Source organism: Sorex fumeus, unplaced genomic scaffold (assembly GCF_029834395.1).
Source record: "Sorex fumeus unplaced genomic scaffold, SorFum_2.1 ptg000017l, whole genome shotgun sequence".
NCBI lineage: Eukaryota > Metazoa > Chordata > Mammalia > Eulipotyphla > Soricidae > Sorex > Sorex fumeus.
Genome location: NW_026606074.1, coordinates 653273 through 708496, shown reverse-complemented (window position 1 = coordinate 708496; position 55224 = coordinate 653273). Strand labels below are relative to the sequence as shown.

Below are 55224 nucleotides of genomic sequence, written 5' to 3'. Positions count from 1 at the left end.
TAAGCCCTGGCGGACAGGGACGCAGCTCCCAAGGCCAGGCTGACACCCCTCACCCTGCCTCAGGTGCTTCCTCCTGAAAGGCCTTGCGTCTTCGTTTGCCTCTCCATGAGGGCTTCTCCTCCGGCCGCTTCTGCTAATGTCAGAGCATTACCGAGCTCCCGGAGGCCAGAGCAGGGCCCTTGCCACCCCTGCACCCCTGTGTCCAGCAGGCCCGGCAGGCAGCCCGGAAGCCCAGGGAGCCTCTGCAGCAGCCTGGCTCCCTTCTCGGCTTCCGGGCCTCAGCACCCTGGCCTGGCTGGGAGCCCGGGCAGGGAGAGGCACGCAAGCCCTTCTGCCCCTCAGAGGCCTTGCCCAGGCGGAGTGGAGCCAGGTGCCCCCTGTGCTTCGGCCTATGGCTGCTTCCAGAGGGTTCGGCACCTGCAGGGTCAGCACTGGGTGAAGAGGGTGGAACTCTGGGCGCCTCCCCTGCCACCTGCAGAGAGCTGCCTCCACCATTAGCCTCTGACTGCACTTCTCGGATGAGCAGCAGGCGAACAGGCGGTTGGGGGCCCGAGGAGACTCTGTCCTGGTTCCTGCGTGCTGTGGGGTGGACACAGGAGGGCAGTTCCGAATGGTGCCCCGTAGGGTGCTGAATGGGCTGAGAGTGTGGCCAGGCAGAAACACACCTGGGGCACAGCTTTGCAGCCTGTGTGGGACGCCGCGGCCCCTGGGCCCGAGCGTGGAGCAGCTTCTCTATCCCGGGAGTGTGTTGGTGGGTGGACAGCCCAGGTCACTAGCTTGCAGGGCTTCCTGACACCCTTTCCTGAGCACATGGGACCTGGGGTAGCCGATGGACCAAGTGCACAAGCGTCAGAACCTTTCCAGAGGGCCATGGGATCGTGGCCAGCAGGAGGAGTCCTGGAACAGGCCTGGAGGCGGTGGGCAAGGTATGGGGTTGGCCTGTGAGCCCCAGGTCGGACTGTCCCCTAGTGACACCCGGGTTAGGCTGACCCCTTGCAAGCCTCAGGTCTGACTGACCCCTTGTGATCCTAGGCCAGGTCGTCCACTCGAGCCCCAAGCCAGGCTGTCCCCTGGGACGGGGGCCCTTTTCCTCCCTTAGGGAGGCCATGGGGCAGGGAGGCTGATGTGGAGGAAGTCGGCGAGACCCTTGGGTACCACCGCACGAGTGCAGGGCACTGCCAGTGTCCATCAGCAGTGCCCAGCAGTGCCCACCATCCCCAGCCTCTGCCCAGCTCCCGGGCCTCTCCTGCCCCTGCGTGGCCCCTACCAGCCCACCTGCCGCGCTCACTCCAGCTCTCTCTGTCCAGGCTGACCGGCAGTGAGCCCCTGACCGTCCTCCCACTGAGCCCAGAGCCCGCGGCGGCCGCGCAGGCCCACTACAAGGCGTGCGACCGGCTGAAGCTGGAGCGGAAGCAGCGGCGCATGTGCCGGCGGGACCCCGGCGTGGCGGAGACGCTGGTGGAGGCTGTGAGCATGAGCGCACTCGAGTGCCAGTACCAGTTCCGCTTCGAGCGCTGGAACTGCAGCCTGGAGGGCCGCTACCGGGCCAACCTGCTCAAGCGAGGTGGGCCTCCGCGGGCCGGGCAGGGCGCTGGGCGGTGGGGCTGCTGGCGGGCCCAGGGTCCCTCCCGGCCGTACACCCCCCACCCGTCTGCCCTGCCTGGCAGTGCCGGCTGGCGGTCTCCAGGTCTCCCTCCGCTGCCTCCTTTGCTACGGGGCCCCGAGGCCCAGGGTGGGCAGGGCAGGGCACTGGTGGGGCCGGCACGCTTGGGGTCTCTGTGGCGGCGCTGTGCTTGTCACGGGCACTTGCTGACCACGTGTATGTGTCCCTGGGGCCGGCCACCCCTCCCCCACAGCGGAACACAGAGCAGACCTTCCCGTGACCCCCTCCTGCTGGGGCGCCCCTGCCACTGACCCTGCCCCCTAGGCTTCAAGGAGACGGCCTTTCTCTACGCCATCTCCTCGGCCGGCCTGACGCACGCGCTGGCCAAGGCCTGCAGCGCCGGCCGCATGGAGCGCTGCACGTGTGACGAGGCGCCCGACCTGGAGAACCGGGAGGCCTGGCAGTGGGGCGGCTGCGGGGACAACCTCAAGTACAGCAGCAAGTTCGTCAAGGAGTTCCTGGGCCGGCGCTCGAGCAAGGACCTGCGTGCCCGGGTGGATTTCCACAACAACCTCGTGGGTGTGAAGGCAAGCGGGGCAGCGGGGGCCGGTGCGGGAGGGGGCAGAGCTGGCCGCCCCCGCCGGGCCTGGGCGCGGGGCTGGTGGAGCGGCCGCCCTGTCTGGGAGGCCACGTGAGTGAGCGGAGATGAGGGAACGGGGAGGGCCGGGGCTCTCCTGGGGTGGGCAGGGCCAGCCCCGTCCCTCCTGTGGGCCGGCCGCCCCACCTCGCGGCCCCCACACTGGGTGCTCCCAGCGGCCTGCGGGTGGGCTGGGGTCTGGAGCAGGGCGTGTCTGCCCTGCCGAGGGCAGGCAGGGGCGGGTGTGTGTGTGTGTGTGTGTGTGTGTGTGTGTGTGTGTGTGTGTGTGTGTGTGTGTACTAGTCAGCTCAAGTCACTTCTGCTCTGAGTCTTGAACTTAAAGAGGCAGTTTCCCCTTCTTTGGCCAGAGCTGTTGTTCCTCCTTCCGCCCTCTGGGGTGGGTGACCAAGGTGGGGGCTCCTCCCCCTCGCACCCCCCTTTTGTAAACTGTTAATGAAGAGCCAGAATAGGAAAGGACCCCGTGAGCTCCCTGGGCCTAGGTAAGCAGCGTTTTAATTAAATTTGTCTGACTCTCAGCAGCAGAACCCCGGTACGTGGGGCTGTGCTGTTGCCTGGCCTCCGGGCAGCGATGTATCTTAATCCCCGCTCTGGCTGTCTTGGGGCCGTCCCGCAGCTGGGCCTGGCTTGCTGCCCACTCAGGAGGGGCCTTCCCTGCCCTGGCATTTTTTTTTTCTTTCACATAGGTCTAGGGACCTCGGGGTGGGGGACAGGAGTGTCAGGTGGGGGATGGTGAGCCAGCCAAACCCTGGCTGGAGGGCCCTTTCCGGGCCTGGGACGCACAGCATTCGTGCCCAGCAAGCATGGGTGCCGCTGGCCACTCTGAACTCCCTCCCTCTCGGGGCCTCTTGGTCTGGATTCTGGCGGTCAGCGCTGCCCGTGGGCCGCGAGGCACCCTCCCCTTTGCAGTGAGACGCGGGGCTGGGCGGGTGCCGTCCCCCGCACGACCCTCACGCCGCCTGCCTTCTCCCTGCCAGGTCATCAAGGCAGGGGTGGAGACCACGTGCAAGTGCCACGGCGTGTCGGGCTCCTGCACCGTGCGGACCTGCTGGCGGCAGCTGGCACCCTTCCATGAGGTGGGCAAGCGGCTGAAGCACAAGTACGAGACGGCACTCAAGGTGGGCAGCACCACCAACGAGGCCACCGGGGAGGCGGGGGCCCTCCCCCCGCCCCGGGGCCGGCCGGCGGGCCCGGGCGGCGGCGACCCCCTGCCCCGCACGCCGGAGCTCGTGCACCTGGACGACTCACCCAGCTTCTGCCTGGCCGGCCGCTTCTCCCCGGGCACGGCCGGCCGTCGGTGCCACCGCGAGAAGAACTGCGAGAGCATCTGCTGCGGACGTGGGTACAACACGCAGAGCCGGGTGGTGACGCGGCCCTGCCAGTGCCAGGTGCGCTGGTGCTGCTACGTGGAGTGCAGGCAGTGCACGCAGCGCGAGGAGGTGTACACCTGCAAGGGCTGAGGCCGGGCTGCGGCCTGCTGTGCCCGTAGAGCCCAGGGCAGAGGCGGTCTGCTTGGCCCCTGCCCCCTCCTGACACGCCGTGCTCGCCACGCTGTCCCGGTCCGCGGGGCCAGTTTGGGGACGCAGGTCCCACCGTCCTGCCTCTGGGCTTCCTCTGAGGAGTGGCAGGGGCCCTGTCTCAAGGGCCAGCACCCCCCACCCCCACCCCCGCCCTGTGCCCGCCCACGATCTGCACCAGCTCTGCTGTGGAGTCAAACCACTAGGAGAGCCGCGGCCTGGCCGCTGGACGTCGAGCACTTCTCTTGGGAGTGAGATCAGTGACTTAAGTTATTTTATTTAACTAATATATTGTTATGACTTCCCCACCCCCACCATGTCCACGCTGCACTCTTGGCCAGTCTGGAAGGGCCTTCCCACTCCCCACGCCCCTTCCTGACCTCTTTGCCTTATCTGCTTTTGTGTTGGTAACCACTAAACCTGGGGGCATGGCTGTTGCTGAAGAAGCAACGACGCTAGGTCTGGCCGTGCTCTTAGGCCCCTGGAGCGGGGTCCCTGAGGCCCAGGCCTGACGCAGCAAGGCCGCTGTGTGCCCTGTGGGCACAGGGCCACGCCAGAGCTGCACAAGGGCCCCATTAGGAGTGGGCGGCAGGAACTGACCTGTGTCACGCACGTCCCCTGCTCCCCCTGCCGTGGACACGAGCAGAGGGGCAGTGGTCACCCTGGGGCGCGGGGGGCGCGTCATGTTGTGAGGAAGCCACGGCTGGCTTTGCACAGCAGCAGGGGGACAGATATGCCGGGAGCCGGCGCTGGAGGCCGTTCTCTGCTGGCCCCAACCTGGTCTGCTGTGTGTCTGTGTCCGTGGTGTGCGTGCACGCGTGGCTGGGGTCTGTGCACAGGCACGTGCACGTGGGTGCTGTGTCGGTGTGGGCAGTGGCCAGCTGGAGTAGCCTCACTCTGGCCCTTCCTGGGGTGGGCACTCAGCTGGGCAGCGGCATGGATGCGGGAACTACTGAGCAAACGGGGTTCTTGGGGCTGGTGCTCCAGGAACCACGGAGATTGTACGTTTAGCGGAAAGCCTTTTTCCGTGGGCACGGTGCTTGGCCCCCCGCTGTCTGTAAATAGCAAAGTCTGTTCTCCTGTGGCTCCCAGCGGCCCCTGCTGGGCGGGCTCCTGGGCGGGTGAGGTGGTCTCTCTCCAGCCTGCTGGAGAGGGCTGGGTAGCCGGGGCCGCCGCCACCACCCCGGCCGCTCGCGTGACAAGACCGTAGCTCGGTCACTATTGGGCCTGAGGCGGTGGGGCAGGAAGGCTATTTTTTAAACCATGTTAAGCTCTATGTCATAAATATTAAGAAGCATATTTTTTTAAACAAGGCGGACTGCACGTGTCTGCTGGTAGGTCTGTCCCCTTATAAATCTACGTCAGAGCATCTGGCTAAGCCAGGAAGCGACCCCGCCGTTGGGGCCACCTCCGTGGTCTCCCCACCCTCCCCATGGGGCCGAGGACCTCTCAGAAGAAGGTCTTCTGCGGGCACAGAGCCCTGCTCTGCATCTGCGGGGGCCGCGGTGGGCCGCAGGGCCATGCTGAGGGCCAGGCGGGGCCGGGCGCCTGCTCCCTGCCCAAGGCACACAGACGTGGCTCTGCCGTGGTCGGGCGGGGGCTGGGCAGGAGAGGAGGGCATTGTCCCGAGACTCACCCTGTGTTGGGGTCCCTGGGAGCCCATTGGTTTCTCTACCTCATCTGTACAGCGAGTAGGTAACTCGAGCGACTTGGAGAATGTATTTATTTAATGGCTTTGTGTAACAGAACCAGAAACAAATGGAAACACAGAATAAATGTATTTTAAATTATAGCCCATTTCAGTCTGCTGCCTTCAGGAAGGAGGGCCAGAGGGAGGAGGGCCGGGCTGGACGGTCTTGAGGGAAGCGGGTCAGGGCGGAGGGTCAGGTTGAGATGGCCACGAGAGAAGGGTGAGAGGGGGGAGGCTTGGTACCGAGAGGGTGGGGTTAGCCAGGTGTGATGGGGAATGCATGGAGGCTCCTGCTGAAAGTAGGAGCTGACCTCCTCTGCGGGCTGGTGGCCGAGAGCCCGATCCTTTCCTGCGCAGACCTGGTGTCACCTGCCCACTGCTCCAGGGGGGCATGTTTCCGCATTGTCTAGGGGCCGCGCACATGGCTGACTGCGTCCCAGAAGCGGCTGGCACCAGGGGCAGCTCCCGCCCTCTGGCCAGCAGGACGGTTTTCTGCCATCTTCAGGGTGTGTGGGGAGCGCTGGACTCAGGGCCTGCACTCTGCCTCTGTCATGGGCCGTATCTTCTTCCTCACTCCTTCTCTCCTGTCCCTTAGGAGGACACCTGTCATGGACTTAGGCCCCTGGACAGTCCAGGACTCTTGCATCTTGACATCGCCGATGAGGTACATCTGCAAAGTCCCCAGTTCCAGAGAAGGTCACACTCTGAGCTTTTGGGGCGGGGGTGACTTTTGGGGCCATATCTATCGACTTGGTCCCAGTACCCGGGGTGATGGGCTGACCAGAGTGTTGCTGTCCTTCAGGGTGTGTGGGGCAGTGTTCTCCTGCTCAGAGGGTCTCTGTCTTGGGCGAGTCTGCCCGTGTCTCCAGGCCTGAGCCCGTGGGGTCAGAGGCAGAGTTTCTGGTCACGGTGGGCACAGCACACCCAGGCCAGTGCTTTCCTGAGCTCCTGCTGTGCCCTCCTCCGCCTGGGGCAGGCCGGCCAGATGGAGGGGACCATCTCTCTGCCTGTGGCCTCTGCCTTCCCTGGTACTCACCACTAATGCCCCACAATGGGCTGCATCAGGCAGTTTCCCTGGGGATACACCTGGCTGTCCCCTCCTGCCCTGATCCCTCGGTTGGGCTTGCTGCCTGAGGATTCTGCCCATCTCTGCCCCTTCTCAGCCCGAGGACACTGGGTTCCGCCCGTCTGTGCCCCCTCTTAGCCTGAGGACACTGACACTGTCTCTCAGAACCCCTGGTACCAGCTACTCTTCCAGGCTGAGAGAGACCCCCGGCTCCTTGGCAGAACTGAGGAGCTTGGTGAACCCTACCACCTGGAGGGAGCGCAGCCCTCCACTCATTGCTCACCGTGCCCGGGCTTTGCTGAAGAGGACAGCTGGGCCCAGATGGAGCCGACTGTAGCTGCCTGGTCTAGGTGCTGGTGCTCTGACTGGGGCTCGTCTGCTGGGCCACGCGGCTGAGACTGCAGCTGACGCCAGCCCAGATGCAGGCTGTGGAGCGGAGAGAGCCAGGCTGGTGGCACAGCCCACTGGCCCTGCCAGGGTCCGGGCGTCGGTGTCCCTGCTGGGTCTGGTCCCACGTGCAGTGAGCACTGTGCACCCGGTCAGTGCTCTGCATGTGCTTGTGTGCAAGTAAGTGTGTGAGCACGTGTGCACAAGTGTCCCCAGCCCTGGGCTGTGTGTGTCCGTGATTGTGGATCTGTGTGTGCGTGTCTGTGAGCACGGAGACCCATGTGCACACATGTGCGTACAGATCTGCTTGTGGGTGAGAGTGGACTGGGTGCACATCTGTGAGCGCAGGCTGGACCTGGTGTGTGCACGTGCGTATGTATGTCTGAGCATGGCCTAGGTCTGTGAGCAATGTGTTCAAGGGCTGGATCTGTGTGTGCACACGTGCATCTGTGTCCGTGATAGTGGGCTGGGCTGGCACGTTGCACATGTGTGTCTGAGCATGTGCGTGTGGGCTGGGTGCATGTATGCCTAGATGTGTGTGAACACTCTATATGGGTTGGGTGCCTGTGTGTCTGTAGGCGTGTCTGCTTGCACCTACAGTGCCGTGAAGGAGGGCAGCTGACCTGTCTCTTTTCTCCTCTGACCTCTAGTCTTTCCCAATGACTGGTTCTCTCCCACCCCTCTCCCTGGCCTCCAGCTCACCAGCTGCCACTGGCTGTGAGCCTGGGGCAGACGCAGGCTGCCCTGTCCTTCCACAGCCATCAGGTGGGCTGGAGATGCCCCCCCTGCCTGCCTGGGCTGGGGGAGAGGCTAGGGTGCCCACCCGTGGGCCCCACCCTGCCTCACTAGCACGGCCACCTGGGTGGGGAGCAAAGGGCTTGGCAGGGTGGCGACGTGGAGGCGGTTTCCGCAGACCAACCTCAGGTGCTGTGTGCAGGTGGGGAGGCGGCCAGGCTGCACAGATGGCTGGAGACCAGGCCAGGGGAACGCCGGGGCAGGAGATGGCTATGGGATTAGGTAAGGAGGCGCAGTTAGGTAATGTCTCAGACTGGCCTGCTTCCCGCCTGCCTTCTGGGCTGACTTCAGAGACTGCGGGTGAAGGTGGGAAGGAGAGGAGGGGGAGGAGAAGGGTCCCGACCGCCTGGCAGGCCGTGACTGCCGCATCCTCTGGCTGTGGGATGTGGGACCCTGGCGGTCATGGCCGGAGGGTGTTGCTGGCCTCTGAGCAGTTCCCCCGGTGCTCGAGGGGCATTCTTGGGTCATGGAGGAGAGGGAGGCTTCCGGAAGGCGAGGCCTGAACAGTGGGGGCTGTGGGCAGGAGAGGGGCAGCAGGCCCTGCCCTGTGGGAATGAGTCTCCATCACCAGCCCCCTCCTGGCCTGGCTGGTGCCTGTGGCAGGAGCTGCCCCATCCCACCTGGGTCATAGTACGCCTGTTGGTCAGAGCATGGGATGGTGGGCATGGCCGGTGACGGGCTGATGTGCTGGGGCTGGTCTCAGGTGCCCCCCTGACCTGCTCTCCTGCTCCTCACGTTGGCTCATTGCCCCTGTCACCCACCTCCCTGCCTGGATTGCGTTGACTCTCTGGCCAGCATCTACCACCTGTTCCCTTTGGAACGCAGCGTCACCCTCCTCACTGTCCATGGCTCCTCAGCACCATCCCCAGGCCTCTCTCTCTCTGTCCAGCACACAGGTCACAGAGCTGACCCTGGAAGGACAGGATGCAGGATGCCAGTCCCATTGACCCCCTGCTGGCCACCCTGTGGTCCTGGCTAGACAGTGGGCTCCCGCGGCCCCAGAGGAGGGAGAGTATCTCGGCCTTGCTTGGCATGGACTGCACTGGCCTTCTGGGCCTCCGTTGCCCCTGGGCCCCTTGGAGGTGGGGCCGTGTCTTGCCTGACAGCCCTGGATTCTGGGCTGGGCCAGGCGAGGAGGGGTGCGGTAGGGGTGGGACCGGGCCTGGGTGGCTCCTTCACAGCGAAAGCTCCTATGAACAAGGGGGAGGAGGGTCCAGCAGGCTGCCATGGACACAAGACCAAACAAATAGTCCCCCCAGCAGGCCTGCAGGGCCCCTGTGGCAATGACCTCATCTGCCCACCAGCTCTGTGCTGTGGGGGGCCCTGGGCTGGCAGGCGAGCGTCCCCACCTCGTGTTTGTGTTGGGCCCACGTCCATGGAAACGATGGGGCTGGGGTGGGGGGTGCAGAGCACAGAGGCTCCTGCTGTGGTTACTAGCTGGGCAGCCAGAGGCCCACCTCCCACGCGGGGGGCAGTGGGGAGGAGTGGGGAGGAAGGAAGAGTAGGGGGAGGCGGGGAGGGGGAGGGCGTGGAGAGGGGTGCGACCAAGGAGGGGACGGCGGAAGGACACGTGCGGAGGACGCAGGGAGGTCCGGGTCGTAGCAGATGCAGCATGGGGCCACTGGTCTGTGGGAAGACGGGCCAGGCTGGGCAGGCTGTGGGCTGCGTCTCAGTGGGGACAGAACAGGCCTGTGGCTCGGAGAGCAGGCTGGTCCGAGTGACCGTGTTGCCTGGGCTGAGTGCCTGGCGTGGCCCAGGGGTTCGTCTGAGGCACACGAGGCCCCCGTGATTTCCGGTTCTGGAAAGCACATTTTTTGTCTTCTGCCCCGCTGCATGGTCTGCAGGAGTGCTGAGTGCTGCTGTCCTGGCTGCAGCCTGGCTCTGCCCCCTGAACCCAGCCGCTGGTCTCGAGGGAGTCCTGGCGCTGTCTCCCAGTTTGGAGGGTGGGGGGGGCACTTGTTGACTCCTTCAAGGGTGCTGGGCGGGTGCAAGTGTCGCCCCTGCGCTGTGCTGTGCTTGGAGCCCCGTCTCGCTGGGCTGCGGCGCCAAGCTTTCCTTCCATGCATCTGACACGTCTCTGTCCTGTAAAGAAACATGACATCTTACAGGCATCTCACAGACACACGGATGCCACTGACTGGTCTGTGGAGCGGCTTGTGAGGGGTGTGTGGGGCCGCTGGGGCGTGTCCTCCTCTCCCTCTGCGGAGCTGCACTCGGTGCCGAGATTGCTCTTCACGTGCTCACACTCTGTGGCCCCAGGACTGGCTGGGAGGATCCTCTTGCAGGCTTGTATCATCTGTCAGCCTGTGGTGACCCCTCACATCCTGGGCTTCGCTGCCTCTGGACAGAAGTGAAGGTATTGGCAGAATCAGTGGTTGAGGGAGCTGTCCAGGGAGCGACACCAGAAGAAATGTGGAGAACTCCAGGTGCAAATGAGAGTGTATGGACCACTGGGGCTACACCCAACAGTGCTCTGTTGGCTCCTTGGTACCAGGCATGGAACCTGGCCCTGGCGTGCTCCAGCTCACTGAGAACTCTCCCTGGCCCACGAAAGAGAGTTTCAAATAAACCAAGTGGCCCCATCAAAGATACTTACGCAGACATTTCCTGAAAGAACAAAACATGGACGAGAAGCAATAAACAGAAGGGATATTGGAAATGAAAATACGGGTAGTAAAATAGAAACTGTTTCAGTGAAAGAGTAGCTGACAGGGGCCTGGGAGAGGCCCAAAGAGCTGGAGTGCATTTTTGCATAGGGCGGGGGGCAGGTTTGATACCTGGCACCACATGGTTCCCCAAGTGTCACAAGGTGTCACACCCCCCAAAAAGGTGAATCGTAAAGTCCAAGAAATCTAGAAAAATAAAAAAGGGACAACTTCTCCCTGGGTGTCTTCCAGCCATCATGGTCTCTGGAGAGTTTCATTTGGCTGAGGAGATGTGGTGAACGGTTCCTGCAGAGGGTCACTCCCCTCACAAAAGACAATGCCAGCTTTGCTCAGACCTCTGCCACTCCCCTTTTCCTTCTTGGGACACAGGTCGTGATGTAGGAGATGCCGCCGCTGTCCTGGGATCATGAGGATGGAAACACCGGAGGAACGAAGGACAAAAAGGGGAAAGGCTTGGGTGCCGGGACCTCGTGTCAGTGGAGCAAACAGTGCCTCAGAGCAGTCACCACACCTTGAAGGAAAAGGGCAAATGTCCAAATAGGGTACCACGTAGCCAAGCTCTTCCTTGGTGCAGGCTCGGCCGGAGTGGCCTGATGGGGAGAGCCCGGGGAGCACTGGCGGTCCGGGCAGGGCCTTCCTGCAGCAGGGGATGACCGGGCCGCAGCCAGCATGCCCGAGGCTCAGCGGGGCTGGCTCCAGGGCACAGTCCCGCCCAGCAGAGGACACTCAGAGGAGCCTCCTTCTCACCTGGTGGTAGGACCCTTCCTCAGAGGCAGTTCTGACACCCTGTCTTTGGAGTGGTGCCAGGGAGGCTGAGAGACAGTGAGTCCAGCCCCTGCTGCGGGGGCCCAGGTGGTCAGCTCTGGAACCCGGACCCACACAGTGGAGCCAAGGCAGAGACCCTGGAGGAAGTCTGTGTGGCTGTTGGGTGACTCCCTGGAGGCCAACCGCAGGTGACGTTTCTGGTGTGGAGCATTTCTACAGCCCCCCACCCTCTGCCCTCCACAGCACAGCCCCGAGGTCACAAGGAGGCAGTGAGTGCGCCCCTCCAGCTGAGGGACCACCAAGGCACAAGAGGGTCTCCCCCAGACAGGGAAGAGCCGGGAGGCATCTAGGCGGGTCCTGACTGCAGCCGCGGGCGGGGGGAGATAGAGCTGTGGGGACTGTGCTGCACGTGAGCAGCTGTGTGGTCATGCCTGTGAGCATGAGTGTGAGACTGTGAGCGTGTTCCAGTCTGTGTGTGTGAGTGAGTGCATGTGAGCAGGCGTGAGTGTGAGTGTGTGTCTAAGCGTGTGTGAGTGCATGTGAACAGTTGTGAATGTGTATATGTGTGTAAACATGTATGAGCATGTATGAGGGTATGTGACTGAGCCTCTGTGTGTATGAGTTCAGCATGCGTGTTTGAGCTTGTGTGTGTGAGAGCAGGTGTGGATATGTAGAAGTATGCATAAGCAGGTGTGAATTTAAGTGTGTGAGTGAATGTGTATGCGTGAGTGCATTTGAGTTGGCGTACGAATGTGTATGAGAGTGTGTGAGCATGTGTGAGTGTGTGCATGTATGTATGAGCAACCGTGTATGGGTGTGTAAGCATGTGTGTATGTGAATGTGTGAGTATGTGTGAATGTGAGCGTGTGTGAGCATGCGTGAATGTGAGCACGTGTGAGTGTGAGCATGTGTGAGTGTGTATATGTGTGAGTGTGAGTATATGTGTGTGAGCCTGTGTATATTTGAATATGTGTGGGAGTATGTGAATGTGAGCGTGTGAGTGTGAGCATGTGTGAGTGTATATGTATGTGCGTGAGCATGTGTGTGTATGTGAATATGTGTGTGAGTGTGAGTATGTGAATGTGAGTGTGGGAGTGTGAGCATGTGTGAGTATGAACATGTGTGAGCATGTGTGTGTGTGTGCATGTGTGAGAGTGAGTAGGAGAGAGCGAGTGCCGGTGTGTGACTGGGTGAGGTTGCTGAGCAGCCTGGTGACAGACCTCCCTGACTCACCTGCAGGGGTCTGGGCACCTGCACCCCGACCTGCGTGTGGTGCTCTGGGCTCCCCTCCCGAGGGCGCTCTTGCACCAGTGCCCTCCCACTCTGGCCACCCCTGGAGCCCCAGTGCCCCTGCAGCGTGGTGCCCGGCACACCTGCCCCCACCCGTGCGGGTCACTTTGGCCATTTCTCCACACCCCTCTCACTCCTCCCCTTCTCCCCCACCCCGCATTTCTGGGTTCAGGCCAGGACCGCAGAATGGGTGGGAAAGAGCTCACTCCTCAGTTGGAGGGGCCCAGAGAGGGCAAGGGCGTTGGAAGGTCACAAAGCAGGTGGGGAGGAGGGATGTTTGTCAGCTTCATTGGCCAGAGGGTCCTTGGTTGGTGACATTTTTGTTGGGAGGGGACATATTTCCAGGCCAAATAGCTCACCGGGGAAACAAATGACGAACATAGGAAACAGTGGACGACATGTGGCTGTAAAGGGTTTATTACAAGGCGTCTGGGCCAACTCAGTACGCGGGTGGGGGACTGGCCCCTCCAGACCTCCCCCGGCCAGCCGCCTCCGGCTCTGCTTTCTGCCAAGTATGTGCCTGGCCGTGCAGGGACGTCTCTGCTGGCTGAGAGGTTGGGCTGGATTCCTCCATCCTCACAGGGCTGGGAGGGGCTGCCCCATGGCCCCGCCGTGCTGCTCTTGGCGGGCTCATGCCACGGCAGGCAGGGAGGAGACAGGTGGTCCCCAGAAAGCCACTCCCTGCAAGGGTCCCAGGCCTCACCCGAGGGGGCGGGGTGCCCGTGTTGCTCGGTGGGGGCTGTGTCTGAGCACCCATGCGGGGCAGCTCTGCCCACTGCAGCCCTGCCTGGCAGGGACAGGCCCACAGTCCCCTCCCCCTTCTGCTGGGGGTCCTCGGGACAAGGGCTCGGCCTGCAGCTCCAGGGGCCAGCCCCAGCCTCAGGCAGAAGGTTCTGGAACAGCTGGGGCCTGGAACGGAGCAGGACACGCTCCAGTGGAGGCTGGGAATGCAGGGTCTGCAGGCTGGCCAGCTGTGTGCCGAGTCCTGCCCTCCCCAGGCCCCCTGAGGGCGGGAGCCGCCTGGCTGCCACCCCCAGGTCGTGACCGAAAAGCTTGGCTCTGGGTTCAAGGTGTCTGGCCCTGCTCAAGTGACCAGACGTTCCTAGGCCGGACCCAGGGTAGGGTCCTGTCCTCCACAGAATCTGAATCTAATCTCTGAAACTCAAGTTTCTTGAACTTCTGCTGCTTTCCGTGTAGAGTCTGAGACTTCATGCACTTGGGAGAGGGATGGGCATGGTCAATGCTCTCCCCTGGCCTCACATGTCCATGCCCCTGGGGGTGAGATGGGCATGGTCAAGTAGCTCTTCCCTGGCCCCACATGCCCTTGGGGACCCTCAGTCTCTAGCCTCAACTTGACCCAGCTGAAACCCTCTGAATCCAGCTGGGACTATTCAGTCTGGTGAGATCCCAGCAGTGGCACAGTGTGAAGGCAGCCCTCCTCTTCACCCCTGGTAAAGACCGAGATATATTGTGTGGGGGTGGGGTGGGTGGGAGTAATACTGCTGTGTTTAGGACTTACTCACGGCTTTGTGCTCAGGAACCACTCTGGCTGGCTAAAGGCGTTCCTGTGTGGATCCAAATGGGGTCAGTTGTATGCAAAGCAAGTGCCTTACCCTTACTGTCTTTACTGGTCAGCCAGGGGTCTCCAGGGCACGGCTGGGTCTGAGCCCATGGGACGGCCTCAGTGACTGGCCACTCAGTGAGCGAATGACTGAGCAGGTGAGAGGGAGGAGGGCACCAGTGAGGCTGCCCAGCCCTCTCCTGGGCTGCCCACAGACAAACGTGCTTGGTCCTCTCCCTGTGCCTGCCGGTGGGTCCTGTGGAGGCAGAGCTGGATGCCCAGTCCCTCTGCTCACTGAGATTCCCAAAGGAGTCTGGCATGGGTGGCCAGCTACACACGCCCAACGGGAGAGCCTGCCCTTGGACCTGACCCTCAGATGGAGTGCAAGAGGCCCAGGGATCTGGCTGGCCCGTTCTCTCCTGGCTAGCCTGCCGTGGAGCCAGAGGCCCTCTGCTGGGCAGGCTCTCTTCACGGAGCACCCACCAGGGCCCACCTCCCTCTGCAGAGCGCCTCCTGTGGAGGGTGTCCGAGTCTCAAGGAGTCAAGGGTGCTGTCTGGAGAACCAGGCCCTGCCATGCCCCCATCCTGCGCTGAGAGTTTGGGGGACCTAGACAGCCAGGGGCTGCAGGGGCACGTCCTGGCCTGCTTCTGTGGCTGCTTTGGTCGTCACGGGAGGCGTGCAGCTGCCCTGCTTCAACACTCTGTTCCTTCCTGCTCAGCTTGCCTTTGGATAGCATCCTGGTGGTCACGCAGCCTCTCTGTGCTCTAGAGTGACCCTAGGTCACATGGGGTGCTGGTCCTTCCTTCAAACCACACTGAGCCGATCTAGTTGTTCCCCCGAGAAGCCTCCCGTACTGCCTGAGCCAAGTTGAAGATCTCTGAGACAGGGCCCACGACACTCCCTGGTGGGCCCAGGAGGACTCGGCCCAAGCACTCCGGCTGCACAGCTGTGACGTGTGTTATTTCACCTGCTGGTTCCAGCATTCCAGGGCAGGCCAGGGAAGGTCATAAAAACTTTGCGGTCACCTATATATTATTTTTATGTCGGTGCTTAACACGGTGTCTTTGACACATGTGCAGGAGCCTCATCGTAAATCAGGGTCCGAACGTCGCACGTGCTCCCTGCTGCTGTCTCTGGGGGCGGGTCTCAGGGAGCACTTGACATGCCCCAGTTTGCGGCAGGCGACTGGCGGCTGGCGGCCCAGCAGGTAGGAGGCCAGCGTGGAGCCTCCATCTGGCACCCGGCTGGTTCGGCCGCCACACGAAGGTTAGTCTGTCTGTTCTCGGGGGTATGCGTGTGTGTGTCTGTATCTGAGCAGAAGTGAGCAACGGCTCCATCCACGTGGCATCTGTCTCATGGTCAGAGCAGCCTCCTGCAGGCTCGCTGGATCTGGCCACTAAGCCCCTCAAGGTCGCCCTAGACCTCAGGGTTGTAGCCACAGGTTCCTCTGGGCAGCAGCCAGAGGGCGCAGCTGAAAGCTTCAGGCCTGGCACCACCAAGTGGTGCTCTGAGCTTCGGAGCCCCCGTGTGCATGCAAAGCTGGTCTGACCTGGGGTGGGCTGGATTGCAACCTGCAGGGGCCATCCAGGAGAGGCAGACAAGGACTGAGGCCCAGCTGCACCTTGGGAGGAACTCAGAGGACCAGCAGACACTGCCCATGTAGGCCCCTGCATCTCCCTCTCCTCCCGTTCTCCCCCCCTCCCCCACTCCCGGCACACTGCTTCAGAGCGCCTTTCTGGATCCCAGGGGTCGGGATTGCAGCCTGCGAACAAGTGTCCAGCGTGATCATGAGGCAGTTCCACGCCTGAGCCCCCTCCTCCCGCAGATGTGGGAGGTCCTCACAGGGAAAAGGTGTGTGGTCATCCCCGTGGCCTGGGAGGCCTAGGTTGGAGTGTCCTGGAAAACACTCACCAGGAACTGACCCACACCTGTGTCTGGAGCTGGGGTGAGGGGTCCAGGGGCAGGGCCTAGGGACACTGGAGGAGGATCAGGTGCAATAGGGTTTGTCCAGAGAAGAGGTAGAGGAAATGTTCCAAGGAGCAGGAGGGTTCAACCCCTCCACTCCCTACCCCTGGGGTGACAGAGTACTTGGGCTGTTTCTGGGAACCTGGGTGAGTGTAGGCAGAGCTGGAGGGGGGGTGGGGTGGGGGAAGGTTGGGCTCTCAGGGCTGCCATTCTCTGCCCCTCACTCCACCCTGGTGATGGCAGAAAGGTGGATGATTTGGGGAGGTAGCTGGGGTGGGGAAGGGGGTCCTCATCTGCAGTGGTCTCCGAAGGATCTGTTAGACTCAAGGCTTTGTGCTACGGAGAAAGAGAAGTGGCCAGGACGTGCCAGGGGAGTGGGGCGCAGGCAGTTCAGCGGAGGGATGCTGGGGAAGTGGTGGGGGCAGGAGGTGGGAGCAGGCTCCCCACATGGGGCTGAAAGTGTGAGCACGGGGAGCCCCGACTTCCGGTGTTCCAGGGCACCAGGCAGACCGAGGGGCCGCCCGTGCTAGGTGCTGCAGAGAAGGTCTTGTCAGCGTTGGCAGGAGGGCGGTTCCTGGGGAGGCAGGGTGGCTGCCTGGTCGCTGCCCCAGAGATGCAGAGAAGCCCTCCCTGGCTCCCGGGTCGGTTTGGTCTTTCCGTTTTCTGGGCCGCAGATTCCTGGGCCATGAGCACCTGGGATGATTTTGTGACAATTTGATTAGTTTGGGCCCAGTTGGGCCTGGAGGTGGCATGTTCTACAGGGTCCTGACAGAGAGGGCCGAGCTGGGGCAGATCAGACAGGGCTGGTCGAGGGTGTGAGGGTGAGTGTGCAAGGAACCACCAGAGATCCATTTTGTGGGAAAGTGTGAAGTCCAGTGCTGGGCGCAAGAGCTCCCTGCCCGCACGGATGGCCGGGGGCTGGCTGAACCCTGAGCGTGGTGGAGTTTGTCTGTGTGCTTGTGGGTCCCTGCTCCAGCCCTGCACCCTGGGGAGCGGCAAGCCCACCCTGGCCCTGGGGGCCTCCCGCCGCACTGTCGGGCTGCGCACAGGGGGACGCTGGGGGCGGTGTCCGGCCGGGGTGGGGGCTTCCGAGAAGAAAGAGAACGGAAGGGAAGCACGCGCAGCTCCACGGCCCCCGCAGGCCGAGTCTGGGCCTCGCCGCCCGCCCCCCGCAGTGTCGCCGCGCCCCGCTCCCAGGCCCAGCACGAGGCCCCGCACGAGGCCCTGATTGGGCCGTAGGACCACGCGAGTGCGCATGCGCCGCCCCGCCCAGTTGCCCGCTCGCTCGCGCTGACGAGTCGCTGCCGAGGGGCCGGCCACAGCGCCACGCTCCAGGGCTCCGGCGTCCTGGGCGCAGCAGGACCCGGACCGAGTGTCCACGCGGAGAAGGAGACGCCGGACGGCCCCTTCTGCAGGGAGCAAAAGGCAAGTGGGCCCGGGCGGTGCACGTCAGCAGGGGCAGGGACACGTGTGTGTACACGCACCCGGCTGACAGGGAGCAGGGACACGGACCCACGGTGACAGGGAGCAGGGACACGGGCACATGGGTGACAGGGAGCAGGGACATGGACCCACAGGTGACAGGGAGCAGGGACACGGGCCCACGGGTGACAGGGAGCAGGGACACGGGCCCACGGGTGACAGGGAGCAGGGACACGGGCCCACGGCTGACAGGGAGCAGGGACACGGATCCACGGGTGACAGGGAACAGGGACACGGGCCCACGGCTGACAGGGAGCAGGGACACGGGCCCACGGCTGACAGGGAGCAGGGACACGGGCCCACGGCTGACAGGGAGCAGGGACACAGGCCCACGGCTGACAGGGAGCAGGGACACGGATCCACGGGTGACAGGGAACAGGGACACGGGCCCACGGGTGACAGGGAGCAGGGACACGGGCCCACGGCTGACAGGGAGCAGGGACACGGGCCCACGGCTGACAGGGAGCAGGGACATGGGCCCACGGCTGACAGGGAGCAGGGACACAGGCCCACGGCTGACAGGGAGCAGGGACACGGGCCCACGGGTGACAGGGAGTAGGGACACGGGCCCACGGGTGACAGGGAGCAGGGACACGGGCCCACGGCTGACAGGGAGCAGGAACACGGGCCCACGGGTGACAGGGAGCAGGGACACGGGCCCACGGGTGACAGGGAGCAGGGACACGGGCCCATGGCTGACAGGGAGCAGGGACACGGGCCCACGGGTGACAGGGAGCAGGGACACGGGCCCACGGGTGACAGGGAGCAGGGACACGGGCCCATGGCTGACAGGGAGCAGGGACACGGGCCCATGGCTGACAGGGAGCAGGGACACGGGCCCACGGCTGACAGGGAGCAGGGACACGGGCACATGGGTGACAGGGAGCAGGGACATGGACCCACAGGTGACAGGGAGCAGGGACACGGGCACATGGGTGACAGGGAGCAGGGACATGGACCCACAGGTGACAGGGAGCAGGGACACGGGCCCACGGCTGACAGGGAGCAGGGACATGGACCCACAGGTGACAGGGAGCAGGGACACGGGCACATGGGTGACAGGGAGCAGGGACATGGACCCACAGGTGACAGGGAGCAGGGACACGGGCACATGGGTGACAGGGAGCAGGGACATGGACCCACAGGTGACAGGGAGCAGGGACACGGGCACATGGGTGACAGGGAGCAGGGACATGGACCCACAGGTGACAGGGAGCAGGGACACAGGCACATGGGTGACAGGGAGCAGGGACATGGACCCACAGGTGACAGGGAGCAGGGACACGGGCCCACGGCTGACAGGGAGCAGGGACATGGACCCACAGGTGACAGGGAGCAGGGACACGGGCACATGGGTGACAGGGAGCAGGGACATGGACCCACAGGTGACAGGGAGCAGGGACACGGGCACATGGGTGACAGGGAGCAGGGACATGGACCCACAGGTGACAGGGAGCAGGGACACGGGCACATGGGTGACAGGGAGCAGGGACATGGACCCACAGGTGACAGGGAGCAGGGACACGGGCACATGGGTGACAGGGAGCAGGGACATGGACCCACAGGTGACAGGGAGCAGGGACACGGGCACATGGGTGACAGGGAGCAGGGACATGGACCCACAGGTGACAGGGAGCAGGGACACGGGCCCACGGCTGACAGGGAGCAGGGACATGGACCCACAGGTGACAGGGAGCAGGGACACGGGCACATGGGTGACAGGGAGCAGGGACATGGACCCACAGGTGACAGGGAGCAGGGACACGGGCACATGGGTGACAGGGAGCAGGGACATGGACCCACAGGTGACAGGGAGCAGGGACACGGGCACATGGGTGACAGGGAGCAGGGACATGGACCCACAGGTGACAGGGAGCAGGGACACGGGCACATGGGTGACAGGGAGCAGGGACATGGACCTACAGGTGACAGGGAGCAGGGACACGGGCACATGGGTGACAGGGAGCAGGGACATGGACCCACGGGTGACAGGGAGCAGGGACACGGGCACATGGGTGACAGGGAGCAGGGACACGGACCCACGGGTGACAGGGAGCAGGGACACGGGCACATGGGTGACAGGGAGCAGGGACACGGGCCCACGGCTGACAGGGAGCAGGGACACGGGCCCACGGGTGACAGGGAGCAGGGACACGGGCCCACGGCTGACAGGGAGCAGGGACACGGGCCCACGGGTGACAGGGAGCAGGGACACGGGCCCACGGCTGACAGGGAGCAGGGACACGGACCCACGGTGACAGGGAGCAGGGACACGGACCCACGGGTGACAGGGAGCAGGGACACGGGCCCACGGGTGACAGGGAGCAGGGACACGGGCCCACGGGTGACAGGGAGCAGGGACACGGGCCCACGGGTGACAGGGAGCAGGGACACGGGCCCATGGCTGACAGGGAGCAGGGACACGGGCCCACGGGTGACAGGGAGCAGGGACACGGGCCCACGGGTGACAGGGAGCAGGGACACGGGCCCATGGCTGACAGGGAGCAGGGACACGGGCCCATGGCTGACAGGGAGCAGGGACACGGGCCCACGGCTGACAGGGAGCAGGGACACGGGCCCACGGGTGACAGGGAGCAGGGACACGGGCCCACGGCTGACAGGGAGCAGGGACACGGACCCACGGTGACAGGGAGCAGGGACACGGACCCACGGGTGACAGGGAGCAGGGACACGGGCCCACGGGTGACAGGGAGCAGGGACACGGGCCCACGGGTGACAGGGAGCAGGGACACGGGCCCACGGGTGACACGGAGCAGGGACACGGACCCACGGCTGACAGGGAGCAGGGACACGGGCCCACGGCTGACAGGGAGCAGGGACACGGATCCACGGCTGACAGGGAACAGGGACACGGGCCCACAGGTGACAGGGAGCAGGGACACGGGCCCACGGCTGACAGGGAACAGGGACACGGGCCCACGGCTGACAGGGAGCAGGGACACGGGCCCACGGCTGACAGGGAGCAGGGACACAGGCCACAGGTGACAGGGAGCAGGAACATGGACCCACGGGTGACAGGGAGCAGGGACACGGGCCCACGGGTGACAGGGAGCAGGGACACGGATCCACGGGTGACAGGGAGCAGGGACACGGGCCCACGGCTGACAGGGAACAGGGACACGGGCCCACGGCTGACAGGGAGCAGGGACACGGGCCCACGGCTGACAGGGAGCAGGGACACGGGCCACAGGTGACAGGGAGCAGGGACATGGACCCACGGCTGACAGGGAGCAGGGACATGGACCCACGGCTGACAGGGAGCAGGAACACGGGCCACAGGTGACAGGGAGCAGGGACATGGACCCACGGGTGACAGGGAGCAGGGACACGGGCCCACGGGTGAAGGTGTGGGCAGAGACGCAGACATGCAGCCCTGAAGGCTTGGGCTGGCCAGGACTCTCATGCACGCCCACAGACCCAGTCCCGGTCCCTCCTGGGTTTCCTTCTCTGCCAGTGGAGGCTGGGAGGGCGGCAAGTGCGGACGGTGACTCTAGTGCAGCCATGTCCCCTCAATTTTGCCTGCTATTGGTCTGTTGTGAGGTGATGTGGAGCCGCCTGATGTTGGGGATGCAGGGTTTCTTCCCTGCATTGCTGCCAGGGCCCCTGGGCCTCTGTCTGGGGCACAGCCAGGAGAGGGCAGAATGCAGTTGGGCGTTTCCACCCCAGTGCCCCTCCCACGGTGAACGACTCACCAGGCTGGCCCCGGACCGCAGTGGAAGCTGGAGGTGGCGGGAGAGTGGGCCCTGCAGATGCTGTGCTCCTTGTCTGCCAGACTGAGGGGCAGTTGGTGGCGGCTAAGCCAGTGCCTGGAAACCTGGAAGCTCAGGCTGCCAGTGGAGACCCCAGCCCAGCTTTCTTGCCGCCCTGCCTGCCTTGCCCCTGCCCAGCTGTCCAGGACTGTGTCTCTGGACCTTCATCTCAGCAGGTCTTTTCTTGGCTTGACCACAGTCCCACTGTCCTCTGCCTGTCCCCTGGAGCAGCCCACCCAGTGCAGTCCACACTGCCTTCAGGATTTGCTTATCAAGCCTGGGACAGCCCTGCAGATTCTGACTTGGGCCTCTGTCCCCCAGGGTCTTGTCAAGCCTGCCCTCCAAGAGAGTCTTGGCCTGAGGCTCAGCCATTGGAGGGAGCATGACCCTTAGCTCCCAAGTGACCAAGAACTGGGTTCTGAAGGGCATGAGGACCACGACCCTGCCACTGGGACTCAGGAAGTCATTTTGCTGGCTGTGTGTTCATTGAAGACTTAGATACACTTTGTAGCTGGAATTAAATTTTCCACTGATATCTGATATCTTTCCACTGATATTCTTACTCTGGAGAACCTGGCAGGCAGGTGAAAGTATCCTGCCCACACGGCAGAGTCTGGCAAACTCCTCGTGGTGTATTCAGTATGCCAAAACCCAGTAACAATGATGGATCTCATTCTCCTGACCCTGGAAGAGCCTCGAATGTGGCACTTTCTAAAATCTCAGGGCTAGGACGAAGGAGACGTTACTGGTGCCTGCTCGAGGAAATTGATGAACAACAGGATGACAGTGATACAGTGATACTGATATCTGAGACATGAGAGTGAGGGAGGTGTTGCCATTAAAACCCTCAGCTGTTCATTGAGTCCCGGTAGGGGGAGCTGCTTTATTTTGCTTTTTAATGAGGACTCAAACCCTTGATCTCTTTCTCTCCTCTCTTTCCCTCCCTCCCTCCCTCCCTTCCTCCCTGCGTTCCTCCTTCCCTTCCTCCCCCACTCCCCCCCACCTCGGCTTCAGTAGAGCTCACAGAATCTGGGAGACACCTGCCTCAGATTGAGGCCAGATCCCACCCCTGCTCTGCTGCCGCAGAGGTTTCCAGGACCTAAGTGTGACCTGACACTGCCTTCTTGGACCTACAGCGCCTGCTGTGGTCAGCGTTACTGCTCAGTCTCCACCCTGCCCCCTCACCACCTCCTCCCTCTTGTCGCCTTCTACCACGTCCTCCACCAGTCTCACCTGTCCCCACTGCAGGTGCTATTGTCGGGACCCCAGCTCCTCTCGGCAAGTCACCACCCAAGCCTGGGCTGGCTGACTCTTGGAGCCACAGTGGTGGTGGGACGTGCTTAGTGTCACAGTGGTGCCGCAGAGGGCGTGAGGGGTGGCTTGCCTGCTGATCACCTGGCCTTATCCTGGGGTCTGCCTGACAGTAGAGGGCTACAGTGGGGGACACTGCAGACCCTGGCAGCCTTCCCCTTCGGGCAGCCGAGCGCACTGGAGACCATGGCACCCACTTGCCCTGAGGAACCTGTGGTAGAGGCGTCATGGCCTGTGCTTGCACCCTCCGTGGCTGCTGCACTCTCCCTCAGGGCTGGTGCATGGGTGATGGACTTGAAAGGAGCTGGGCACCCCGCAGAGGACCTCAGGATGGCTTTCCGCTGCTGGGACTCTCGCCTTTGAGACCATAGCTAGCCTCTGTCTGTTAGAGGTCATGTTTTTGTGATGTCAGGGTTCGCATGGTTTCTAGATAGATTCCGCAGAGGTACAGTTACCCTCTGGTGCTGCTACCAGAAATGTTAAGTATATTTTGTAGCTGTTTGTTGCTGTTTAAAATTCTAGTGTGGGACTGGAGCTCAGAGGGTAGGGTGTTGCCTTGCACAAGGCCAACTCGGGTTGGATCCTGGGCTCTCTGTATGGTCCCTAGGGCCACCAGGAGAGGTTCCTGAGTTCAGAGACAGGAGTAAGCCCTGAGCACAGCTGGGTGTGCTCCTCCCTCCCCCGAAAATCTAAATGACAATTTTTACCTTAAATTGAGCCACCTTTTTGGAAATACCAGTTCCTAAAATAAGAGGTTTATAAAGTGGGGCGGGCAGAGAGTACAGGAGTCAAGGCACTGGCCAGCCGTGGCGCTATCCTGGGCATCACATGGTCCCCAGAGCATTGCTGGGTGTAGCCTCGAGGCCCCCTGAGCACCATGGGCTCCACCAGCGTGGCCTGGATTCTCCAGCGAGGCAGGCCCTGAGTAACTTCACATTCTCGAGTCCTCACCCTCAGGCCACTAGCTGGTTGGCCTGGAATAGCTGGGGTTCTGGCCTGAGGACAGCTTGAGAGATGCCCCCTCTCTTGTCCTTGTGATACTGCCTTCAAATAGGTCTGCTGGGGCTTAGATGTGAGCTGTCAGGCACTTGGTATGGGGAACGGGGGCCTGGCATCAGAACGAGAGGGAGCTTTGTGCAGAGTCACCGTGCCCACTCTCCCTGCCTGGTGCTTGCACATATTCCTATATTGACACTGGGTTTTTCCTGCCCAGTGGTGGCCTAAAGTGTGTCTTTGTTCTTGCTATAAATGTGTTTCTTCAAAAAACTGCAGAAATGGGACAGTGGCTTTAAAGAAAAGTCCATAGAGTACTAATAACTTGGGGCTGGAGTGCAGCCTGGCATGCACGAGGCTTGGAATCTGATCACTGACACAGCAGGATTTCAGAACACCACTCGACATAGAATCGTGGCCTCTGGAACACCACGAGTATGACTGAACCTGGCACTCTTGGGAAGGGCACCTGTACTGCAGAGTTTGTGGTACTCAGGCGCTTCCCTATCCCATGCTTATTTGTACCAATTTTTGTTTTTTCTCTGCTTTTTTTTTCAGGGGGAGTGTGGTGGGGCTTGGTCCATACCTGGTGGTGCTCAGGGCTTACTCCTGGCTCTGCACTCAGGGATCACTCCTGGTGGTGGTTGGGAACCATACCGGGTGCTGGAGACTGAACCAGGGTCTGACGTGCAAGATGAGCACCTGACCCACCATACTATTGCTCTTGCCCTGGCAGTTTTTTCCCTTTTGGTTTTGGGCGGCATCTGGCATTGCTTAGGGCTTTCTCAAGGGGTCTTATGTGGTGCCAGAGATTGAATCTGGGTCGGCATAGTGCAAGGTAAGTACCCTGCCCACTGTACTATCTCTGTGGCTCTATAACCTTCACTTTGTTTTGGGGGCTGGAGGGTCAGGCCATACTTGGTAGTGCTCAGGGCTTATCCCTGGCTCTGCACTCAGGGTTCACTCCTGGCAGGCTTGGAGGATCAGATAGAGTGCCAGAGATTGAACCCCGGTCAACTGTGTGCAAGGCAAGTACCCTACTCACTGTTCTATTTTCTGGCCCCTGTAACTTTCACCTTTAAGTGAACAAATAATATATGACCACTTCCATGACAATAAAAGAAATTCAGGGGCTGGAGCAATAGTACAGCGGGGAAGGCATTTGCCTTGCATGCAGCTGACCCAGGTTCGATCCCTGGCATCCCATATGGTCCCCTCCAGCACAGCCAGGAGTGATTTCTGAGTGCAGAGCCAGGAGTAACCTCTGTGCATCACTGGATGTGACCCCCAAAAGCAAAAAAATTAAAAAATTAAAAATAAAACCTTTAGAATGTTTTAGTTCCAATCATCTCTTTCCAACTTAGGCCATTGAGTCTTTTATTATTATTATTATTATTATTATTATTATTTGCTTTTTGGGTTACATCCGGCATTGCACAGGGGTTACTCCTGGCTCTGCACTCAAATTACTCCTGGTGGTGCTCAGGGGACCATATGGGATGCTGGGAATCGAACCCTGTTGGCCGTGTGCAAGGCAAACGCCCTACCCACTGTGCTGTCACTCCAGCCCCAAAGTCTTTTAGTTCTGTTTTACTTCAGCCTTCCCATATAGCAAAGCCTGGCAAGCTACCCATGACATGTTTGATATGCCAAAAACATTAACAAGTCTCACAATTTGTTGTGAGATGTTCCTGGTGCCCGCTCGAGCAAATCGATGAACAACAGGAGAACAGTACTACAGTGCTTACTTCAGCCTCACACATTAGAGGCTGGTCTTTAATGTTTGGATTCATCTACATATGTATCTTATGTCTTGTTTTTTTTTCACTTAAACATTGTTGTGTCCCTTTTGGATTAATTTCCTTCTCTTCAAAGCAGACTTTAGAATTCCTTGAGAGCATACTTCTGGTATTAAATTCCTTCTATTTCTGTTCATCTTGAAATAATTTTATTTTGCCTTTGTCCTTGAGAAATAGATTTGTTCAGTACTCAATTCTAGGTTGACATTTATATTTTCTCTCAACACTTGATAGCTGTTATTATTAAGAACTGATGATCTATTGCTGCATAACAAATTACGTCAAAATGTAGTGGCTTAACACAACGATAATTTTCCATGGTTCCTGTGGATCAGGAATCTTGGAGAGACTTGGCTGGTCTGTTGTACCTCAGAATACATTCTAAGTTTGCTATTAGATACGTGCTGGGTCTGTAGCCATTTTGACTTTATATGGCTTTGAGGAACATTTCCACGGGAATCCCTTGATAGAGCTGTTGGCTGGGGGCCCGTAATGTCTCCCCACCAGGATGGTGCTGAGATCTAGTTGAGTGGTTGACTTCCTCCAGAACCTGTAACCTGAGAGGCACAGGTGGAGGCACCGGTGTCATCCCCTTCTAGACTTGGAAGCTGTATCCCAGTGCTTCCTGGTCACAGAGCCCACCCTGTCCAGGGGCTGCCGGCAGCACACAGCAGGAGGTGAGTGTCACTGTAGGTTTTACCAGCATAGCTCCAGTTTGTCTCAGCTGTCTATATGTCTTCATAGGGTCATAGATTTCTCTACTTTTGGTGGGTTATTTCCATCTACCTTTGTTGTTGCTGTTCTTTATTTTCACGATAGTGTGTCTCTAATGTGTTGTTATCCATCTGTGGATTTACATTTTTCATCAGCTCTGGAAAATTCTAATACATAATTCTCTTAATGCAGGGGTGGGGAGACTTTTTTTCTGCCAAGGTCTGTTTGGATATGGGCTTAATAGGCAGAATTCATGGGCTTCCCGGGCAGACAGGCAGAAGGCAGACGATGAGAAGTGTTTGTGTCTGTCCTGTACCAGGGCCAGAACACATGATTTAATGGGCTTTCAGTGGCCTGTAGGCTGGACATTTTCCCATCCCTGTAATTTTAGGGCGCTCGGGGATTGGGCCACACCTGGCTATGCTTCAGGCTTACCTTACTCCTGCCTCTGTGCTCAGTGCTTGGGGGACTGTGTGCAGTGCTGGAATCAAACTGGGGTCAGTGGCAGCGTGACAAGTACCTTACTTACCGTACTTTCTTCTTTGTCCCCACCTCCACCTTGCACAATGTATGTGGTCATTCCTAAATCTTTGTTTTCTTTGTTTTTGACCCACACCTGGTAGTGCTGAGGTCTTGCTCCTGGCTCTCTGCTCAGGAATCACTCCTGGTGGTGCTCAGGGAACCACATGGGATGCCAGGGATTGAACCCAGGTCAGCCACATCCGAAGTAAGTGCCCTACCCACTGTACTACTGGCCTAGCCCCTAATAATTCTTGCCACTTTTAAAAATAATTCTTAATAAAGGGCCTTTTTTTTCTTTTTGGGTCACACCCAGCGATCCACAGGGGTTACTCCTGGCTCTGCACTCAGGAATTACTCCTGGTGGTGCTCAGGGGATCATATGGGATGCTGGGAATTGAACCCAGGTTGGCTGCGTGCAAGGCAAATGCCCTACCCGCTGTGCTATCACTCCAGCCCGTTTTTATTTTTATTTTTTGTTTTAGGGCCACACCGCTTTGCTCAGGGCTTACTCCTGGCTCTGCATTCAGGGATCATTTCTCGTGGGCTTGGAGAACCATGTGGGGTGCCATGGATCAAACCAAGGTTCCCTTTGTCCAAAGAAAGCACCATTCCTTACTGTACTATTTCTTGGACCCCTGGTTGTCTGTTTTTTTTTTTAAATTATTTGGGGAGAATTTTTTATACTTGTCAGTGTTATGAATTACAAATATTTTCTTAAGATTTTGCGGGGTTTTTTTGTCACAAAAAACAGTGTTCAGGGCTTACTCCAGGCTCTTTACTCAGGCATCACTCCTGTCAGTGTTCTGGGGACAATATGTGATGTCAGGAATCAAATTGAGGTGTGTCAGGGCAAGCACTTGCCCCATGTACAATCTCTCCACCCCCCTGAAATCTTTCCTTAAAGTCTTTTTTTCCCCAAAACTTTGTCTTTTTTTTCTCTTTTTGGGTCACACCCAGCGATGGTCAGGGGTTACTCCTGGTTCTGCACTCAGGAATTAGTCCTGGTGGTGCTTGGGGGACCGTATGGGATGCTGGGTGTAGAACCCAGGTCAGCTGCGTGCAAGGCAAGCGCCCTACCTGCTGTGCTTTCACTCCAGCCCCATGTCTTAGTAGTATCTTATGGTAAACAAAAGTTTAATTATATGTTAAACATTTTACATATCCTTCATGGCTAATGCTTTAAAGAATTATTTATTTTGGGGACTAACTCTTGGAGGTACTCTGGGACCATATGGGGTGCTGGGAGTTGAACTTGCATCGGCGGCGTGCAAGGCAGGTGCCCTCCCTGCTGTGCTGTTGCTCCAGCTCTTCTCTTCTTACTCTTGCCCTGTGTGCTAGGTTCCCCATTTCTCATAAAACACTGAGGAAGCTGTTGGGATGAACTTAGTCCTGATGCTGAAGTCACTTCGAGCTCTCCAAACCTGTCACCTCACACACCCCCATTCTACATCCTTGCCTTCCTTGTGGGCCCTATCTTAATTAAGGGTCAGTATGGTCCTTGTGAGAGAATATGCAGGTTTGTGAAACCGTACACACATATATGTGTTGCTTGTTTTACAAACATGGGACTTTGGAGAGTCGGAAGGAGAAAGACTGGATGGTCTCACTCATGTATGGTATAACAGCAGGCAGGAACAGATAATGTTCAGTGAGATCACAAAACTGAGGTTTCCAAGTCGGGGGAAGTGGGCCCAAAGGGCTTGACCTGTGGAATGGTAACATTAGATCCCCAAACAGGATAAACATTTACACGCTTGTAATCCTCTGTTATCGTAATAAAACAAATTTTAAACAGAAGTTCCCCATTCCGCAAGAGAGGGATAGTGCTGGGGATGACTGGGGAGGTCTGATTGCTGCTCACTCTTGCTGGGATTGGCAGACCCTTCCTCAGAATGAGCTGTGCTGGGCTCTGAAAACTGGCTGAGGTCTGGGAGCCCCGACAGGCACCAGCTTCCTGCTGGCCATGGCTGACAGCGGCAGCCCTGTGCTCCTTTCATTTTGTGTTTGTTGCCTGTCTGCTGGTCTTGGCTCACGAGGACCTGATTCATCTCCACAGATCTGAGAATGCCTTGCTGTGCATTATGGTCATGAGATCCACTTCTCCTAACCGTAGTGTTGCCTTGACGTCCCCATTCTGGGGTCTCAGAATCCCCTTGGTTGCAGGGACCCCAATTTGGGAACAGCATCTCCCACATTTAGCTCTAAGAGGGCATACCATGATCTTTTATTGGAGGGTGGATTTTTGGACCAGACTTGGCGATGTTCAGGGGTTACTCTTGGTTATCTTGGATCTCAGTGCTCAGGGATCACTCCTGGTTGTGCTTGGCGGACCATCTGGGGCTGTTGGGGACCGAAACTGGATTGTCTGCATACAGGACAACTGCCGCCCTGCTATACTACTGCACTGGCCCCACAGTGTGACCTTTTAAATGAAAGGTCTTTGAGGTCCTGTGGAATCTGGCAGTTGGTCTTTCTAAATCCTATAACTGACACATATTCTAGCATGTTCACTTCTGTAGAAAGGTATTTGGAATTTTGATAGGAATTGCATTAAATCTGTGTGCAGATCCCTTTAGGTGAGGGAACTGTCATTGTACAAGACCGTTTTCCCATCCATGAGCTTCCTGTGTGCAAATCTTGTGCTGCTTTTGTAATTCTTTCACTCTTTTATGTGCTATTGTAAATGGGATTGTTGCATCAATTTTTTTTAATTGAATCACCATGAGAACAGTTACAAAGCTTTCAGGTTTAAGTCTTGGTCATGCAATGATCAAATACCCATCCCTTCATCAGTGCACGTTTTCCACCACCAAGAACCCCAGTGTACCCCCATCCCACCCCCACCCCCCACCAGTGTGGCAGATGATTTCCACTTTACTCTCTCTCTACTTTGATTACATTCAGTTTTTCGACAGAAGACCTACCATTATTTTTTTTAAGTTTTATTATTATTATTAGTGAAGCACCATAAGGTGGTACAGTTGTAGATTTACAATTTTTTTGTGCTTGGGTTTCGATTACAGAATGATCAAATACCCATCCCTTCACCAGTGCCCATTTTCCACCACCACGGATAATATCCCTCCCACCCCCATCCCTCCCATCCCACCCTGCCTCTGTGGCAGGGCAATCCCTTGTGTTCTCTCTCTCCTTTTGGGTGTTGTGGTCTGCAAAAGAGGCTTTGAGTGGCAAACATGTTCAGTCCATAGTCTACTTTCAACATGTATCTCCCCTCCTGGGAGAATCCTCACAACACCCTTTATTTGGTGCTCCCTTCTCTATCTGAGCTGCCCTTTCCCCTAGAATGCCTGGCTGGCCTCTAAGCTATGGAGTAATCCTCCTGGTGCTGATCTCAGCTATTCTTGGGAATTAATTTCATATTTTGTTACTTTATATTCCCCAGATGAATGCAATCTTTCTATGTCTATCCCTCTCTTTCTGACTCATTTCGCTTAGCATGATACTTTCCATGTTGTACCACTTGTATATAAATTTCATGACTTCATCTTTTCTAACAGCTATATAGTACTCCATTGTGTAGATGTACCAAAGTTTCTTTAGACCTACCATTATTATTTGGAATTTTCCCCCAACATTCAGACCTGCTGAGAAGGCATCACTAGATAATTTGTTTTCTATTACTGATAATGAAGAGCATATGATGTTGTGTGGCTGCTTTTGCGGAAAACTTTGAATTTCTGATATTTTAGTAATTAAGCCTGGAGGGATTTCTGCCAGAAGCCTCTGGGTTCTGGGATTGATTTGTGTGGCTCTGGGATCATGGCCATTCAGGAGCCAGAGGAGCTGTTTGTTGCATCAGTTTCATTTTTCTTTTCTTTTCTTTTTTTTCACCTTTAATAAAACCATTTAATGACATTTAAGTCCCTAATATTTCCAAGAACAACAGTAAGTACTACTTAATATTCATTAATTTACTTAATGATTTTCTTCTGTTTTATCAGTTTCATTTTTAGATTATTGTATTTATTGTTGTTGAGATTAATGTATTATTGTATTAGCACAGCGGTAGGGCGTTTGCCTTGCACACAGCCAACATGGCCGACCCGAGTTCGATTCCTCCGCCCCTCTCAGAGAGCCCGGCAAGCTACCGAGAGTATCTCGCCCGCACGGCAGAACCTGGCAAGCTCCCCGTGACGTATTCGATATGCCAAACACAGTAACAACAAAGTCTCCAATGGAGACGTTACTGGGCCCGCCCGAGCAAATCGATGATCAACGGGAGGGCCAACTTTTAATCATGTAATTTTGCTGAGCTTATTAATAAAACCTGTTTGATTACCTTGATGCAGAAGAATTTAACAAAATTCAATACCTTTTTATTGTAAAAAACAAATAGAAGGAAACTATCTTAATTAAGGCCATGTCAAAAAGCCCTGGGCTGGAGCAATAGCACAGCAGGAAGGGCATTTGCCTTGCACGTGGTCGACCCGGGTTCGATTCCTCTGTCCCTCTCAGAGAGCTACCGAGAGTATCCTGCTTGCAGAGCAGAGCCTGGCAAGCTCCCTGTGGAGTATTCGATAAGCCAAAAACAGTAACAACAAGTTTCATAATGGAGACATTACTGGTGGCCGCTCGAGCAAATGGATGAACAGTGGGAGGACAGTGCTACAGTGCTATGAAAAGCCCATAGCTCATGGAATACTCCATGGACAGAAGGACAGAAAAGCATTGCTGTAAGGAGAAAAGCAGCTGTGACCCCTTGTGTCATTTCTGTACAACATAGTACTATAAATTCAAGCCAGAGAAATTAGGAAATAAAGAAGTATCCACATTAGTAAGGAAGAATTAGCAATCTCTATGAACAAATGGCATGATCTCTTGTTGCATGGCATGTAGATACACACTGTGCACACACACACACACACGTATGCATGCGCACACCACAGGCATATTCTCGCTATTAAGGACTAATGAATGAATCATAACGTTTTCAGTAGGAATGGCTGAACAGAAGTGTGAATATAGTCCCTGTCACTGAAACATATGCTTAAAAGGGGCTCCATTGGGGGACTGGGGTACAGTGTGCAGGGTGCTTGCCTTGAATGCCGCAGACCTGGGTTTGGTTCCCCGGCATCCCATATGGTCCCTGGAGCCCAGCAGGAGTAGTTCCTGAGTGCAGAGCCAGGAGTAATCCCTGAGAACTGCTGGATGTGACCCCCCCAAACAAAACAAAACAAAATACAAAAATGGGTCCATTGGGAGCCAGGGAGATGGCCCATAGGGCTGGGCACAAACTTTGTGTATCAAGCCTGGGTTCTATCCCTGACATTTTCTGGTCTCCTGAGAACCACTGAAATAACTCCAAAGCTTGAAAGCAACAGAAAACAAAGAAAAATGGATAAAATCATAAATTTTATGTATAGTTATCCCACACACAAAAAAACCCTAGTTTAAAACAACACAACAGCTGAAAATTTTAATCTTAGAGAACAGTACCAACACAAAAAACAGTTTTACTATTTAAAACTTTATTTTGTGTTTGGACCATACCCGGTGGTGTTTGGGACTTACTCCTGGGTCTGCCCTCAGGAATCACTCCTGACAGAGCTTTGGGGACCATATGGGGAGCTTGGGATCAAACCTGGGTGAAGCAAATGCCTTACCCACTGCACTATCTCTCTTTAAAACCCATTTAAAACCCTTGTAAACATTAGAGAAGCTTCTTGATGAATGTGCTGGTTGATTTTGCTCGAGCGGGCCCAGATATTACTGGACTATGACTGAAAGAAGGTCTGTCCTAAGTTCACATATCTGGACCTCTGGACCTCTCTGCCGGCACTGCACGTGCCTCTGGCCAGCTGGATCAGCTCCTATTAAGCTTCGTGTTGTTCTTGTTTCTCTTCTGCTGTTGTCTCCATCCTCGTTCCTTCATGATTTTCACTGCCATGTTCTTCCTGTTGTGGTAGGTGATGTTTTGTCTCTTTGAAGCCTTCTTTGTTTTCTCCAGTTTGCATTTTTGGCTTTTTCCTTGGTTGCTTTGACTAGGCTCCTTTCTTGTCTTTACTTCAAGTTTAGTATAATTAGACTGCCAAAAAATAGGTGAATTAATATGAAACTGAAGTTCTCAGAGGGACCATTCAGATGTATTTTAACCTGAAGCTTGGTACTGCTCAGTGGTGCTCTCTCACCAAGTGTCCTTCCCAGGAAGCTTGGCTTCCTCTGTATTGAGTTTTGGTTGGGCCCAGCTGACCTGCTACAGCACATGAGCAGCTACAGCCTGAGTGTTTTCTGGAAGGCAGGAAGCCTGCAGCTCCACTGGTGTATTCCTTCAGTTCAGAATTTAAATGATTTTTGGGGGCCAGAGGCATAATACAATGACTAGGCCATTTGACTTGCAAACGGCCAACGCAGGTTCAATGCCTAGCATCCCATATGGTTCTCTCAAGTGCCATCAGGAGTGATTTCTAAGCACAGAGCCAGGAGTAAGCCCCAAGAAATGCCAGGTGTGGCCCAAGAAACAAAACATTTATTGAAATTTTCTGTCCACAGGGATGGAGCAACAGCACAGTGGGTAGGGTATTTGCCTTGTGTGTAGCCAGCCAGGATTCAATCCCTAGTATCCCATGTGGTTCCCCCAGCACTTCCAGAAGTGATCCCTGAAAGCAGAGCCAGGAGTGACCCGCCTAAGCAGCGCCAGGTGTGGCCCCCAGACAGACAAACAAACAAACAAACAGAAAAGGTTTCTGTCCAGCTGACAAGAGTCTTTTGGCAACTTTATCTGTGTAGGAGGGATGTGTGGTGTGTTAACATTGTCTGCTATATTAGGGACTTGGTTGCTTCTATTTCACATGACTCCGTCCAGATGATGTGTGATGTGTGAACACTGTGCATGTGTTTCTGGTAGCTGAAGGCTTCCATCTTGACCTGTGTGGTAATGACCACCCTTGTTTCTAGATCACCTATGTCTCCAAGCCAGAATGCCACCTGACACTGCCTGGCAGCTTTGCTGCATCCAGATCTTTAACAAGCAAGTGCCTCCCTGTAGAGGGACGTGCATGCTCTTAGGGAAGATGTAGCCCACACAGACTCTTCCTTAGCTGGACGAGAATGAAAAAGGAACAGACAGCAGATGCGGCTACCTGGACCAGTTAACTTTTTTTTTTTTTTGAATGGTGATTATTTGGGCCGCAGCCAGCAGTGCTTGGGGATTCCATGGGGTGCTTGGCCACATGCAGGGAAAGTGCCTTAATCCCAACCCCTTCACTGTCTGTCCAGCCTAGGTAGGCTGCTGTCTTAACCAGTGTTTCAAATGTAAAATGTTTCCTTATATTTCCACATTTATTTTTGATAAGGGCATACTTCTTACTTGTTGCTCTTATAATTGGCATCTTCTTTTTCTATAGTATATCTTCTGCTACTGGGATATGGACTGATGCTGTCATGTTTTAATCTTTCTACCAAATTCCTGTTTGTGGTGGTTCAACACCGTTCCTTGTGGATGGTAGGCTTTCTATGTCTTTCATATAATAGAAAAATGTTAGTCTGTCCTTTACTAAAATTTTTATTATATATTTTTCAATGAATCACCATGAGGCACAGTTACAGACTTACAAACTTTCATGCTTATGTTTCAGTCATACAATGATCGAGTACCATTCCTCCACCAGTGCCATTCTCCACCCTCAATGTCCCCAGTATCCCTCTCACCACCCCATGCCATACTCCCCCCACCCCCACCTCTGTGGCAGGGCATTCCCTTTTGCTCTCTCTCCTCTTTTGGGTCTTGTGGTTTGCAATAGAGGTATTGAGTGGCAATCATATTCAGTCTATAGTCTACTTTCAGCATGCATCTCCCATCCTGAGCGAGCCCTCAAAGCACCCTTTACTTGGTGGTCCCTTCTCTGTCTGAGCTGCCTTTTCCCCCAGCTTGTGAGGCCGGCTTCCAAGCCGTGGAGCAATCCTCCTGGTACTCATCTCTACTATTCTTGGGTGTAAGTCTCCCATTCTGTTACTTTATATTCCACAAATGAGTGCAATCTTTCTATGTCTGTCCCTCTCTTTCTGACTCATTTCACTTAACATGATACTGTCCATGTTTATCCACCTATATGCAAATTTCATGACTTCATCCTTTTGTTAGTCTGTTCTTTTCTGTTCACCCAAAGACCCCCTTGTGCATCTGTGGTGGTGAGTCTTCTAATGGAGAATTGGTGAGTAGGAGATAAAGAAACAGCCTTTATCTTTAATCTGTGATCCTCATCTTCAGCAGAAACACTCAGTGTTTCCCCACAAACTTTAGACTGGGAGTATTTAGAATTGTTAATTGACTCTATTGGGATGGTAAGTACATATGAAAATATAAGTATACAGCTGTTCCCCCAGGTGGTGGTGGTGGTGGTGGTGGTGGTGGTGGTGGTTCTTCTTCTCTTCTTTCTTCTTCTTCTTCTTCTTCTTCTTCTTCTTCTTCTTCTTCTTCTTCTTCTTCTTCTTCTTCTTCTTCCTTCTTCCTTCTTCCTTCTTTCTTCTCCTCCCCCTCCCCCTCCCCCTCCCCCTCCCCCTCCCCCTCCCCCCTCCCCCCTCCCCCTCCCCCTCCCCCTCCCCCCCCCTTCCCCTTCCCCTTCCCCTTCCCCTTCCCCTTCCCCTTCCCCTTCCCCTTCCCCTTCCCCTTCCCCTTCCCCTTCCCCTTCCCCTTCCCCTTCTTCTTCTTCTTCTTCTTCTTCTTCTTCTTCTTCTTCTTCTTCTTCTTCTTCTTCTTCTTCTTCTTCTTCTCTTTTTGTAAGACAGGGAGAACGCAGGGTATCCCCCCACACACACACACATCTTTGACCCTGACTTTTATTTTTAAAAAATTAGAAATGTATCTTTAAAAAAATTGGAAATGGGTTCATTAGTGAGGCCCTAGGGATGATCTATAGCTTTGGAGTTAAAAGGTATAATAGCCTTTTTAATCAATATTTTCCACCTTAGAAAAGCAGTTAGTAAGGTAAATTAAACTTATGAGTTTCCTAATGTTTAATTGGCCATATGTTACTGGAATGAATACTGCCTGATTATATAACATGCCTTAAAAAATTTAGGCCACACCTGGCGATGCTCAGGGCTTACTCCTAGCTCTGTGCTCAAGAATCACTCCTGTGTTTGGGGGATCACATGGGATGAGGGATGAGCCCAGGGCTCCAACCCAGCCAAGGCAAGCACCCTTCCCACTGATTTCTGCTTTCACCTTTTTCATTCCCTCCTGTGCTAATTCTTAGCTCGTGGCTTTCATCTCTTGAAATTGAATGTTTATGGAATCGAAACTTCTTTGATATGACAGCTCTGATTTAAAAAATATTATTATATTTTTAATGTAGAAATACCGTTTATTCAAGCATTGCTTAAGCTGATTGAATTGAGCATGAACTCCACGTTTTTTAAAATTCAGAATGTTAATTTTATTTTAAAATTATTATTATTATTATGTTTAAATCACCATAATATAGTTACAAAGCTTTCCTGTTTGAGTTTCAGTCATACAGTGATTGATGACCCAACCCTCCACCAGTGCACATCTTCCATGACCAATGTCCCCAGTATCCCCCCCATACTACTCTCCCTTTTTTTTTTTTTTTTTTTTTTGCTTTTTGGGTCACATCCGGCGATGCACAGGAGTTACTCCTGGCTCTGCAATCAGGAATTACTCCTGGCGGTGCTCAGGGGACCATATAGGATGCTGGGAATTGAACCCAGGTTGGCCACGTGCAAGCATATGCGCCACCCCCCCATACTCTCCTTTTAAAAATAAATTTAATATTTTTTCTTTTTTTAATTAAATCACTGTGATTAATCACAGTTACAAGCTTTTTTCCCCCCCCCTTTTTAATTAGTGAAACACCATGAGGTACAGTTATAGGCTTACAAATTTTGTGCTTGGGTTTCAGTTATACAGTGATCAAGTGCCCATCCCTCCACCAGTGCCTGTCATCCATCACCACGGGTCCCAGCATCTCCCCCCCATTCCCCCCGTCCCATCCTGTCTCTGTGGCAGGGTATTACCCCTTGTTCTCTCTCTTCTTTTGGGTACTGTGTTTTGCAAGAGAGGCATTGATCAATCATGTTTGATCTATAGACTACTTTTAGCATGCTTCTCCCACCCTGGGAGGGTCCTCACAACACCCTTCATTTGGTGCTCTCTTCTCTATCTGAGCTTCCTTTTCACCTAGAACGTGTGGCTGGCCTTCAAGTCATGGAGCAAAATTCCTGGTACTAATCTCAGCCATTCCTGGGTGTTAGTCTCCCTTTTTGTTGCTTTGTGTTCCCCAGATGAATGCAATCTTTCTGTGTCTATCCCGCTCTTTCTGACTCATTTTGCTTAACATGATACTTTCCATGTAGTACCACTTGTATGTAAATTTCATAACTTCATCTTTTCTAACAGCTACATAGTACTCCATTGTGTAGATGTACCAAAGTTTCTTTAACCAGTCATCTGCTCTTGGGCACTCAGGTTTTTTCCAGATTCTGGCTATTGCACAGTTACAAGCTTTCATGTTTGAATTTCAATCATACAATGATCACTCATCCCTCCACCAGTGCACATTCTCCATCACCAATGTCCCCAGTCTATCCCCCCCCCCCCCCCCCCCCGCTTTCCAGACCTCCTCCTGCCTCCATGGCAGACAATTCCCCCATACTTTTTACTTTTGGGCATTAAGGTTTGCAACACAGATAGAGAGGTTATCATGTTTGGTCCTTTATCTACTTTCAACACACATCTCCCACCCTGAACGATTCCTCCAACCATCATTGACTTAGTGATCCCTTCTCTATTCCAGCTGCCTTCTCCAGCTCATGAGACAGGCTTCCAACTATGGGGCAGTATTCCTGACCCTTGCGTCTACTGTCCTTGGGTGTCAGTCTCATTTTATTTTAAGTAAAAGTAAAGTAAAGGCCCTCCCGTTGTTCATCGATTTGCTCGAGCGGGCCCAGTAACGTCTCCATTGGAGACTTTGTTGTTACTGTGTTTGGCATATCGAATATGTCACGGGGAGCTTGCCAGGCTCTGCCGTGCGGGCGAGATACTCTCGGTAGCTTGCCGGGCTCTCCGAGAGGGGCAGAGGAATCGAACTCGGGTTGGCCATGTTGGCTGCGTGCAAGGCAAATGCCCTACAGGGCCTTTACCTTTTACCATTTTATTTTATATTCCAAAAATGAGTGCAGTCCTTCTGTGTCTGTCCTTCTCTAACTCATTTCACTTAGCATGATACTCTCCATATCCATCCTCTTATAAGCAAATTTCATGACTTCATCTCTCCTAACAGCTGCTTCCCATTATGTACATCCATACTCTCTTTTGTATTGCTTGTTATGAATAGCATAGGATGTTGTGTGGCCACAGGAGTGGCAGCACACTCCTGGAATTCTAACATTTTAGATAGTTAGGGTCTGGAGGAGGGAGTTGGAGGCAAGATGGTGCCGATGTCGGTTGAACCCCTCGCGCTCTCCTGAACCCAGCTCACCATCTCACTCTGGATGATGTGCGACTCAGCACGCTAGGCATGGAATTCCGCGTGTGATCCCTGCTGGAACTCTATGCATGATTCCTGCTGAACATCACCAGCTGCTTTGCAGGATTAAGACAGAATGGCACCGGCAGGGTGAGAAAAAACTGTGGCGGCGGCTGCAGCATCAGCGCCTCCCCCAGCCGGGCCAAGTCACAACACCATCGAGCATGGAACAGTGACAGTAACACACTCAGTGGCTTATCCACTGCAGGACGCCGTCTGTCAGCCACCGAGTGACTTGGGACTTGGCACAGGTGTTCGACCAGGCACAGACCCTATGCGATCGCCCCAAAAGTCTCCATTCCCCTCCTCCCCGGAGAGCCTGGCAAGCTATCCGTGACATACTAAATATGCCAACAACAGTAGCAAAAAGGGGTCTCATTTCCCTAATCTTGAAGGAGTCTTCAGCTGAGTTGGGAAGAACGAGGGGGCTCGTACTAAGCAGATGGTGCGCAAGTCAAAGGGTGGGAAGACGCGCTGCAAGCAGCTGGTCACCAAGGAAGCCTGCTAGAGTGCGCCAGTCATGGGCAGCGTGAAGAAGCCACACGGCTACCGGCCCGACACCGTGGCGCTGTGCGAGATCTGTCACTACCAGAAGTCCACCGAGCTGCTTATCCACAAGCTGCCGTTCCAGCAGCTGGTGGTGAGATCACACAGGACTTCACGACCGACCTGCGCTCCCAGAGCTTGGCGGCTGTCATGGCGCTGCAGGAGGTGGGCAAGACCTACCTGGTGGGGCTCTTCTAGGACACCAACTTTTGCACCATCCACGCCTAGCGCATCACCATGATGCCCAAGGACATCCAGCTGGTGTGCTGCATCCTCGGAGAGAGGGCATAAAGTCTCTGATGCTAAAATCTCAGGGCTGGGACAGATGGAGATGCTACTGGCACCCGCTCAAGAAAATCAGTGATTAACGGGACGACAGTGCTACCAAGCTATAGGGTCTGGAGAAATCTCTGAGGGAGACGCTCGGTTTGGAGATTCTTTTGTGTGTCTCTGGATCATGGCCATTAAGGAATTTAAATAGCATCCTGGCCTCCATGGTCCCATGGGGATCGGAGGGAGGTGGGAAGGAGTGGCCCATCGACAGGTCTGATTTTAAGACAATGGCCTTCCACTGGCCTTGGCTCTGATCTCCCCCACTGTGTATGGCCTTATGTATAGTGGTGCTGTTTGGTTTGCACTTCTCCTGCAGGTGGGTTGCCCTTGCTGTCTGTGTTCTTTCTGGGTGGAAAGATGAATTCAGAACTACTGGTTGCTGGATTTGTACATGTTTAATACCTCACCACATTTCACATGCCTGCAGCACTCAGCCAAGATGTCTTGTTCTCACCAGCACCTTTAGTCTTCTGTGAAGACTAGCTTCTGTCTTCCTGGCCATGGCCATGGCCAGCTGTTTTCTGAACCCTGCACCTGGGCCAGACCAGCAGCTCTCATCATGATCAGGGGCTCAGGGAGTTGAGGAGCTGTGCAGGGACAGAGGTGGCAGCCCTGAGGGCGCTGGGGAGAATCTCAGCCAAAGCAGAAAGACACGATAGCCAGTGTGGTCACAAGGGCTCTGCAAGTGGTCACCAGAGTGGGGGAGAGAGCAGGGACAGACTGAAAAGGTAGCGGTGTCTTTTCTACTTTATCCTTGATCCAGTCTGAGAAATGGGTGACGCGGGCGAAAACTGCAGGGTACGTAGGGTTTGCACAAGTTCGGCCCCAGCTCACGACTCCAATCTGTACCCAGCTGTTGTCGATTTTGCAGACAAACGGACCCCCAGAGTCGCCCTGGAAAAGAGCATTCTCCTGTGAGCCAGTAGTTGAGGCCTGACAACCCTGCCAGTGATCAGCCAGGGCCCACGAGTGCCAGTCCATGTAGCTGGAGGCAGTGTTGCAGTGCTGTCCTGCAGGCAGAGGGGAGAGGCAGATACAGAGCCCTGGGTTGCTACAGCTGGTTCTGAAATCCACGTTGGACTAAGACTGTGTCCCATATGCTCATGAGCCGCCCTTATGTTTCCACCCAGTAGATGGCTCTTGGGCCTTGCAGGGGTTAGGCCAGCTGAGACCACCTACCCACCCAGGGGAAGACAGGACATCGGAGAGGCCTCGGCTTGGCCTCTTGCTCCTGCAGTGGGGCGCACCTCACACACGGTCTTGAAATTCTGGAGGTCCCCAGCACACAGCATGTCTGGTGTAATATATGAGGAGTGGCCGAAGATCTGCTGGCACGTCTGTGTTGGGATCAGAGGCAGCTGGACCTCCTGCAGCTTCGGCGAGGTGTCTTCTGTGGGAGTGGAGTGCAGGCCCGGTCACCAGTCATCTCACGACTGTCTCCAGTGCGCTCTCCCTGAAGGCTCACCTCTCGGAAATTACTGTAACTCTTACAGTTTCAATTTAGGCACTGTGATTTACAGTGCTGCTAATAATGAAGTGTAAGGTACACAGTGACCCACCTCTGAGCACACAACCTGTCGGCATCCCACCACCATTTTCTCAAGGTTCCCGCCTACCCTCCACTCTGTCTCTCTTGATTTAGTCATTCAAGTCTGGGACACACACTTAGCGTTGGCTCTTACGGTTCTGCTACATAGAGTCATCACGCCTCTACTCCTGGTCAGTGCCATGCATCCCCACCTTCTGCCTCCCCGCCCCTGTCCTTGGCATTCTCATTTCTGTAACCCAGGGTCTAGGGTCTCCCCACATCTGATACCTTAAATTTGTCCATCCTGGGACTCAGGCTAGGGCTAGTGAAGTGTGCCACAGGTATCACGTGGCATTTTCTCAGAGAGAGGTTAAGGGCAGGATCTCTTTAGGCCTGTTAGTAAACACTGAGTCCCTGAGTGAGAGTGGTCAACAGAACATCTGCAGGAAATAAGCCTGTGACCCCCAGTGATGGGTCCAACCTGTGGTACTGGAGATCCTGCATGCCAGGGACCCTGTGGTCTGGCTAGACGTGGGCTGGAGAGTAGTGCTCATGGGTTGAAGACCCAGCAGAACACCTGCCAAAGGGATTATTTGGGGGAAGGTGTATTAGCCCACAGTTCTTGGGGAATTTGGGTGCTTTGAAGCTGATGAGTACGACAAAAGGTGAACAGCAGTGTTTGTGTGTAAAGCCAGGAGTCAGCCCTTGTACCTTCAGGTGTTGCCCCCAAACAGAGCAAAACAAAAAGGAATCTCGTAAGACTGGGAGATGTGACTCAAGTGATGGCAGCCCTAGATTTCATCCCTAGCATTGTTACACCTTCCCCCAGCTCTACCAGGTATAAACCTAAAGTATCACTGTCATCCGTTATTCATCGATTTGCTCGAGCAGGCACCAGTAACACCTGCATTCATCCTAGATTTTAGCAGCCTCTGTTATAGTCTAGTTCTCCTTCTCAGAGAACCTGGCAATCTCCTGAGAGTATCCTGCCCACACAGCAGAGCCTGGCAAGCTCCCGGGGTGTATTCAATATGCCAGAAACAATAACAGTATTTGTCTCATTCCCTGAAAGAGCTAAACCTAGAGTATCCAGGTATAAACCTAGAAAGAAAATACAAGGTCTTTAGGGAGAAAACTAGAATCAAGGTGTTTTTTTTTTCTTTTTGGGTCACACCCAGCGATGCACAGGGATTACTCCTGGTGGTGCTCAGAGGGACCATATGGAATGCTGGAAATCGAATCCGGGTCGGTTGCATGCAAGGCAAACATTCTACCTGCTGTGCTATCGCTCCAACCCCTAGAATCAAGTTTTTAAAATAAGACTTAAAAAAAAGATTATTTTGGGCCAAAGATAGTACAGAATTTTAGGTATTTATTTGCCTTGCATGCAGTCAAACCCTGTTTGATCCCTGGCACTGCATATGCTACCCTGAGCATCAGTTGCAAAGAGATTATTTCCAAGTCAAATTTTAAATTGTAAGGAAAATTCCTCTGAAATTTGTTATTAGTATGCTAAATATTAACACCACACTCAAGATAGCTATTTTCTGTATAAAGATAAAGCCAGCTGAGGATTGGGACTGGAGTGATAGCACAGCGGGTAGGGCGTTTGCCTTGCATGGGGCCGACCCGGGTTTGATTCCCAGCATCCTATATGGTTCCCCGAGCACTGCCAGGAGTAACCCCTGTGCATCTCCAGGTGTGACCAAAAAAGAAAAAAAAAAGCCAGCTAAGGATTAAAAAAATGCCGTGGCAGAAAGAGATTTATCGCTAGGATCCCCAATCCCCAGATCCGCGCAGCCTGTACTTGGCACTTTCTTTGGTTTTTGGGCCACACGCAGTGGTGCTCTGGACCTACTCCTGGCTTTGTACCCAGGGATACTCCTGGTGTGAGTCTGGAGCTCCTGTGCATGCCAGGGATTGAACTCGGGTTGGTTCGATCCCACTGAATCCCACTGGTTGGTCCCACTGTCCGATCTCACCAGCTCCACAGACATCTGCTGGGCCACTTTGTTTTCTGTCATATCATTGAACCCGGTCTGTTTACAAGTCTCCAGAAAGGAACTGGCCCTGCAATTGCTTGTCTTACCATTGCCGCTTGTAAATCCCCATCCAGTGGCCCAGCAGTTGACGCCGCTGATCACCATCTTGGAGCTTGCCAGGCAGACCGGAAGCACAGCCTCAGAGTACACGATGCTGGTTTTCAACTGCATCAGGGCAATGTCGCCTCCCACGGGGTGATGCTTCTGGTAGGTCGGGTGTATGATGATCTTGTGCACCCCAAACCTCTGGGTGTATTTCCCGGGATTGTGAATGTTCACAACGCCCACAGACACGTTATAGGCCTTGGCGTTCCTGTTCCTGCAGGCCCAGAGAGCAGAGGCCCTGTGGGTTCCGTGCTGTGCCTCATAGTGCCCAGAGAGGCCTGGAGATGGCCACCCGGGTATCAGGTCTGTCGGGGGGAGAGGAACCCCAGAAGAAAGTGCAGGGGGAGCTGGTGCTGCTGGAGCAACCCCCCACTCCCGAATTTCTACTTTTTTAAGCTCAGTTATTATTATTTTTTTCAGTTACAGAGATGCTCATGGTTGGGTTTCAGTCGGTAAAATGTCCCTACACCCGACCCTTCAGCAGTGCACATTCCCCACCACCAGTGTCCCCGGCTCCCCCACCCCCGCCTGCTTCTGAGGCAGACACTTCTGGAAAAACTTCTGAGTCGGGAGCGTGTCTGGGGTGCAGGGACTTCAACCGCTCTGCCGCCCTGCGGCATCCACTCTCACTCACTGCCCATCGGTGGCTTCTGCGGGTTGTGTGTGGAGCCCCCTCCCCCACTCTGCGACCCCAAAGTTCCGACTGCCTGAGCCTGGTGGGGTGCGGAGTGCACGCACCACCCCAGAACTGGTAGGCGTGGGCGCCTATACAGCCCACTCACTTGTCAAGGCAGTGGGCAGCTGTCAGGATCCAGTACGGATTGATGATGGACCCGCCACAGATGTGGTAGCCCCCGGAGCGCAGACTGGCCTGCCAAGGCCACTTGCCCTCTGGAGCGTCCGTGCCGCCCATGATCCTCCCCTCCATGCCTCGCTGGCCGCAGTCTGCAGGGAGAGGAGAGAGCAGGTAGGACTCAGGCCGGGGCCAGTCGAGCATGGGGAGCAGGTGCTGGCCACCGCCCCGTGGCCCCCCACCGACCGGCAGCCCTTACCCCCGGGACCCGGCAGGGTGTTCCCCTTGTGCGCGGCGCGGCCCAGGGCCATCGTCGCGACCCGGGCGGGGGTCCGGAGCAGCAGGAGCAGGAGGAGGCCCGCAGCCAGAGAGGCGCGTGGGCCCGATGGGCATGGCGGGGTGGCCATGGCGAAGGGTCATTCGCCACTGCCCAGCACGGGACACGCACCCGGCACAGGCAGCGCGCTGCGTGCGGGAACTGGACGGGCGCGGGCGCGGGGCCTGGGGCGTGGCCGCGCGGCCAATGGTCAGCGGGTGCGCGCGTGACGGCACAGACGGAGGGGCAGACGGAGGACCAGGCAGACGGACAGAAAGGCGGACAGAGGGACGGGCGGACGGACAGAGGGGTGGACAGAGGGACGGGCGGACGGACAGAGGGGCTGACGGAGGGACGCAGGGACGGACGGAGGGACGGACAGATGGACAAGGACGGGCGGATGGACGGGTGGACAGAAGGTGGGCAGGCGGACGGACGGGCGGACGGAGGGTGGGCGGGTGGATGGACACACGGACGGAGGGGCGGGCATGCAGTTAACTTTCGGCACCCCTGGGGAGGCGTCCACCCGCGGTTGGGCCCTTCCCCCGGCCAGCTCCGCCCTGGGCCCCCAGCCGCAGCCCGGTCCCCAGCCCTGACCCTGGCCTTTCCCCGGCCGTGACCCCGGCCCTGTCCCCAGCTCTCCCAGCACCCATGCCCCCTGCCTGGGCTCCATGTTCTCTCCTCTTGCGCACACGACCTTCAGAAAGTCTCAGTCGTGGCGTTTTTCAGGCCATTTGTTTCTTTTTTCTTTTCTATTTTTATTTTTTGGGGGGAGGCACACCCAGTGATGTGCAGGTCTTACTCCTGGCTCTGTGCTCAGGGATCACTCCTGGTGGTGCTCTGGGACCATATGAGATGTCAGGGATCGAACCTGTAGGCTGTGTGCAAGGCAAAACCCTCCCCACTAGGCTAATACTGCCTCCACTTCTCATGCCATTTCTTCTTCTTTTTTTTAAGAATGCAGATTTTTTAAATTGTTCACAGTGATTTGTTACATTCAGTATTTCGAACCAATCCCACCACCATTGCACCTTCCCACCTTCATTATTTCCTATTTTCCCAACCACTACTCAAGCCTACCCCATCCATGCCATTTCTTTTTTTTTTTAACTTTAAACAATTTTTATTACACAAAGGTTGTCACATAATTGGATAGTTTTCTACTTTGTACACAATTATTCTTACTCTCCACGGAAAGGCTGCTTCTTAACTTCTCCTCTGGTCATGCCATTTCTTGATCCTGTTTACTAATAGGCCATATTTGAACAAAGCCAATTAATGGAACAGGAGGAAAATAAAGGAGCTTGGGAGAATACTGTGCTTGTGATTGTATTTACACAAGTGTTCCAGGAGAATTTTATTTACAGACACCTAATTTCATCGAACCTTGACTTCAAAACATTTCTCTTGTTTTCTCTAAGCAAAAGCTAATATTTGTGAGAACTATGGGAATAGTTTTTCAACTGCTGTTCTAGGTGTTTTGCATATTTAAGAATATTTTGTATCAGTATTGTGTTCACAGCAAAATTAAACATGAGAGGGGTTGGTTGAAGAAGAGGCTGTGGACATATTTGGGTAGAGGTACTGGGAAATCTTTGTCCCTTTTATCTCTGGACAGTATTCCATGGTTTCCTCAATATTTTATCTTCCTTCAGTGTTATTTGGACCTTAATATATTTCAAATATGTTCATGAATGGTGAATACAGAATTTTTATGATGGCCGATTTTGAATCCTTGTCCACTAATTCAAACAATGTGTCATCTTGCTCTCTATTGACTGTCTTTTATTACTGGAATTAAGTTTTCCAGTACTTAAGTGTGAGGAGTAATTTCGAACCATGCCTCATATGTTTTGAGTATAGCTTTATGAGACTCTGGTTTCCACTAAAATCTGCTTTAGCAGGTAGAGATTCGGGTAGAAGTCTCGGCAGGGCTGTTCTGGTAGACTTGCTGGCCGGTTTCTCAGCATGGACTCCTGTCGGGGAGAGGAGAGGCTCTTAGGCTTTTCTGACTGGGATGCCTGCCCTTCCTGGGGGTGTTGGGTATAAATCTGGTAGCATTGTTTTCATCCAGAGATGACGTTCCCAGAGCCTGTTTGCTAATATGAGGATACTTCTGCTTTTGGTTTGGGGCCACACCTGAGGGATTCTCAAGGCTCTATGTTCACTTCTGGTTGGATACAGGACCATACGTGGTGCCAGGGATCAAACCCAGGTAGGGACATGCAAAGGAAGCACCCTATCCGCTGTACTATTGCTACAGCCCCACATACAGGTCACGGTCCTCCCGTTGTTCATCGATTTGTTCGAGCGGGCCCAGTAACGTCTCCATCGTGAGACTTGTTACTGCGTTTGGCATATTGAATGATACCACAAGCACTGCTGGGTGGGCCCCTACAACAACTTCAAAAGTTTTTCAAAAATTTTTGTAGGGGCCCAATACGGTACCTGGAATTAAACCTGCATGCTCTATCATTTGAACTACATCTCTGACCTCTGTATTCAATTTTGATGATCAAAATTGAGGGTTCAGGGACTGGCGAGATAGTACAGGGGTTAATCACTTACCTTGTATGTGGCCAACCCTGGTTTGATCCCTGGCACCAATGTACTTCTACTCCGCAAAATGCTGGGGGTGTGCTCTTGGCACCCAGGGTTTACCTGGGTTGCTGCTAAACACACTACAAGGCATAGGGTGCCCTGTCAGAACTGAGACTTTTCAGCCCCAAATGTGAGTGATGCTGAGATTCACTGCACTGCAGGAGGAGATGCGGTGGCAGACATCCCACAGATGAACTTGGTTTCTGTAGCCACTGTTGGGGCAAACACTGGTTTCTCTCAGATCTGCCTGGAGAACAGAAGAGCTTGTGAGGATTCTGTGGCACCGTGCTGCTTTTCTGGTTCTGTTTGTGGCCTCATTTGTTCTTGGACCACACCTGGTTGTGCTCAGGGGCTACTTCTGGCTCTGTGCTTGGGAGTCACTTTCAGTGGTACTCTTGGGACCATCTGGTGGAAGCACCTGTGCTATTCCTGTGAGTCACTCCCTGGCCTTTACGGGCACTTTTTGTTTTTTTTTAGTGCTGGGTGTCTAACCCAGGGCCTCACACAAAGCAAGTGATTTCTAGTCTTTAGCTTTTCTGTGGGCTGGTGTTTGAGGATGTTTTCATCTGTGTGTTTCTAGGGTGTGTGTGTGTGTATTTCCAAATGTGTGTTTGTTTCCAGAGTATATGTGTATGTCTGTGTTTCTAGGGTATATGTGTATATGTGTGTGTATAAACTGATGTGTAAATTTTTGAGGGTGTTTGAGAGGAGGCTGGTATGTGTGTGTATATTCCCAGGATGTGTGAAGGGGGGTGGGGCTGGTGTGTGTGTATTTTTCCAGGGTGTGTGTGCATGTGTTTCTAGGGTATATGTGTGTGTGTGGGAGGGGGGGTTCGCTGAGGGTGTGTGAACATTTCTGAGGTATGTGTGGGAAGAGCTGGTGTGTGTGTGTGTGTGTTGTTTGTGTGTTCCCTGGGGGTGTATTTCTAGGGTGTGTATGTGTGTGAGGAGATGGTGTGTCTTTATGTTCCCAGTGTGTGTGTGTATGTTTGTGTGTGTTTGTGTAAGCTGTAGCTGTGTGGATTTTTCCAGGGTGTGTGTGTGTGGGGGGGGGGGGCGGGTGTGTGTGTGAGGAACTGGTGTGTCTATGTTCCCAGGGTGTGTCTGTATTTGTGTGTATGTGTGTGTGTGTGTGTGTGTGTGTGTGTGTGTGTAAGCTGGTAAACTGGTGTGTGAATTTTTCCAGGGTGTGTGTGGGAGGGATGGTATGTGTATGTATGTTTCTAGTGTGTGTTTTGAGGTGGCAGCGTTTCCTAACTTTGAGTTGATCACCAGAGGGGGAAGAAATGTACCAGGTTCATTTAGAGGTTCATTTTTTGAGGCCTCAGTTTCCTAACTACTTGCCTTCTTTTTGTTCACTCTCAGAACCTTCTAGTAGATGATTAATGGGAGGATTTAAATGGAATGTGTTAGCCATTCTTGTCCAAATTTTGAGGAACTAAATGTCCTCTTAGATTTTCAGCTTTTTTCTTTGCACTGTTTGTTTCCTCCAAATCACTGCTTTCAACTTGATCGATATGGTGCTTATTTCTCACGTCAGAGGCTTTCTTAGACGTCTGATGTCTCTTTGTCCTCTATTTGAAATTAGAACTGTTGGGATAAAAAGTGATTGGGAACTTTAGGGTGTGGAAATGGTTGTTTACTTTGAGCTTCCCAGTGAGAGAGCAGGGTGAGTCACGGGAAGCTGCTGATCTGGACACCCCTCAGGCTCGCCAGCTTCTCTGGAGGATCTGAAATGCTTTCCTGAATGCTGCTGCTGCTCCTGGTGGAGTTAATACAGGGTACTGGAAGCTCAGAGTGTGACTGTGCTTCATGAATTGTGCAAACCATCTCCCAGTCTTCCAGTGTTGGCATCCCGCTTCCTAAATTCTGCCATTTTGGATTATCTTTTCACTCTGAAAACAACACTCCAGGGGTCGGTGGATAGTACAAAGGGTAGGGCAGTTGCCTTGCATATGGCTGACCCAGGTCCAACCCCTGGCACTCCACATGGTGTCCCAGCCCCACCAGGATCACTCCTGAACACTACCTGGTGTGGTCCAAAACCCAAAACTAAGCAGCAAACAGAAACCTCCAGATTCCTGCACTAGGTTTTTTATTGCATAGGTTTGGAGTGGGCAGTAGACTTAGGGATGAAATGCTTCTCAGTTTTGTTTGTGTTGGGGTCATACCCAGCAGTACTCAGGGCTTACTCCTGCTCTGCTCAGTGATAACTCTTGGTGGGCTCATGGGAACGAATAGGGTGCCGGGAATTGAATTTGTGTTGGCTGTGTGCAAGGCTGTGTACCCGTTGTACTGCTGATCTGGTCCCGCTTCTCAGTAGTTTTTTTCTCAGTACTCCTGTGGGCAGCATTTCCTCCCATTGACACACCTAAATACATTGGTTCCTGCTGGAAATCTCATGGATAGTGAAGTTTTCAGCTTTCTCCATAACCCATTTAATTCTCTTAGGTCACTTACTGTTTATAGAACTGTCATCTTGATGTCAAAACTTAATTTATTAAGGTATTAACACACAAAGATATGCAGTCATGAAAATTTGAACACATGCACAATTGTGTTTATGTGTTTCCAGTCGAGGTGGCAAAGTCCTTGGGGGATGTGCATTGTTCTGACACACACATATAATGCACATATCCCTTTACAGCAAAATAGGAAAGACTTCTAAGTAACTATAGTCATAGTCTATAAGTGGTCACTTGGTCACAGTTGATATAATTTCATTTCATTTCGTTTCATTTCATTTCGTTTCTTAATCATGGGCATGGATGGTAGCCCTGAGAGACACATTCAGGGGACCTCATGTCGGACACTCTTTGGCCTCTGCTGTGTAGAGCATGCTAGGGACAGGATCGATCTTCTCGGACAGCATAGGAAGTTGCTTTTTTGGCTCCTTGACTCAAAATCACAACTCAGAGACAAAGTCACCTAGGTGGCAGTGTGACGGTCCACTTCAGGGGGATTATTGCTTTTTCCTGATGGGAGCATCCCACCCTGGGGAGCTAAAACTTCTAGGCCAGGCTTAGGACACTAATAGTAGTCTTAACAAGATTAAGTCTTATTCATGAAGGACTTTTATTTATTTAGATCCTGATCATCTTATTAAGGTACTTAATTTCTTTTTTTTTTCATTTTTTATAATTTTATTTATTGAATCACCGTGAGAGCAGTCACATAGCTTTCGGGTTTAAGTCTCAGCCATACAATGAAACACCCGTACCTTCACCAGTGCCCATTCTCCACCACCAAAAACCCCAGTATACCCCCATCCCACACCCTCCCCCTACCTGTGGGGCAGATGATTTCCACATTACTCTCTCTCTCTACTTTGATTACATTCAATATTTTGACACCAGCCCCACCATTATTATTTGGGATTTTACCCCAACACTCAGAGCTGCCGAAAAGGCAACAGTAGACAATTTGTTTTCTATTGCTGGTTATGAATAACGTATGATGTCGCGCGACTGCAGTAGTGGCTGCATGATTTTGAAATTCTGAAATTTTAACAATTAAATCTGGAGGGATTTCTGCCAAAACCTGCTGGGTTCCGAGATTTGTTCCTGAGTCTCTGGGATCATGGCCGTTAAGCAGTTTGATCAGGAGCCAGAGAGGCCATTCATGGGTGGTGACTCAGGGTCTCGTTGGGACGGGGAGGAAAGGGCTGGCTTCACCCCCATCACTTGAGGCCCCATGTGTCTCGTCACTGCGGGCCCAAACCTGACTGTCCAGTGGCCTCTTGAGGATGACGGCCACCGAGCCACCAGGGGGAACAGGTCAAGGCACGAAACTTATTCCCACCTGGGGTGGCCCAGCGCCAGTAACTGACTGCAGGGACCGGACACATTTCTGCCAAAAGCCATTGGGTTTCGAGATTTGTTTCTGAGTCTCTGGGATCATGGCCATTAAGCAGTCCAATCAGGAACCAGAGAGGCCATGCCTCCAGTTATGTAGCTGAGCCGGAGGTAGTTTGTGGGTGTGTCTCCCACATACCTAACTTTTGGCCGTTTACTTTCTTGGTAAACTTTGCCCCAAGTTTTTTGGGTCTGGCCAAAGGCACAGCAGCAATTTTGGGGTATCTGGAAGTCTGGAGGTGCCATCAGGCTGCTGATGCACTCGCCTCACAGGTACAGATTGACCTGCTGGTGGCACATACCCCCTAAGGTACTTAATTTCTTTCTATATTTTTTAAAAATAAATCTTGCATGTCTCTTGCTAGTTTATTCCTAAGCATTGCATTGATTATTGATACATTTACAGAATTACGTTCCTAATTTCACTTCAGATTATTTGTCCCTATTGTACAGAAATACAAGTAATTTCTGTACTTTAATTTTTTTATGCTCTTCAGCTAATGTTAATTATAACATTTATTTTGTGAATTCCTTTAGTTTGTTTTTCTAAAAACAATGACCATAGAATTAGTAAGTGTGATCATTTTTTGCTTTTTTTTTGGGGGGGTTGACACCCGGCAATGCACAGGTGTTACTCCTAGCTCTGCACTCAGGAGTTACTATTGGCGGTGCTCAGGGGACCATATGGGATGCTGGGAATTGAACCTGGGTCGGCCGCGTGCAAGGCAAACGCCCTACCCGCTATGCTGTCTCTCCAGCCCCAGTAAATGGGTCATTTTACTTTCTGTCTACATGGACTTTTTTTTGCCCCCCTCGCTTATTTATTTATTTATTTATTTTGCATTTTTGGGTCACACCCGGCGATGCACAGGGTTTACTCCTGGCTCTGCACTCCGGAATTACTCCGGGAGGTGCTCGGAGGACCATACGGGATGCTGAGATTCGAACCCCGGTGGGTGCATGCAAGGCAAATGCCCTCCCGCTGTGCTATTGCTCCAGCCCCTTTTCTCCCTCTTTAAACTTTGTGATTTACAAAGTGATTCTTGATACATTTGTTGCAGGATTTCAGTTTTCCAGCCCCAATCCCACTGCCACTGTGACCTTCTCTCCACCATTGTCTCCATTTTCCTAACCCCCCCTCAAGCCTGCCCATAGCAGGCCCAACATTATCTATTTTATGTTGCTTGTTACAACTAAATGGTGAATGGAATGGTTAAAAAAAATACTTCAGTAAAAGAAAATTTGTGAAAATTGTTATCTCTCACCACAGGGACATTTAGTTTTTGTCTGAGGGTTTACTAAGTTGTTCTTTCTAGTTTAGCCTTCTGTTTTAATGTTTCTGTTAGCCAAGCTTAGCTGGCTTCTGTGTTACATTCCCATCCAATCTGGTGTGCCCCTACTGGGATGTGAATATTGTAATTTGGAGATTCTGTGTGGCCACTGATACACACTCTCCAGAAACTCCAGAATATTTAACCGGGCAGTACATTTACATGGCGGTGACATTGGAACATGTGTGTGGCTGTTGGCACTTCCAGAAGGTTGGGGGGTCACCCACACTGACTCTGAGTAGGCCAGGAGTGTTTGGGCAAAAAATTCCGTGGTGTACCTGAAAGTATCAGCAGTTTGGCATCTCCTTGGAGCTCAGTCGTGGTGCGGTGGAGTCTGCCTGTAGGCACGGTGGCAGCTGTTGGTGTGAGAGCAGCTGCTGGGGCTACAGCAGGGCAGGAACTTGGCTCGCCCCCTTGCATGGATATTTTATTTATTTATTTATTTATTCATTTACTCATTTATTTATTTATTTATTTTTCTTTTTGGGTCACACCCGGCGATGCTCAGGAGTTACTTCTGGCTCTGCACTCAGGAATTACTCCTGGCGGTGCTCAGGGGACCCTATGGGATGCTGGGATTCGAAGCCCGGTTGGCTGCGTGCAAGGCAAATGCCCTACCCACTGTGCTATTGCTCCAGCCCCTTGCATGGATAATTTAATTTAATTTTTTTCTCACCTACTTTTTAAATTTTTTTTATTAGTGAGACACCATGAGGTACAGTTGTAGACTTACAATTTTTTTGTGCTTGTGTTTCAGTTATACAATGATCAAATACCCATCCCTCCACCAGTGCCCATTTCCCACCACCACGGATCCCAGTATCCCTCCCACCCCCTATCCCCCCATCCCACCCTGCATCTGTGGCAGGGCATTCCCTTTTGTTCTCTCTCTCCTATTGGATGTTGTGGTTTGCAAAAGAGGCAATGTCTCACCTACTTTTTAATGCAAGGGAGAGCAGATATCATTGACCTTTCAGTGATTCTATGCTGAAAGCGCTCAACCTTTCATCTTTAACACTGATGTGGGATGTAGGTTTTTGCTAGATGTCATTTTTTTATTAGTTTGAGGAAGTTTTCTTATATGCCACTTAGTTGAGGTATTTTTTGTTTATTTTAATCATGAAAGGGGGTTGTATTTTATCCAGTGCTTTTTATGCATCTGTGCAGTAGTTATGTGTTTTTGACTTCACTTTATTAATGTATGACACAAATTAATTTTGGAATGTTTACCTAGTCTTGTGTTTCTGGGACAATTCTACTTAGTCATGGTCTATAATCCTTTTGCTGTGTTGCTGAATTTATTTTATTTTTTAAAAGTTGTGTTCTTTTACTTACTATTTTTTCCCATTTTACTTTTTTATTTTAATTTTTATTGAGACACCTATTTATTTTTTAAATTTTTATTAGTGAATCATCATGAGGTACAGTTGTAGACTTACAAATTTTTGTGCTTGCGTTTCAGTTATACAATGACCAAGTACCCATTCCTCCACCAGTGCCCATTCTCCACCACCACTAATCCCAGTATCCCTCCCACCCCCCATTCCCCCATCCCACCCTGCCTCTGTGGCAGGGCATTCCCTTTTGTTCTCTCTCTCCTTTTTGGGTGCTGTGGTTTGCAGAAGAGGAATTGAGTGGCAATCCTGTTCGGTCTATAGTCTACTTTCAGCATGCATCGCCTATCCTGGGAGGATCTTCCCAACACCCTTTATTTGGTGCTCCCTTCTCTCTCTGAGCTGCCTTTACCCCTAGCATGTGTGGCTGTCCTCCAAGCCATGGAGTAAACCTCCTGGTACTTATATCAGCTATTCTTGGGTGTTAATCTCCTATTTTGTTACTTTATGTTCTCCAGATGAATGCAATCTTTCTATGTCGGTCCCTATCTTTCTGAGCCATGCAACATTCCAACACCAGTCTCACCCCTGGTGTCCCCTTTCTTCACCAGTGTCCCCAAGGTCCCTTCCACACCATGGTTTAATAGTTCTCAGTGTCTGTATATGTTATAGGTCTCTGAAAATCTTTCTGACTCATTTCACTTAGCATGATACCTTCCATGTAATACCACTTGTATGTAAATTTCATGACTTCATCCTTTCTAACAGCTACATTGTGTAGATGTACCAAAGTTTCTTTAACCAGTCATCTGTTCTCAGGCACTCAGGTTTTTTTTCAGATTCTAGCTATTGTAAACAGTGCAAACAAGTGCAGATATCACTTCAACTGTACTTTTTTGCCTCTCCGGGGTATATTCCCAGGAGTGGTATTGCTGGGTCAAATGTGAGCTCAATTTCTAATTTTTTGAGAATCGTCCATACTGTTTTCCAAAAGGGCTGAACCAGTCGGCATTCCCACCAGCAATGAAGGAGGGTCTCTTTCTCGCCACATCTGCACCAGCACTGGTTGCTTTTGTTCTTTTGGATGTGGGCCAGTCTCTGTGGTGTGAAATGATATCTCATTGTTGTTTTGCTCTGCATCTCCCTGATGATTAATGATGTAGAGCATTTTCTCATGTGCCTTTTAGCCATTCGTATTTTTCTTTGAGGAAGTTTCTGTTCATTTCGTCGCCCCATTTTTTGATGGGGTTGGATGTTTTCTTCTTGTGGAGTTCAACCAGTACTTTGTATATCCTTGATATCAACTCCTTGTTGGATGTGTATTTGGCAAATATCCTTTCCCAGTCTGTGGACTGTCTTTGTATTTTGGTCACTATTTCTTTTGAGGTAAGACACCTATTTATTAAGACAACTATTATTAACAACTTTGTAAGTCAAAATTGTTAATAGTTGTTTCAGCCATGCAACATTCCAACACCAGTCTCACCCCTGGTGTCCCCCTTCTTCACCAGTGTCCCCAAGGTCCCTTCCACACCATGGTTTAATAGTTCTCAGTGTCTGTATATGTTATAGGTCTCTGAAAATTTTCTGGTTTTTCTTGAGTTGATTTTAAGAACTCACCCAGTTCATCTAGGTTATTCTATCTAGGTTATTTTTTGAATCTTTTGTATTTTATTAGAATTGGTAGTGAAGACTTTATTCTAATTCCTGAATTGAGTAATCTGACTTTTTCTGTTCATCTTGGTCAAACTGGCCAAATAGCACTTATTTGCTAGGGGTTGAAGCTGGGGAATTTCATTCCTGGAAGATTGAAGGTCCCTGTAAGAAAAGATTTTAGGAAGTAGGGATGGCATTGAATCTCTTCCTAGGAAAGGAGTACCCCACTCCCGGTGACAAGGCATGCCAGGGGCATGAATCCACACATGCTGAGAACAACAGGGAGCTTCATGTTGTCCATCCTGGTTCTCTCTCATAGATGGGACTAGTTGTTGTACCACACGCCCACATGCCTCCAGCCTCAAGCAAACAGTTCTGCTTATATGCTGCTACCCTAGGGAATAACCGGTAAGAATTCAGATACCCTGCACACCAGAGAAACAGTGCACTGAACTCGCCCCACTGCCTCCGAGGCAACGCAAAGGCCAGGTTTGGTGCTGGGTCTTGTGATCCACTTCCCTCCTCAGAATGATCCCAGATATTACTGAAGGCTGCTGCGGCAGAAACCCAGAAGGAGGGATGGAGATTTGTGCTAAGCTCTGCTCCTGAAACCATAGTAGGAGCTGTAGGCCACAGCTGTCATGGACTGGGGTAGGCAGTTTTGAATCTTTACCTGCTTGGAAGGTCCAGCCTTCACCGTGGGCACAGGGTACTAACCACAACCAG

General features: G+C 53.8%; 2 protein-coding genes and 2 pseudogenes across 2 annotated transcripts in view; 2 read left to right on the top strand and 2 right to left on the bottom strand.

Moving 5' to 3' along the window:
• WNT9A (Wnt family member 9A) overlaps positions 1–3724 on the top strand; it is a 14947-nt gene extending 11223 nt beyond the window's left edge. Inside the window, exons 2-4 of the mRNA XM_056112368.1 lie at positions 1308–1564; positions 1928–2178; positions 3236–3724. Coding sequence (XP_055968343.1) covers positions 1308–1564; positions 1928–2178; positions 3236–3718 — 991 coding nt within the window. The 3' untranslated portion in view covers positions 3719–3724. The remainder of the gene's footprint in view (positions 1–1307; positions 1565–1927; positions 2179–3235) is intronic.
• An 11434-nt stretch (positions 3725–15158) lies between these two features.
• LOC130021560 (histone H3-like) lies at positions 15159–38896 on the top strand (annotated as a pseudogene).
• Positions 38897–39501: 605 nt separating this feature from the next.
• Positions 39502–43813, bottom strand: PRSS38 (serine protease 38). Its single transcript, XM_056112317.1, has 6 exons — positions 43666–43813; positions 43396–43558; positions 42556–42827; positions 40186–40328; positions 39632–39832; positions 39502–39525 (listed from the first exon to the last, which is right to left on the bottom strand). The coding sequence occupies exons 1-6, from the start codon at positions 43811–43813 to the stop codon at positions 39502–39504; spliced, it is 951 nt and encodes a 316-aa protein (XP_055968292.1).
• Positions 43814–54877: 11064 nt separating this feature from the next.
• Positions 54878–55224, bottom strand: part of LOC130021558 (histone H3.1t-like) — a 1297-nt pseudogene continuing 950 nt past the window's right edge.

Bases quoted from the DNA above. Each gene is read 5' to 3' on its own strand.
- PRSS38 (XM_056112317.1), bottom strand. From the start codon at position 43,813: ATGGCCACCCCGCCATGCCCATCGGGCCCACGCGCCTCTCTGGCTGCG. The intron at 42,828-43,395 runs GTGAGTGGGCTG...CTGGGCCTGCAG, and splicing joins GCTGCCCACTGCCTTGACAA to GAACAGGAACGCCAAGGCCT. The intron at 40,329-42,555 runs GTAAGACAAGCA...CCACTCCCACAG, and splicing joins GGGATTTACAAGCGGCAATG to AAGACACCTCGCCGAAGCTG.